General features: G+C 46.0%; 2 protein-coding genes across 2 annotated transcripts; both read right to left on the bottom strand.

Annotated features, from left to right (window-relative positions):
* Window positions 1-22658: 22658 nt before the first annotated feature.
* On the bottom strand, window positions 22659-25560 carry CH25H (cholesterol 25-hydroxylase). Its single transcript, XM_058698333.1, has one exon. It carries the CDS (start codon window positions 24075-24077, stop codon window positions 23262-23264), a length of 816 nt encoding a protein of 271 aa, XP_058554316.1. The 5' UTR covers window positions 24078-25560; the 3' UTR covers window positions 22659-23261.
* Window positions 25561-33483: 7923 nt separating this feature from the next.
* LIPA (lipase A, lysosomal acid type) lies at window positions 33484-68604 on the bottom strand. The gene is made up of 10 exons (XM_058698332.1): window positions 68449-68604; window positions 65238-65349; window positions 63149-63266; window positions 49242-49440; window positions 48035-48144; window positions 46273-46409; window positions 40864-41010; window positions 39972-40043; window positions 35718-35789; window positions 33484-34986 (listed from the first exon to the last, which is right to left on the bottom strand). The coding sequence occupies exons 2-10, from the start codon at window positions 65346-65348 to the stop codon at window positions 34753-34755; spliced, it is 1200 nt and encodes a 399-aa protein (XP_058554315.1). The 5' UTR covers window position 65349; window positions 68449-68604; the 3' UTR covers window positions 33484-34752.
* Between the last annotated feature and the right edge of the window lie 3485 nt (window positions 68605-72089).

Raw genomic sequence — 72089 nt, 5'->3', positions numbered from 1 at the left:
CCTTCTAGACTTATCTTCTAGACTTATTTATTAGCTGAGAGGCAGGCAGGAGCCTCCAGAGCACAGAAGTCTACCAAAATGACTGGTTGGTGTCTGGGCTTCCCTCCAGGAAATAAAATAAGTCCTCCCTTAACCACAACTCACCCGACAAACTTCGATGCGATCAAAATTGTGAGCAGTCTCCTTTAAAAAAAAAAAGGCAGGGGTGGGGGGGAGGGAGGGAGAGAGAAACAGAGACAGAGACAACTCACAACAAAAATTAAGATTTTATGGGGCGCCTGGGTGGCGCAGTCGGTTAAGCGTCCGACTTCAGCCAGGTCACGATCTCGCGGTCCGTGAGTTCGAGCCCCGCATCAGGCTCTGGGCTGATGGCTCGGAGCCTGTTTCCGATTCTGTGTCTCCCTCTCTCTCTGCCCCTCCCCCGTTCATGCTCTGTCTCTCTCTGTCCCAAAAATAAAAATAAAAAAAAAAAATAAAGCTAGGTACGTTTTAAAAAAAAAAAAAAATTAAGATTTTATTAAAGTAACTAATATCCTGACATCTGTGAATTCTCAGCCAATGTCCTAGGTCATCTAGGATCCTAACAAACAAGACTGAGTTTCAGAATTATGTCTCTTGTGATTTGTTCAAAATGCTAAGTCCCTCCTGGGGTTCCAGGTTAAAAACGACAGAGAGAGAGAGAGAGAGAAGGTAAAGTGGTAAAAAGTGAAGAAAAAATCTGATTGTTGAGCTGAAACTCCAGGATTTGCCGTGTTAGGATTGTTTTAGTGATTAGATACCATTGAGAGCTTTAGGGTTTGGTAGCAATGGAAAAACGAAGAAGTGTCCTGATTTTATTAATGAGTTTAGTCCTAAGATCCCAGTCTCAAAACACCTGGGTACAAATCCTGGCTTTGCATGTACTTACCACGAGCGACCTTGGATAAGTCACCGCACCTTGATAAGGCTGCTTCTACGTTGGTTAAATGTGAATAATGCAAGTTCCACTCTCAAAGGTAATTAAAACAGACAATGCACGCAAAGTTTAGAGCCCAGAACCCTGCACAGAGAAAGGTCTCCAAAATTGTTAAGAAGTATCATTATATTGTTTTTGAGTAACATTTACATTTCTCTTAACCTGGAAATAATATATGCTTATGTTTTGAAAAATTGGAAGTAAAAGAGTATTTTGGAACTCCCTCCTGACTCTTCTGGGTCTCCAGCTGGCCCACTTGTCATAGTCACATGAGGCAATTCCTTAAAATAAATCTCTCTCTCTCTCTCTCTCTCTTTCTCTCTCTGTATATATATGAAGGGCGCCGGGGGTGGCTCAGTTGGTTGAGCATCCATCCGACTCTTGATTTTGGCTCAGGTCATAATCCCAGAGTCATAGGATCAAGCCTGTTTGGCTCCAGGCTCAGCCTGGATTCTCTTTCTCCCGATAGATGATAGATAGATGATAGACATCCCTCTGCCCCTCTCCCCGACTCGCACTCTCTCTCTCTCTCTCTCTCACTCAAATTAAAAAAAAAATTTTTTTTGGTAAAGCATAGGAATAAAAAGCAATTGTAATCTTATCCTCCAGATTTCCTCTTTAAAAACTTAGGTGTATATTTTTTTGACTTGACATACTACAAACGACATTTTTTTTAAGTATCTACAAATGTCACAGACGCTTGTATATAATTTTAGTGGTAAACACATGTGTGGTGATTCTTTGGTGGGGAAAATAATTGGTTTCCCAGTGATGTCCTAGTGTAACGATTTTAAGTGTTGTTTTACCCATAGGGCATTTAAGAATCGGAAGGCAGGTATCCGTCAAGGCCAAATTTCATACAAATGCCAACACTTGTCTAGAAGGAACTTCCAGCCCTGTGACTCTTGCCGCCATTTTTCAGCCTCCACGGAGCCCTCAGTTTATACTCTCCTTGCTTGATTCTAGTTTAGCACATCAGCCAGCTGCAGGATAGCAGGCCAGCCGGCAATCTAGAGGGCAAGAGGTACTCGATGCTTGTCAGAACGCAGCGCGTGTGTTTTCTGCCCGGGGTACGGCCACAAACTGCCTCAACCTACGTGCCAAGGAGAGAAAATGCTTCCAGACCCTTCCCTTTACAGTAGATCTTCTGTCACGGATGAAGTTATTCACAGCAGTAATCTGAGCAGAGCTCAGGCTTCTGGGGAGGGGAATAGTGGTTTCCCCCTTGGACTAATGTGGCTCTATCTCTATCTAGATATAGACGCTGGCATCCACGTTTCTGGGCTAGAGCTTTTCTGCATAATAGACTAGCACTGATCTGACTCTTGATACATTTTCCCCCTCGTCCCCATACAGTGTTCTTGCTCTCCAGAGTCCCACCGGAGAAAATGATCTGACTGGGAAAGAAGCCAGCTACTTTACATTTCCCATCAGTCGTGATCACAATTTATAGCTCTGTTGTATTTCTCATGGTGAAACATAATATGTCGGAGCTGGAAGGAAATAAGAGATTGTGGTTCTTCAATGAAAAATGTCAGAACACACACCAGAGACCAAAGAGGGAGGGAGGTTGTACAAGGCTGTATTTGATGGGGTAAGGGTCATGGGGTGAATAAAACTCAACATTTTTTTTTTAAACTTCTACTCTAGAGGCCTTCATCACCCAGCTTTATTCTATTCGCCGCTTGCAGAAGATTATTTCTAAGAACCCTGTTCAAAGAAGATTTCAACCATGAAATTTAGAGATTCTCAAAGGAAGAAAGCAGGGAGGCATCAAAGATAGAATTTGAGATTTTTAGTGTTAGTTAAAAGGGAGATAAATGTTCCCAAAAGATGAAAAACAGTGTTTCAGTGAAAGAACTCTAAGTGTCAGGGCACCTGGTGGCCAGTCAGTTAAGCGTCCAACTTCGGCTCAGGTCACGATCTCACGGTTTGTGAGTTCAAGAGCCCCTCGTCAGGCTCTGTGCTGTCAGCTCAGATTCTGGAGCCTGCTTCGGATTCTGTGTCTCCCTCGCTCTCTGCCCCTCCCCCACTCACTCTCTGACTCTTTCAAAATACATAGATAAATTTTCTAAAAACTCCTTTTAAAAAAAAGACTGGTTGTTCAGTATCTTGTGGAAACAAGAGATACCACAAGTGATCCATTTTGACGAGACATGGTGTGACTGATTCACACCTCCCGTAAAGATGCCACCATTGCTCAGAACATTCTGGAGGTGGTGGGGGGAGGGGAATTCCCTTTCTAACCTGCCTTCAGAGACTTTTGCCTGCTACGTATTATTGCAACCATCCTCTAAGGTACTAAAAAGAATTTTTGACATTGGGACCAATGTCATTTAAGATGATGTTTCTTTGTTTCGAAAATTAGCTAATATTCTAGAGTTCACTCATATGTGGAATTTAAGAAACAAAATTAAAAAAAAAAACGAAGAAGGAAACAAACCAAGAAACAGACTCTTAACTATAGAGAACAAACTGATGGTTACCAGAGGGGAGGGGGTTGGGGGGATGGGTAAAACAGGTGACGGGGATTGCATACACATATCATCATGAGCACTGAGAAATGTATAGAATGTCAGATCACTCTATTGTACACCTGAAACTAATATAACGCAGCATATTAGCTACACTGGAATTAAAATAAAAGAAAATGACCTGATATTCAAAGAATCAAATCTGCTATACCTGCCTCTCAAGGTTTCTTTGTGGACTAATCGATTAGAAGAGCCCTTTGTAAATGCTTATTATACAAATCTCAGTTTTCATGACCATCTAAAGGTCATGCCTATATAGTCATAATATTTAGCTAGTAGGAAAATATCATAATCACAAAGGAATTTGCTTTTTCCATTCCGTCCCGCTGGTAGATTTCAACGGACTGCTAATAAAATGGCTTTCTTTGAAAGAGTGTTGGTTACAGAGATTTGCACTGCAGCCTCTGTCACTGTCTCTTTTGAACACATTCCAACTACTACTTTTGGGGCTACCCAGGGCCAATCAAAATGTGTCAAGAAAGCAAATCCAGGCGACGGTCGCAATTGGGGTCAACTTCCCAAGGCCTCTGCCCAGCAAGCCCCACAGCAGGGCATGAGCCGGAAGCCTGAAGGCTGGATCCCGTTCTGAGGTCCTCTGGAGGAACAGGGGTACTTTGGGGTCTGCCTTCAAAGTTGGTGCAAAGATTCTTGGTTTGCCCAGAATTCACAGAATCTAGAAGTATAGTGGTCACCCTCAAGAACACACAGTTACCGCTGATCTCCTGTACCTTTCGCCCATGGCAATCAGGCTTTGTCAGTTTATGGCCTGTGAATCATTTGAACAAGGACTCCCAGTTCCTACCTTAGACCAGCTGAACCAGAACCTTCAGGGTACAACCCAAAATGTATGCTGTTTACCACTTCCTGGAGTGATTCTTAATGCACTCTACAATTTGAAAACTGGAGTTTTACAGGTTCTTACAGCCAACCTCAAGGGTATATATGAACGAAACCTGACAATATATCAACGTAGAGCTTCATTAACTGGAAAATTCAGTAATGTTAACCTATTTCATTCCTCATATGGATCAAATTCACAGGGAAATGACCTCATTTTCTCCAGGTAGGCAATTATGAGGACATCAAGTCACATAAGGCCCACTAGTCATTCTCCTTAATATACTTACTTGCCTGTGGTCCCCTGGTTTTAAGTATTTTTGTCCCTCAGATGCAGGTTTTAAAAATACAGGCATTTATTTAACAAATTGCTGAATTAGTTAGCACCTGCCAAGAACCAGGTCTTGTGCTCGTCACCAACTACACAGAAATAAATAAGTTCGAACCCTTCCCGTCAAGAGTTCACACTCCAATCCTCTCTTCCTCTGACAATTGTTAAAGAATAAACACCTCATTCTCCAGAATGAAATTCTAGAAATTCCCTAGTCCACTGGGTTTTCACTGTGTCCCTTCCAGTTCTTCAAGTGCCTCAAGTGTTCCCCAGAGGATGTATGGGTGACAAATCAAGGCTCTGTGTCGGCACCTCCTAGTCAACCAACAACAGCTCCAGCTGTCCTATTTACTTTTTTACACCATGTCTGCAGGAAATTTCAATTAAGACAAGAAAGAAAGGCTGTAAAACATCGCCCTAGAACAGATATATTTTCAAGTATTTTTCTCCAACAAAGAGTTTCCAATGTTATCTCTCACTGTCCCCTTCATGTCTTTTGATGTTTCTGGTTAACCCGAGGGAGGGAACACATCAAATTGGCACCTACATGTTGTAAACTCTTTTCCCACTAGCTAAGATTTTATTAAAGGCGTGTATCCTCAAGGGAGCTGGAGGCAGCTAGAAACACTGATTTTCAGTGGAACTACTGCATTTGTATTTCACTTGGAAGAAGTTTTGGGAACCATGTCAAGCCATATGAGGAACTTGGAAACCTCAAACCTTAACTCTACATTTCCTGAATTCTCTCTTTTATCCCAACCTGCCCTTGTCTGATCTATGCTCAACTACTCCTTGAGCTGTGGGTCAACACCAGCCTCCCCTGAATTAAAAGACATATCTATTTTCCTGGACAGAAGGGAAACAAAATCAAAAATGAACTATTGGGACCTCACCAAGATAAAAACTTCTGCACAGCAAAGGAAACAATCAACAAAACTAAAAGGCAACCGACAGAATGGGAGAAGATATTTGCAAATGACATATCAGATAAAGGGCTAGTATCCAAAATCTATAAAGAACTTATCGAACTCAACATTCAAAAAACAAATAATCCAGTAAAGAAATGGGCAAAAGGCATGAACAGAAATTTTTCTAAAGAAGACATCCAGATGGCTAACAGACACATGAAAAGATGCTCAACATCGCTCATCACCAGGGAAATACAAATCAAAACCACAATGAGATACCACCTCACACCTGTCAGAACGGCTAAAATTAACAACTCAGAAAACAACAGATGTTGGCAAGGATGTGGAGAAAGGGGAATCCTTTTGCACTGCTGGAGCAGCAAACTCTGGAAAACAGTAGGGAGGTTCCTCAAAATATTAAAACTAGGGCTACCCTATTTGCTAATAGGTATTTATCCAAAGGATAAATTGCACTAATAGGTATTTATCCAAAGGATACAACAATACAGATTCAAGTGGGCACGTGCACCCCCAATGCAGCACTATCAACAATAACCGAACCATGGAAAGAGCCCCAATGTCCATTGATTGACCACACACACACACACACACACACACACACAATGGAATGGTACTTGGCTATCAAAAAGAACAAAATTTTGCCTTTTGCAACAATATGGATGGAACTAGAATGTATTATGCTAAGCAAAATAAGTCAGAGAGAGACAAAAATCATATGATTTCACCCCCATGTGGAATTTAAGAAACACAACAGATGAAGGCGGGGGGGGGGGGAGGGAAGAAAAACATAAGATAAAAACAGAGAGGGAGGCATACAATAAGAGACTCTTAAATACAGTGAAGAAACTGAGGGTTGCTGGAGGGGTGTTGGGTGAGGGATGGGCTAAGTGGGGCATGGGCATGAAGGAGGGCACTTGTTGGGAGGAGCACTGGGTGTCATACGTAAGTGATGAATCACTGGGTTCGACTCCTGAAACCATTATTACACTATATGTTAACTAACTTGGGTTTAAGTAAAAATTTTTAAAAACAACATACCTATTTTCGAAAATATTTGCTTTTCACATCAAGAGCCTACCCTTAAGTTTGTTCAGCTGCTCACAAGAACTCAGACGTCGAAAGAGAACAAGAAGGGTCCCTTTGTCATCAGTTAACAATGTGCGTCAGTGCATATGGTTCTCTCAACATACACATCTGGATACAAAGGACTGGTGCCCCCCTCCGGAGACCACATTTTAAGACAGAATTACGAGAGGGGACCACTCGGCGGGGGGTAAGCACAGGTTTCTGAAAGGATAAAGTTATTGCCAAGTCTCTGAGAATGAACAGAGCAGCACAATCTGGCTGAGTGACAATCGACAGGCTGGGCTGGTTTTGCTCTACCTCCCTGTGGGTCACAGGAGCCACGAACTCACATCAGGTTACAAACACCTGCCTGGTCTTGGGGTAGTTCTTGTTAAAGCAGTTCTTCAGAGACGACAGCTGGAGTTGTGCCCCTTAGTGTTGATGTTGACTCATGTAGATGAGATAGGGAATCACAGCAAGGGCTGGTTCTGGATGAGGTAGCTTACAAAGACATGGGTTTATCCTTCTGGGATACGCACTGGACTTAGCTTAACATCACTGTAATCATTTGGGGAGGTTTTGAATGTTCTGCACATTGTCGTGTGAATCTTTTCACTTAGGAATGGAAACAAAGCAAAGGATTGGGGCGCCTGGGTGTCTCAGTTGGTTGAGCTTCCGACTTCGGCTCAGTCACGATCTCGAGGTTCATGAGTTCAAGCTTCTGAGTCGGGCTCTGTGCTGACAGCTCAGAGCCTGGAGCCTGCTTCAGATTCTCTGCTTTGGATTCAATGTCTCCCTCTCTCTCTGCCCCTCCCCCACTTGTGCTCATGAACTCTCTCTCTCTCTCAAAATTTTTTTTAAAATTAAAAAAAGAAAAGAAACAAAGGATTTAAATCTCCACGACTTCCAAATAGATGCAGTGATTGCCATGGGAATCCTGGGAAAGAAAGCTGAAGCATGGTCCAAATTCTTATTTGCTTTGTGAATTTGGACATCATGCTGGACATCTCTAGCCCCATATTCCAGATTTCTCTTTTGCAAGACATAGAATTATCTATCCGTCCAACTTCACAAGGTCATAATACAGATCGAAGCTCTTGACCGTGAAAGCGTTCCATAAAACCCTATATACCTGTAAGGGAAGTGGAGTAATCTTTTTGTAACGATTACTGAGGTAATTAAATAAAATCGTGAAATATTCCCAGCCCAGACCACAGGCCTTGCTCAGATCCGCTGAAAATTAGTGTTTCTACTACCTCCTCTGCAGGCAAATGGCATTATCAAAGCTTGGTTGCCAGAGCATCTAGGAAGTTGGGTTAGAGAAAAAGGAAACACACCCAAATGAAAGCTATTCATGTCTTCTAACTTACCCCTAAATTCACATTTCCTCTCAAGTACGAATAAAGGCACTTCTCACAGCCAAAGGCTTAGCAGCACTAAGCCACATTTTCTAGAATGAGACATGAGGGAGTTTATTCCACAGAAGTCTGCCTCTAAGACTTTTAGTGGTTTGAGTAAAACAAGTGCCTGAAGGAATCTTCCCAGATGATCTCAAAGAAAAGAGGGTCACTTTTGCCCATGTTCTGGCATCATACGCCAAATCCAGGGAGGCAATTCTTTCCCAGCAACTTTTTGGATGGTGGCAGGCATGTAGGCACAGGTGGAAGGTATGTACCCAAGGAATACTACGAACGCAGGCGTGTCCATCACGATCACCTTGAGAAAGTCACACCACATGGTAAGATGTAGTGTGGTCAGGCCCCCTCAGGTCATTTACTCCGAACTTAAAAAGCATAGAAAGTTCCCTCCAAGAACAATTGCAAGGAGCACGGGGTTGAAGATGGTGTGGCAAAGTCTTCTCTGCTCTCTGAACAAGACCCATTAACTGCTCCAGACCTTCCTCGTGCGTGTCTGCGACTATGCACTGCACACCTCCAGGGGGCGCCGTTTGAGAGCTACCTCTGAAAATGACACTCCCTGGAGTTGTTCGATGTGCAACCTGCATGGCTGGGCACGGCATGCCCAGGAGAGCCTCTCCATCATGCAGGGATGGAGTACAGGGGAAGTGTGTAGAAGAAAGAGACTTGGCTCAAACTTGACTTTGTATCCTGGTTTCCATATACACTTTGGGCATGCTTATGGGCAAGTCATGTAACCTCTCAGAGTCTCAATCTCCCCCTCTGTAAAAAGGTGGCAATGAAAAAGATCCTACAAGGTTGATGGGTTAAATGAAGGCCATGTGAGAACTTGTAGATAAGAGTGCCTGATCCACGGAAGGACCTAGAAATGACAATTACCACTATTGACTCCCACTGCCAAGCAGACACTGAAGGAAGCAGTTTTCTTTTATTTATAGAGATAATTAGAATAATACCTCATACTGAAGTAGTATTTTACATATTACTGTCAAATAATCCAGTAAAGAAATGGGCAAAAGACACGAACAGACGCTTTTCCAAAGCAGACATCCAGATGGCTAACAGACACATGAAAAGATGCTCAACACCACTGATTGTCAGGGAAATGCAAATCAAAACCGCAATGAGATACCACCTCACACCTGTCAGAATGGCTAAAAATAGCAACTCAGGAAACAACAGATGTTGGCAAAAATGAGGAGAAAGGGGAACCCTTTTGCAGTGTTGGTGGGAATGTAAACTGGTGCAGCCACTCTGGAAAACAGTATGGAGGTTCCTCAAAAAATTAAAAATAGAACTACCCTACAACCCAGCAATTGCACTACTAGGTATTTATCCAAAGGATACAAGAGTGCTGATTCCAAGGGGCACATGCACCCCAAAGTTTATAGCGGCATTATCAACAATAGCCAAATTATAGAAAGAGCCCAAATGTCCATCGACTGACAAATGGATAAAGAAGATGTGATTACCTATTTAACCCACCTCCCCTGCCACCCCTCCACTGGTACCCATCAATTTGTCCTCTATAGTTAAGGATCTGGATATCTCTCACTTTGTTTTCCATTGTGGAGACCTTACATTTGTTTTTTTTGTTTTGTTTTGCTTTGTTTTTTATGTTAGATGATGTTGTCTTAGAGAGTTCTATTTTCACCTATTAAGTTATTTGTCAAATAAATGGATTCAGAGAAATGAAGATACATTTCCAAACCACTTTGATGGCCTAATATGAACTCATTAGCCTATTGCAAATTTTCATAGATTAATTTTTAATTTAATATGGTTACTTTTAAATTGCTCTTGAAATAATTCACAAAAGTAAATCTATTTTTTTTAACCAGATCAATAATTTGGCTTTAATAACATGTATTAAATAAGTTAATGTAATGTTTTTAAGGTAAATACAAGTACTTGGGACAACTAGGAAAATAGTTAATGCATAACTTTGGCTCTTTCATCTCCCTTAAATTTTAAGGAAGTTTTAATTTGTTGTTACAGTAAAAATATATATACTCCATTCCATTTCCTCATCAAAAAGCATGGCCTTTCATTTTCTGTACTGTAGTATTCAAGTTTGCATCAGTATTTGTCTCCTTTCCCACTGATTGTTTTTACACCAGTGAAGTGTGACGGTTAAATATTTTAATGAAAAATAAAAGGAATTAAATATTAAAAAAAAAAAGATGTGATAACGCACGCGCGCACACACACACACACACAATGGATTATTACTCAGCAATCAAAAAGAATGAAATATTGTCATTTGCAACAATGTGGATGGAAGTAAAGTGTATTATGCTAAGCGAAATAAGTCAGAGAAAGACAAATATCATATGATTTAATTCATATGTGGAATTTAAGAAATATAACAGGTGAACTTAAGGGAAGGGAAGAAAAAATAAGATAAAAACAGAAAGAGAGGCACACAATAAGAGACTCTTAAATACAGAGAACAAACTGAAGGTTGCTAGAAGGGTGTTGGGTAGGGGGATGGGCATTAAGAAAGGCACTTGTTGGTATGAGCACTGGGTGTTCTATGTAAGTGTGGAATCACTGAATTCTACTCCGGAAGCAATTACTACACTATATGTTAACCAACTTAGATTTAAATAAAATTTAAAAAAAAATTTTAAAGGAATAGAAAAAAAAAAAGAAAAACAACAAAATACTCAAAAAAATATAAAAGGAGATAATAAAGAATGCTAACAATAATATACTTAGAACCAATAATGAATTAGAACTCAAATATTTAAAAAGTAGCCTTTTTTGTTAGGCACTATTAGTAGACCCATTTTATAGATGATTTAAGTCACTTTCCCAATGAAACAAAGTCAGGAAGTGAAAAGCCAAAACTCAAATCCCTGCTTTTGATTAAAAGGTCGACGCCCTACCTCTGAGTGATTCCTCAAGAAACAAACAGGCTTAGGGGAAGCACTTGAAGGAAGGTGAACTGGCAAAGTACGGTTAGCCGCTGAGCTGCTTTGGCAGAGGGTTTTATGAACTCACTAACATCTATTTAAGATGCTTTCTTTTCTTCTCATCAGCCACCTTGGGATTGCTTTTGTGCAACCCAGGGGCAAGAAGAGAGAGACCAGTTGTCAGGCCACACACATCACTAGAAGGGAAAAACAGAAATGTGGAATTTAAAAATTGGCTCCAACCTTAAGTACTTCTATTTTGCCGGGAAGTGTGTGTTGTCTTTGCATCTGATAATAGGCGTGTGTGATGTGCCAAAATTGGAACCCGTTCAACCACAACAAAAGGCCGACTTTTCAAGGGACCTTCCAATTCCTTCCCCTGGCCTTGCCCAAAGCTGGACTCCCTCCTCCACACCTAAATTAACACACCAGTGGAAACTGAGGACTTTGGCCTCCAAGTGCTTGGGCTTTTTTTCTCCTGCTGGCTACAACTTTGGGTGGGTTTCCTCATCACTTTGTGCATGAGCTTTCTCTCTCTAAAACTGAGATCGCGGCTCAGTGGGTGCTCAGTAAATTAGGAGTGCGTAACAATCCTAGACGTTTCTATGCCTCATGTAACAGAGTTCAAGATACACAAGGCAAAAACTGGTAGAGCTAAAAGAAGAAACAGATGTACCTGCAATTATAAAGTAGACCTCAAAACCAATTTTTAATGATTAATAGAGCAAGTAGAAGGAAAATAAAGATATAGGGGTCTTGGATAGCACTTTAATCAACTTGCTGTCATTGATCATTACAGACACTCCACCCAATAGAATACATATACACTGAATGTTGGCGCCGCCCCCCCCAAACACAGCCCCCAATTTTTATGTTGAAGTCCTAACCCCCAAAGTGTTGGTCTTTGGAGGTAGGACCTTTGCAAGTTAATTGGGCTTAAATGAGGTCATGAGGGTGGGCTCCCGTGATGAGATTAATGTCCCTAAGAGGAAGAGAGACCAGAGCTTCTTCTCTCTCTACCATGTGAAGACATAAGAAGAAGGTAGCCATCTGCAAGCCAGAAAGGGGGCCCTCATCAGGAGCTGAATCCACCAGGCCCTTGATCTTGGACTGCTTGGCCTCCAGAAACAAACATCCGTCACTGAAGCCACAAAGTCTATGGTATTTTGTTAGAGTAGCCCAAGCTGCCTAATATGAGCACACACGAAACATTTGCCAAGATGGACCCCATCCTGGGCGAGAGAGGAATTCAAAACGTACAAAGTGGATGTCATCGATGAAAATGTATCCATCCATCCATAAGGCATGGGAAAAACCATCAGAAACTATTTTTTTGAAACTTTGGGAACTAACCAAAAGTTTGCAAGAAGCAGAAAAATGCTTAACCAAGAAAAAAAATGACTGAATCTTGATAAGAACAGAGAGTTTATATCATTTTAACTTACTTTAGTCTCAACTCCTCCTCCGGAGTTCAGCAGTGGCCTTGAAGAAACAGCCCACGTTCCCAGTACAGATCAAGGTCCAAGGCAGAAGAAGAATGGACTTGACTCACAGAGAACCACGGTTGTTTGTTTTGACCAGTCTTGTGTATCCCTTGAAGATAGGCCCCAAATACTTGCGTTTATCAAGTCAAATTTGGAGCTCCCCCAGTGCTGAGCCAACTTCCCAGTGGGTGGAATTTGTCCATAACATTTACAGGGAAACGTATCAGTCACAGCCGCTCAGGACAATGGCCGGCAGTTCAACAGGTGATCAACTAAGCAAAAGCTTGGTAGGAAAAGAAAGATGCTTTGGGGAATCAAGACTCTGAAAAGTTCCAAAATATTCCTGGGACTCTAAAGGTCATACATCAGCCCACGCCTTGTGTATGCTCAAGAATGACTTGAAAAGGCCCTACGCGTTCACCTCTGACCGACCTTCAGGCTCTGGGCAGGCAGGAAATAAAGGTGAAGACAGAGCTGTAAACTGCCAGGCTGAAAGTTGGAAGCGTTCCACACACACATAGAGAGTCCACTTGGCAATGACTGGGGTCATTGTCATTTTTTCGGTTCCAGGCATGCAGGCTCTGGAAAAGTCACTTACCACCCAAACTCAACAAGCACAATCGGCAGGAACAATGAAACCTGCGGAGAGCAAAAGCATCGTTTATAGAGTTGCCACGGCATAATATGTGAAATGTCTCCTTTTCACAAAAACTACAAGCCATGAAAGAAACAGTCAAGTATGGCTTGTTCACAGGAGGGAAAAGCAACTAAGAGACACTGTCCCAAAGGAAGCACACGTTGTGGACTTAGTGGACAAAGACTTTAAAAAAACCATTTTTTAAATGTTTATTTATTTTTGCAAGGCAGAGCATAAGCAGGAAAGGGGTAGAGAAAGAGGGAGACACAGGATCCGAAGCAGGCTCCAGGCTCCAAGCCGTCAGCACAGAGCTCGATGCGGGCCTCAAACCCACGAACTGTGGAATCATAACCCAAGCTGAAATTGGACGCTCAACCAACTGAGCCACTCAGGCTCCCAGTAGACAAAGACTTTAAATCAACTGTCTCAAATATGCTCTGAAAGCTAAAAACAAACAAACAAAAACAAAACAAAACAAAAAAAATAAAAAACATAGACCAAGAATCAAAGGAAATCATGAGAACACTATCATTATATTTCTAAGAGAAAGAAATTGTAAACAGAACCAAATAGAAATTCTGGCTTTAAAGAGCACAAATACTAAACTACTAAAATAAAAAAATTCACTAGAGCAGCTCAAACTTGAAGAGGAAAAAGAAAGACAATCTACAAAATGGAAGAAAATATTTATATATCACATACCTGATAAGGGTCTAGTATGCAGAATATATGAAGAACTCTTACAACTCAATAACAAAAGACCAAAAATAATATTTTTAAAGGAGCAAATGACTTTAGTAGGTATTTCTTCAAGGAAGGTATACAAATAACCAGTAAGCACAAGAGCAAATGCTTGACATCATCAGTCGTTAAGGAAACACAAATCAAACCACAGTGAAAGACCACCTTACACCCATGAGAATGTCTATAATTTTTTTAATGAGGGGCGCCTGGGTCACTCAGTCAGTTAAGCGTCTGACTCTTGATTTCGGCTCAGGTCCTGATCTTACAGTTCACAAGATCAAGCCCTGCATCAGGTTCTGTGCTGACAGCATGGAGGCTGCTTGGGATTCTCCCTCTCTCTCTCTCTCTCTCTCTCTCTCTCTGTCTCCCTCTCTCTCTCTCTGTCTCTCTCTCTCTCTGCCTCTCCCTCGCTCGTGCACTCTGTCTCTCAAAAACAAATAAACGTTTAAAAAATGAAAACAACACATATTGGGAGGATGTGAAGAAATTGGACACTCATGCATCATCTCTCATGGGAATGAGAAATGATGCATTTATTTTGAAAACAGTGTAATGGTTTCTCAATAGTGTTAAACATAGTTACCATATGGCCCAGCAATTCCACTCCTGGTTATACCCAAGAGCAATGAAAATATATGTCCCCACAAAAAAAATTAATGAATGTTCAGGGCAGCACTGTTCCCAATAGCAGCCAAATGGTGGAAACAGCCCAAATACCCATCAACTGATGAATGGATAGATAAAATGTAGTATATTCATACAATGAAATATTATTTGACAATAAAAAGGAAGAGGTACCGTTGTAGCATGCTACAACATGAATGAACCTTGAACACATTATTTTACTTGAAAGAAGCCAGACTAAAAAAGGCCACACATTATATGATTCCATCCATACAGCCTCTGGCCATCGCTTGGGATGTACAAAGGCAGTAACTACGGCAGACTTAATACCCGGGACCCAGCCTGTAGATCCCTCAGGAACCAGAGCATCTGCCTTCTCCCTTTACTCTCCTTGTTTTCACTCTCTTTCCAGGGATGTGTGGCTCATCCCTCCTCCCTGAAAATCTGCCCATCCTTCCTTTGATCTGCAGACGAGTTTCTGTTGTATCGACGTTCACATGGCACAAGATGGTGGCCTCCACATGGTCGTGTCCACTCCCTTGGTTACATAACCTGAATTCCTGGGAGATGGGCTATTTATTCCTCTGTGGAACAGATTTCCAACCCAGGTCCACAAAGCTGTGGCCACAACAGTGGGATCGTATAGCACAACGTGGCTGCAGGAGCCTACCCTGTCTGTGTGTATGTGGGGGTGGGGAGGAGGTCCTCAGAGAAAGGGGTCTGGATTTTGTAGGCTAGGGCTAGACATTGTTGGTTTGTGATGAGTGTGTGGATGAATGCACTCAACACTGGGCTTGGAAATGACAAGCTTAGGTTGTGTTCTCCAGTCACCTATCCCTCAGGGTGAGGGGAGGGCTCCCCAGATCTTAAGCAAAGGAGTGATGTCTAGCCCTAGACCCTAGTGGGTCTAATTCATTAGACCCACTTTCAAATGGGTCTTTTTCCTTCTGATAGGTCAGGAGTACAGATGGGCAAAGGATAGATCTTAGACTCTGTGTGTATGTGTGTGTGTGTTTACGATGTTATCATGGAGACCCCCGACATATTTTTTTCATGGCAAATTGGCTTCAAAGCTAAAATTCATAAATGATTAACCATCATTGTCATCATCCTCATCATTATTCAGTATAGTTGGTCTACAATGAACTAAACATGTTTAAATCACACAGTTTGATAAATTTTGACATATGAAAACTACAATCAAGATAGAACTACAATCAAGACAGTGAACGTGTCCATAGCTTCTGTCACAGTGGACTCATGATTCACTTGCGTTTCCTGGAGCTTTATGTCAGCAGAATCATTTAGTGGACACACTAGTTCACATAAATCGAACCATAGCGCACACACTTTTTTTGTCTGGCTTCCCTTACTTATCATAATTCTTTTCAGACCCTTCCTTGTTGTTGCATGTACGAAGCGTTCCCTTCCCCGTCAATTGCTGAGTTGATTGTATTCTGTTATATGGATGCTTTCTTAATCACTCTGTAAACAGAGATTTTCCGAGTTCATGGGAATACAATAAACGTTTCCATCAATTACCCACAATAGTATGTGGCAGGATCAATCTTAACCAAGTGTGGAATAAGCACTTCACTCAAGTTGCTAAAAATCAGCAGAGCTGTTAAGGTTGTGTTTACGCAAATGATTAACAAAGAATATGGATTGCAACAATTTCAAGGCAGTCTTATAACCACATTTCTGGGAGTGCTCAGTTGGCTGAGCGTCTGACTCTTGAGTTTTGGCTCAGGTCATGACCCCATGGTCATGGGCTCAAGCCCAGCGTTGGGCTCCATGCTGAGCATAGAGCCTGCTTAAGACTCTCTCTCTCCCTCTGCCCCTCCTCTCTCTCTCTCTCTCTCTTTATATATATATATATATATATATATATATATAATAAATATAATAAAACTTAGGGGCCCCTGGGTGGCTCAGTTGGTTAAGCCTCTGACTTCGGTTCAGGTCATGATCTCTCAGTTCGTGAGTTCGAGCCCCACATCAGGCTCTGTGCCCACAGCTCAGAGCCTAGATCCTGCTTCAGATTCCGTGTCTCCCTCTGTGCTCACAGCTCAGAGCCTGGAGTCTGCTTCTGATTCTGTCTGTCTGTCTGTCTCTTTCTCTCTTGCTCTCTCTCTCTTTCAAAAATAATAAACATGAAAAAAATTAAAATTAAATTAAAAACATTTTATTTTTTTTTTTTTTTATTTTTTTTTTTTTTTTTAAATTTTTTTTTTTTCAACATTTTTTATTTATTTTTGGGACAGAGAGAGACAGAGCATGAACGGGGGAGGGGCAGAGAGAGAGGGAGACACAGAATCGGAAACAGGCTCCAGGCTCCGAGCCATCGGCCCAGAGCCCGACGCGGGGCTCGAACTCACGGACCGCGAGATCGTGACCTGGCTGAAGTCGGACGCTTAACCGACTGCGCCACCCAGGCGCCCCAAATTAAAAACATTTTAAATGACCATGTTTCTGCAACCAGGCACGAGGCAGTCTGCAATGGCTCTGAGGCCCCAGGGGGTGGAAGGGAATCAGCAGGGAGGCAGGGGGAGCCCGGATCCTCAGTTCTAGCCCAGCCGTGTGACCCAGGAAAAATCACTTCCCATCTCTGAGCCTCAGTTTTCTTATTCCTAAAATAGGGAAACTGAATAGTGGTGTCTCAGCCTTAGCATTCGGAGAACCTAGCTCGACAGTGTCAGCTCGACAGCCGTCTTCCCTCGGCTCTTGGGTCTCGGGCAGATCAAACCCACGGCCACGATGAGCCACTCTTGTCCATTTAACTGGAACTCAAAGAGCCGAGGAGGGGGTGGCTTTTCTCCACTTAGTGTCTGACCCGCCCCAAGTTTCTTCTTTCAATAGCCCCGCCCTGCCTCATGCTACTTATGTGGCTGGCTGCAGCTCTTGGCTGGGGGTCGTCCTGGGCACGGAAAGCAGGCAGGGCCCTCTCCTGGAGCATCTGAGAGCAACACCACTTCTGGCGGCACCTGCGTTCAGCTCCTTCTGCAAACTCCGCTTCCGATCTCCTCTCTCTCTCTCTCTCTCTCTCTCTCTCTCTCTCTCTCTCTCTCTCTCTCTCCCTCTCTCTCTCCCTCTCTCTCTGGTGTCTCCAGAGCTCCCTCCCCTCTTGTGCTCTCCTGACACTAAGCAGACAGGCAGGGACCAGGGCGCGTGGAGGAGACAATTCAAGGAAGGGACGCTGGCACGGGCCCTGGAGGCAGGACTGTTGGGGGCATCTGTGAGGCAGTATCGCCATGGCGGAGAGGAGGGGGACAGGAGCCATAGCGTCTCAGTGCCTTCCTAACACACCCACGACCCCGTGTCACACTCACACAGCACTCACTCCTACCTCAGCATCGTACCCCGGGCTACCTCCCCAGTCGGAAGCCACCTCCTTCCCGTCCACCCCGACCTCCACCCATTTCACAGAGAGGGAAACTGATGTCCACGGGGACTCGAGTGATCTCCCCCAGATGGGAAAGGGGTCTGGGCATGAGAGAGAGGGGACAGGGAGACTCCCAGCCGCAGGGAGCAGGAGAAGCTCGCTCTTCCTGTGACCTGCCCTTTCTGCCGCGCCCCAGGCACGGCTTCCACGGACGGCGGGGAAGGCAGACAAGTTCAGTTTCTCTTCTTGTTGTAAGTCGTGATCAAACAGTACAGAAAAAGGAAATAAGCAAAAGATATTTAGAGGGAGGAAATGCCCTTGGGCTTTTATCTAAAAATTTTCGTTCACATTAACTTGCTTTTTTTTTTTTTCCTTTTTTTTAACTTTTGATGCATTTAATGCAATCCTAGCTGCAAAGGAGAGGGAGAGGACAGAAACGCTGAATGACTGGCTTTTTGGTCTGGTACCCAAAAAAGGGTTGACGCTGGTTGTATCTGCAGCGGGAATCAGTTCATCCAATGGGGGCGGAAGGTACTCTTTACTTCACACTGTTCCCTAGCGGTCGAAACTTTTCCATGAGCCTGTGTTGCTGTTATGACGAAAGAGAGACCCATTTCTTCCTCTCCACCTTATCCCCACTTGTTCGGGGGCAAGCGGATTCTATCTTGCCCGCAATCCTGAGGCTTTTGTAACTTGTCACAGGAGAGCGACTACTACTCACAGAGCATTTGCTGTATGGGAAGCAGAGTGCTGAATTCTCTAAACATCTTCCTTACTGCTCCCCATAATTCTTTTTTTAGTTAATTAATTTATTTTGAGAGAGACAGTGCGTGTGGGAAGGGCACCGAGAGAGGGAGGGAGAGAGAGAATCCCAAGCAGGCTCCACACCACCAGCACGGAGCCCAACGGGGGACTCGAACTCACGAACTGTGGGATCAGGACCTGAGCCAAAACCAAGAGTCGGACGCTTCACCGGCCGTGCCCCCAGGTGCCCCTGCTCACCGTAATTCTAAAGGCAGGTACTATCACCCTATTCTTACAGGCGAGGAAACTGAGTCTTCGATGGAGGAACCTGTTGAAGCTCACAGAGTTCATCCTAAGCCGGAGAGCCAGGATTGGAACCCAGCGGCCCCCTAGGTGGAACCCCCACACCCTTCTCTGCCGCCAGTTACCTTCTTCCGCCAGGTCTGATCACATCACTCCTTTGCTTAAGATCTGGGGAGCCCTCCCCTCACCCTGAGGGATAGGTGACTGGAGAACACAACCTAAGCTTCTCAGAATGTCATTTCCAAGCCCAGTGTTGAGTGCATTCATCCACGCACTCATCACAAACCAACAAATAACAGCAAGCCCTAACACGGGCTTTGAAGCAATTTGACACACGTCTCCCCAAACCCCTGCGCACGGGCAGGGGAGCTAACAGGTCCTCCAGCCTGTCAAGGGGCAGGACATTCCTTCCTCGTTCTCACGGTGCTCTGTGCCTCCCCTCCTCGTTTCAAGCACGCCAAGTTTCTCCACTCCTCTCTGCTCTGCACGGCTGTCGCTTCTGACAGGTATGCCCTTCGCCCTGCCTGGCAAACGCCTACAAATCCTTCGTGGTTTCTGTTGCTCCAATGAGCCCCCCTTCCCTTGGGTTCTCTTGACGCCCCGATCCATTTTCCCACCATTGGGGCACGGACTGCATCACACTGGATGCATTTCCTGGCCCGATTGTCTCTCTCAGCAGACTGTGACCTGTTGTAGGACAGAGACAATGAGTCGTGAGCATGACCTTAGTGAGGAAGCTGGCCTGGACTAGTGAGGGATGGAATGGAGGAAGGAAGACAGGGCTAACGGCAAAGCTGTGGCTACTGCTTCCAGGATTCATGCAACACCGAACCGGTACATATCAAGGAGGAGAATAGTACTAGGGGCAAAAATAAATGGTAAGCAAGACAGAAATGGGAACATGTGTAGTGTAGTGTGTGTGTGTGTGTGTGTGTGTGTGTGTGTGTGTGGAGGGAGAGAGAGAGGAGGGAGTACATACCTCTACTGTGTGTGTGTGTATAATGTGCATATGTAATGCATATATGTCCGTGCATACATGTATATGAGTCTGTGTGTGTATGTGTATATTCATATGGGGTGTGTTGTATGTGTGCAAATGCATGCCTGTGGACATATAATAGTGGGCGGACCTATGGTCTGTGTGTGGCCATACACATAGTGTGTATATGCACATGCAGTTATTAGATGTTGTGTGTGTGTTTCAGAATGCAATGAGAGCAGAGATTTGGAGAGTGCGGTAGAAGCTGGCACGAAGGACATTCGTCGCAGGCAGAACAGATACTTTCCAACAAAGAAGAGCATCACCTGGGGGCTTGCCTCCCAGCTGAGAAAAGTGTGGGCCCCCTGAAGGAAGCTAGAGAATTAGGAAGGAAAGCAGTTTGGAGAAACCTTACTAAAATCATTCTAAGAAGAGGCGGGTTAGCAAAAACAAATACCCTTTGAAAAGAAAAAAAATGCTGGAAAGATGAAAACCCAAGAGGAAGAAGTCACTAGATTTGATCATTGGGAAGGGAGCAGGGAGCCGGGTGTGGACGCTCTGGAAGAGGTGGGGGCTGCATGACTCAGAGGTAAGGAAATAGAACCAGACAAACACAGACTTCTGTCTCTTTCCAAGTCTTTTAGCCTTGAAAGGAGGACAAGAGAATCAGCTTCCAGGGAAAGGCGGGATCAAAACCTGGGCTTGCTTGATTTGGTCCCCTGTGTGGTGGGAGAGCTCAGGTGTGTGGACGGGAGATCCCTGTCCCCGTGCGGCCGTTTCAGTCCTCACATCGTGAAGCGTCCCCGGCAGCAAACCAACGGTCTGTGACCTCCAGCCCTCCTACCCCTGCACACGCAGGGATAACCCAGAAGCCCCGTGAGGCAGGCTCTGTGATGATCCACATTTCACGGATGAGGAAGCCAAGGCAAAGACAGGTCAAGTGATCTGTCCACCATCACTCAGCTAGTGAGTCCCGGAGTCAAGCCTCCCCTCAGGGTAGTCTTGCTGCCCTGTGTGTGCTCTTGCTGATACGGGGGGGGGGGGGGGGGGGGTACAGAAAACAGAGCCCTTGACTCAGGTCCGGTTTAGGCTGGCCTCGCCCACTCTCCCTGGCTTTGAATCCAGGGATGTCCAAGCAAAGCAGGGGGCCAGGCGGGGGAATTTTGCTCGAGAGGCGGTGGCCGAGGAGGAATAGCAGAGAGAGACCCTCTGGTGGTGTTGCAGGGTTTCTGTCTCCCCGGGAGCCGTGGAGAGCACCACAGGCATCAGAAGAGCAGAGTTCAACTGGCTCTAGCTCCTCGTGCTTTATAATCGGGCGTACGTCGCTTCCCCTGTGGGGAACCAGTTCTCCATGGAGGTACCAGTTCTCCATCCCCGATACGGGGTGGGAGTAATCACGATAATCACAGCAACCGTCCTATCTCCCTCGGAGTGTAAGGAACCAGTGGGGAGATGCGCGAAAAGGCCATGCAGATGTGAAAGACTTCACTAGGATTATTATCATTAGGCTCTCAAACTATCTGAAAACCTGCTCATCCTCTCCGCTCCCCTACTTCACCTTCCAATGCATTAAAACATCAGTTTAGGGAAAGTGTTTCTAAACCCAAATAACTTCTGTGGGTACAAGTTTCCCCAAGATGCAACATTCCCTTATACGGTGAGGCGACACGAGACGTTTAAAAAATCCTCTGAGTGAGCTGTGATACACTGTCCTGATCTAAGATGCGCAGGCAGTTCGGGGGCGACCCCACTTTCATATATCAATATAATCTTTGAGACCCGGCATGGACCTTCTGCTGCGGACAGAGGAGGTGGTAGCTTTGGTGAAGAAACCAAAAGAGCGCACGTATTGGGAGTGGGGTGGAAATCAGCAGAGCATCCGGGCATTCTGATTACATCTTGCCAAAGACTGGGAGAGCCTGAACCTACTTCTCAGGAGGTCTCATCCGGCAGGCTATGGATACCGGGTCTTGAGAAGAACGTTTCACTTTTAAAGGAGACAGCTTGGCTCATACATAATGAGCCTAGAACTACATACAAAGTTGCCACTCTTTAGACCTTTCTGTCTAAATTGCCTTGGTGTTTTATTTTACCCTATTTAACTCTGTTCCAAAGATAACATGAAACCAATTCGGGTACGGGATGGGTAACAGGTGTGTGGCCAGTAACAGGGACATTTACTGTCACTGTGATCTCACGGTAATCTGTGAGAACATCTGGAACGCCATCTCCCTTTACAGTTGAGGAACCAGGGACCTGGGGCCAAATTTCCCTTTTTCTCTCTTTGAGAAAGGGATATGCAATCTGCATGCAGGTCTTTACTTAAGGAAAGGGAGTATGCAAAAATCCCCAATTTCAGACGCTATGTGTGTGATGGCCATTTACACCAGATGGCTTCCTGAAGAGGAGGGCTTCTCAGAATCTCTTTCTGTATCTTTGCACCCTTCTAATGCACACACCTCACTCACTAGTTTTGCAAAGCAAGGCACACCCGCCCAGCACCACTCTCCTCCAAATAATCAAATGGTCGAACAGTGTTAATCTCTCTAAAACTTTAGAAGGTAATTCTTTGATTTGCTTCTTATGTGGAAATCAGCTGAAAAACTGAAAAGCATCCAGAACAATAGTGCCCCCCCCCACGCTGTGAAGTTACTAGAGCAAAACAGACTAACTGACCCCTTCTCCCCACTGTCTCTCCGACAATCCCCCCAAAATACCCTCCACCGGATTCCTCTCGTTCTATGGCTGATGCAGACTCTGAAGGACACCTCCTGCCCCAGCCCCCTCTTCCAATTTTAGTATTTATCAGTCAAAATGCCAGAAAAACAGCATCCAGTACTTGTTTGATTTAGGTGGGTTTTTTTTTCACTTTTAAAGCACAAATAACATTTCATTCAATATAAATATACAGTTATATGAAAAAATTGGGGAAAGTACAATAACTGTGATCACTGCCCAGCAGGAATATGTTTCATTCTTCACATTTTCCATAAAAATATGTTCTTTTAGCCTATTTCTGTGACACTTTGAAAAATAAGAAAGTCCTTGTCCTACAAACAAACGTTTTAGAGATGATTTAAATACACCAGTGACAGACATATATCATATATACATATCCAGGAATCAACGCTACTTTAGTGAGCTAGAATTAGACTCCGAGTACAATCCTCAACACGCAAAAACGATATAAATTACTTGGTCAGGCTGTGAAAATACATCAGATTTTACCCACAAATCTCCATCAGGTAATAAATTACTTACAAAAACAGAACAACACAAAGGCTCGGGTGTGTCTGTCCTGATTCGAAGGCGATGCGCCCAGCAGTCCCGGGTGCGAGGGGCACCCACCCCGCCGCGCCCGCCGGGGGGCGCGCGCCTCACTTGGCGTGCGGGGACCGGAAGGTCCCCAGCAGCTTGTCCCAGTGCGTGAAGTAGGGGGCGAAGTTGCAGTTGAACTGCGAGTGGTGCAGGTCGTGGTGCTCCACGCCGCCGTAGCAGCCGAAGGGCACGAGTCTGTGCGTGGACCAGGGGAAGTCGTAGCCCGAGTGGTCCTCCACCGACAGCCAGATGTTGAGCACGTGGAAAACCAGCACGGTGAGCGGGTGGCACTCGAGCAGCGTGACGTTCAGCAGGTGGAAGAAGCCCAGGGAAAACAGCTCCCAGACGCTCATGTACTGCGTGGCCAGCGCGAACGACGCCGCGTTCTGGTGGTGCACCTTGTGGAACGTGCGGTACAGCCAGGGCACCCGGTGGTGCAGCACGTGCCACGCGAAGAACTCGGCGTCGAAGAGCAGCAGGCAGCAGCCGACGTGGCGCGCCAGCTGCAGCAGCTCGGGGGCTTCGGGGGGCACGCGGGCCGGGCCGCGGGCCCAGTCCAGCAGCGTCACGGGGAACACGAACACGGCGTGCTGGTAGAGGGTCTGCGCCAGGCAGGGCAGCAGCTGCCGCGCCGACGGCGCGAAGTCCGGGTGGATCTTGTAGCGCCGCAGCGCGGGCACCCAGGGGCACAGCGCGTCCAGCAGCACGAAGGGCAGGCAGCAGCCCAGGTAGGTGCAGATGGAGAAGACGGCCGGGAAGAAGGGCGACTGCAGGAGCGCCTCCCGGGCCCGCAGGCCGTCCCAGAGCGGCTGCAGGAACAGCGGGCCGGGGCTACACAGGACGCGGAGCTCGTCGGACGCGTTGCGGCCGCTCATGGCGAGGCCGTGCCCGGCAGCTGCGACGGCTCGCGCCGCCCGCCGCCTTTTCACGGCGGCCGCGGCCCCGCCCCCGGTGACATCAGCCGCCCTCGCGCCCGCCCTCGCGCCCGCTCTCCCCGCCGCGCCGGGCCCTCCGCAGAAAGAGCTGCGCCGAGCCGCGCTTTAGCGGCCCGGACGCGCGTCTCCCGCCGCTCGGCCCCCTTACGTGCGCCGTGCGCAGTGCTCCTGAATAACTTTTCGCATGCGTGCACGTTTATGTTCCGATTTCTTTTTTCAACTGACCAACAATTTACACACCGTACCACTTAATTCCTCCGTGTCGTCGTGACCCCCGGACGAGATAAGGACTATTTCCGTCACCACGATAAAGAGCGCCTTTGCAATCAGTGCAGAATTATCTGCATTTTTTTAAACGCATACATAGAATTGCGTCTGCGTGCTTTCATCAAGAGGCGAAGTATCATTGTATCTTTAAAAAGAAAAAAAAAAAACGTTTTAAAGCGACGTAGCTTCTGTATGTCGAGTCCTTTCCGTCTGCACGCCTCCCGTCGGTCTAACGCGCCGCGAAGCAGCAGAGTAACCTGTCGCTGGGAACCGCGGAGTCCCCGGGCGCGCGCAGCGGCCACCAGCGCAAGAAGTCAGGGCGCCCTGAGGGCGGGACCAGAACCTCCCCGGTCCCAGAGTCTCCGAGAGAGGGGCTCTCCCCCACGCTGGCCGCAAGCTCCCGACCCCACTGCGCGCGGACTCCCGGCGGCGGATAGTTTCTCCGCGGCGCGCGCGGGGCTCAGACCCGCGACCCGGACGGGGAGGCGCGGCGACAGCGCAGGGGACGCGGCTGTTAGATTTCCATTTTTAAAAAGAGGGATGGTGGGGGGTTGGGGTGTTAACCTCCAGGGCGTGCCCAGATCTGGCTAAAAAGCCGCTAGGTGTCGCCGCGGGATGGAGGTGGGAAAGCAGCGAACCACCCGCGTTGCTGACCCTTGCGCGCACCTGACCCCGCGGGAGGCTGTGGGGGCAGCGGATGAGGCCGCACCTGCCCTGTCCTCTCGGCAGTCTCCGCGCCTCCAACCCGCCGCTCGACCTCAACCCGCGCTCCGCGGACCGGCCCGGGCGCCCAGAGGCCGGCCCCACCCCCGCGGCTGTCGGCGGGCCACCGGGTGGGCAGGCCGGGGACGGAGCGGGAGGGGGTCGGCACTCGGAGAGCTCTGGGGCCACCCCGGGACCTGCGTAGGAGACGCCTTGCCCGGGGTGGCCGGCGCGCGACACAAGAGACCCCTAGAGGACAGAAGTTCGGGACCAACACTTTGAAGGCGGGACCACTCCTAACTAATGCTAGCTTTGCCTCTTCTAGGGTCCATGAGGTTGGAACCGGCTCTTCCCTCCCCAAGTTTTACATTTTTTTTCTTTTTCTTTTTCTTTTTCTTTCTTTCTCTTTCTTTCCTTTCTTTCCTTTCCTTTCTTTCTTTCCTTTCCTTTCTTTCCTTTCGTTTCTTTCTTTCCTTTCTTTCTTTCCTTCCCTCTTTCCTTTCTTTCTTTCCTTTCTTTCTTTCCTTTCCTTTCTTTTCTTTCTTTCCTTTCCTTTCCTTCTTTCTTTCCTTTCTTTCTTTCTTTTCTTTCTCTTTCTCTTTCTCTCTCTCTTTCTTTCTCTCTCTCTTCCTTCCTTCCTTTCTTTCTTTCTTTTTCTTTCTTTCTTTCTTTCTTTCTTTCTTTCTTCCTTCCTTCCTTCCTTCCTTCCTTCCTTCCTTCCTTCCTTCCTTCCTTCCTTTCTCTCATTCATTTACTTACTTGGAGAGAAAGAAAAAATCACAAACAGTGTGAATCCACGGGAAAACAGGAAAAATCCACACCACCAGTGTAGAGCCCCATGCGGGACTCAAACTCACAAAGTGGGAGATCCTGACCGTAGCAGAATCAAGAGTCAGACACTTAACCCACTGAGCCACCCCAGAGCCCCCAAAGCTTTGCATTTTCTTTTTTTTTTTCCAATATATGAAATTTATTGTCAAATTGGTTTCCATACAACACCCAGTGCTCATCCCAAAAGGTGCCCTCCTCAATGCCCATCACCCACCCTCCCCATCAACCCTGTTTGTTCTCAGTTTTTAAGAGTCTCTTATGCTTTGGCTCTCTTCTACTCTAACCTCTTTTTTTTTTTCCTTCCCCTCCCCCATGGGTTTCTGTTAAGTTTCTCAGGATCCACATAAGAGTGAAACCATATGGTATCTGTCTTTCTCTGTATGGCTTATTTCACTTAGCATCATGCTCTCCAGTTCCATCCACGTTGCTACAAAGGGCCATATTTCATTCTTTCTCATTGCCATGTAGTATTCCATTGTGTATATAAACCACAATTTCTTTATCCATTCACCAGTTGATGGACATTTAGGCTCTTTCCATAATTTGGCTATTGTTGAGAGTGCTGCTATAAACATTAAAGCTTTGCATTTTCTTATCCACACCCTCCACCCATCCCTATCCACCTCACTCCCCACCCCCGCCCCGCCAAAGGAAAATAATAGTAGCCATCTCATGAGGTTATTTGAAGCATTAAAATGGGGAAACAACCATAATATAACATCTGCCAGACATTAGCTAAGTGTTTCACTTGAAGTGACTTCATCCAGTCCTTAGAAGGGCTGGGCTCCCCATGCCGCCAGGAAGAATCATGCTACAACCATCCCAGCCTTACAGAAGCAAAAGCAAGAGTGCCCGCCACACCGCGAACAAAGTAAGACACTTGATATTTTAAATTTGTACGCCACACTTCACCTGAAGAGGAACTGAGGAAGTTTACAATTAAATTCACAAAAAACCACATAAAGAGAAATGAGAGACAGAAAGCCACATATTAGGAGGAACCAGCACAACAGAAACACAGATAAATATATCGACCTAGAAATACAGCAATATGTAGGATGTGTACATACATACATGATACAGAATAAGCCAATTCGTAATATATATGTTAATATCTAATCACGTATAGGATATTATGCACACACTCTATAATGAGCTAATTCATAATCCACAACCTCCGAAGTGGTGTATGTCCCTGCACTGTCACAGACGGAACACATATTCCCTAGACGGCCCATTCTCTGCGGCATCCAGCCATACTGCGTGCAGCTTTTATTTTTTTTAACGTTTACTTATTTTTGAGAGAGAGCGCAAGTGGGGAAGGGCCAGAAAGGAGAGAAAATGCAGCTTTTATTTTCTTTTAACGTTTACTTATTTTTGAGAGACAGCGCTAGTGGGGAAGGGCCAGAAAGAAGGAGAGAAGAGATCCGAAGCAGGCTCCACACAGTGAGCAGAGCCGGACATGGGACTCGAACTCAGGAACCATGAGATCATGACCTGAGCCGCAATCAGGGGTGTGCCACTCAACCCACTGAGCCACTCAGGGGCCCTGCAGCCTTTTTTCTTTAAAACTTCTATGTGCCACAAGAATATCATGATATTCTGCTTGTGTGTTGATGAGACAAAGGTTCAGAAACAGCTCTGAGCTTCATGATCGCCAGTGCACAACGAAAGAGGCAGATTTTCTAATTGCTTGGAGAGGTAGATGGTATCAGAGATGGGTACCTTGCAGGCCCCCGGCCCCCTGCTGGGGAGTTCCTTGCACATTAACAACCTGTGGGTTCTATCCAGGCTTCTCTTCAAACTTCCCCTCCTCCAATGCTATTTCTAATTCACCTTGAGGGCAACTCAGGGACTTCCTTCTTTCCCATTCCTGGTGGACGTGGCCTGCCCTTGAACTTTGTATGGCTCAAGCAGCACCTGGGGGGGTGGGGGGGGGGAGAGGAAGGGCTTGATCTCCTTCTCTCTTGGACCCCTCAGTGCTCCAAAGGTACCATCAGGGCTCACTCTCTCAGACTTATGAACGAATTGTGTTCAGAGGTAAAGTATCACTCAGATTTGCCTTCGAAAGAAATTAAGTCAACCTTCAAATTTCCATCCAGAACATGCTGTCCTCTGCTTGTGATTTTGGCTATCATGCTTGGATGCTTTGGGTGCTCTCGTGGATTTTTTTGAAGTGGGTGGCATTGACAGATTTGGACTTAGCTATTTTAAATTGGATTTAGCTATTAGATTGCCGTCAGGACTGCCTCCTTTGAGCCCCAGGACCAACCAGCCCATTCTTTGCCTTCTTTGGTTTTTCTGTCCTCTATTACTAAACCTGTTAGAATAGTCTCCAAGGGCTGGTTGCGTAAAGCCCTGTGCAGCAAGACCCAGAGGCCGCGGCTTCCCCCTGCTTGGCCCAGACTCTCCCCTTCTTGCTCACAGCACTTTGAAAAATAGCCACTATCTTGTCTGCCTTTCCGGCCCATCAGCTGCCCAGGACAGAAGTTTTTGTCCCATATACAAATGCAACCATCTCAGGAAAAGGAGTCAGTTAAAATCTCATCACTGTTCAATGTCATATGGAGGGTGCTGGAAAAAAGTTAGCACATTATGGGCGACCAAAACCAGCATCACTTACTGGACCCAAATAGAATCAAACACTAATTAGTTTGGACTAAAGCAGCATCATTTCTCACACTGGCAAATGTGTGCCTTTGAACACTTCATTTGCACAAAATACACTGAACGGCTTGCTAGGTGAATAGATCTTTTTAGGGCACAGATTCTATCTTTTAGGATTTTTTCCCACAATGCCAAGCATTGTACCTTACACATAGTGTTCAAGATGTATTTGTGGATTCAGTGCTCGTTTTTAAAGCTCTAAATAAAGGCTTAAAAAACAGAATTTTTTTTTTTTCTAGAGCGCTGGTTGGTGTGGTTTAGGGTAACCTATGTACTGAGAGAGGTTTAACTGATTTCTGGCAGTATTAGGACTTTGGCCATACTATTTCTTGCGCTTCTCCAGTTGATTTTGAGTTCCTGTATATCATTTTTATGTTGGCAACATCTTTCTGACAGCGTTAGAGGATAGGATTCCTTTCTTCTCCAGCTACCCCAGAGATCAGATCACTTTCACCAGACTGCAACAATCAAGTCTGTGCATATTTAATCACAGTCTCGAAGTTATTCAGCACCAAGAGACTTTGGATACTGCCCCCACTCTCCACAAATACAACATGTAGTTGGCAAAATTTATTACCAATGACATCATCTTTTTCTATGTGACCTTTATGATTTTTTTCTTTCCCAAATTAGGGTAAGATGTTCTTTGCTCTAGCTAACCAAACCAAATATTGCCGAATATCAGAGATAAGAACTGTGTTACAACAGCCGTAACATGTAAGACTCATAGAGAGTAGAGTAATCCCAAAGATTAAAATGTAATTTACTCGTTGTAAAAATGAAGGCTTGGGGCACCTGGGTGGCTCATTCCGTTAAGCATCTGACTTCAGCTCAGGTCATGATCTCATGGTTCATGGTTCGAGCCCCCACATCGGGCTCTGTGCGGATGGCTCGGAACCTAGAGCCTGCTTTGGATTCTGTGTCTCCCTCTCTCTCTGCCCTTCCCCAATGCATGCTGTTTATCTCTCAAAAAATGAGTAAACATTTAAAAAAATTCTTAAATGAAGGCTTCTTCTCAGAAAAGTCAGGACTACTTAGAGTTGAATAGAAAGTCACAGCCAGGGGCACCTGGGTGGCTCAGTTGGTTAAGCGTCCGATTTCATTTTATGTCATGATCTCACGGTTTGTGGGTTCGAGCCCCGTGTCGGGCTCTGTGATGACAGCTCAGAGCCTGGAGCCTGCTTCGAATTCTGTGTCTCCCTCTCTCTCTGCCCCTCCCCGACTCATGCTGTCTCTGTCTTTCAAAAATGCATGAACATTAGAAAAAAAAATTTTAATAAAAAAATTTTAAAAAAGAAAGTCCTAGGCAAAGTGAGAGCAGAACCGTGAGTCAGTTTCAAGGTCGTCCTACAGAAGGACTTTGGTGTTGGGGCCGCATTTATAGCGAAGTTTACAAAAACTGCAGAGAACATTACTTACCCACCCCAAAACAGTAGACGATGCTGCTGAAGAATATGGGAGATGTTAGATCCCCCAAGAGACTCCCTGACACCCTATTTCACACCGAGGCTGCTGCATATTTAGTTTTAAACACTTTATGTTTTGTTTTTATCCATCCACATAAGTGTGTGCTTCTACTGAGATTTTCAGAATGCTCATCAACCCCTTTAAATACATAAAGCATAGGGGTGCCTGGGTGGCTCAGTCAGTTAAGCGTCCGACTTCAGTTCAGGTCATGATCTCACAGCTCATGAGTTCGAGCCCCACATCAGGCTCTATGCTGACAACTCAGAGTGTGGAGCCTGTTTCAAATTCTATTTCTCCCTCTGCCTGCCCCTCCTCTGCTCACGCTCTCTCATAAATGAATAAATATTAAAAAATAAAATATGTTAAGCATATAAAATCATCTCCATGAAAAGTCGTAAGAATTAAGCCCTGTGAGGGGCGCCTGGGTGACTCAGTCGGTTAAGCGGCCGACTTCGGCTCAGGTCATGATCTCGCGGTCCGTGAGTTCGAGCCCCACGTCGGGCTCTGTGCTGACAGCTCAGAGCCTGGAGCCTGTTTCAGATTCTGTGTTTCCCTCTCTCTGACCCTCCCCCGTTCATGCTCTGTCTCTCTCTGTCTCAAAAATAAATAAATGTTAAAAAAAAATTTTTTAAATAAATAAGTAAATAAACATTAAAAAAAAGAATTAAGCCCTGTGAGAAGGTTTTAAAAATTGGAAGGCATGATGTCAAATGCAAAGTATTTTTCAGTGCTACTAAAACAAATTGGCAGAAAGAGTGCTAGTTGCTTAGTTTGGAACTGAACTCGAAATCTGTACCTAGCACGATATGATACTCAATAAATACCCTTGAATGAATTAGTGACATGCTTTTTCAAAATCAGAATAATTATTGGGGCCCCTGGGTGGCTCAATCGGTTAAGCGTCCGACTCTTGGTTTCAGTTCAGGTCATGATCTCGTGGTTTCATGAGTCTAAGGCCCACATCGGGCTCTGCGCTGACAGTGTGGGGCCTGCTTGGGATTCTTTCTCCCTCTCTCTCTGCCCCTGCCCCATTCATGCTGTCTTTGTCACTCTCAAAATTATAAATCAATAAATCAGAATAATTATAATAATTATTGTCACCTAATGTTGCCTTTCAGGGAGGTCACAGTTTGAAAATATCTCCCTCTCTTAAAAACAAAATGAAAAAGGTTACAAATACAGTATATTTTAAATGTTCACATTTAACACATGAACATCTGTAATACAAACACAAAATAACCGTCATTATTTGGAGATAATGTCAATAGTCTAAATTGTGGTCCTTCATAAACGTGAGGTCTAGGTTAAAGCCTTCCCCACCTCCTCTTCCACATCTGAAGTCTGACCACTCTTTTACCCATTGGGCAAAATTTTATCTTCGGGTCGCATTGGGGCACAGCTATTCTTTGACAACATTTTTCAGTTATTATGAATTAGGCAAGAATTGATCATAATCCTGGATGGAAATGACCCGAGATATGGTTGATCTCACCAGTCCTCAAATTACCAACTGGCCCATGAATCAAAATTCTCTGCCTTTCCCAGGGGAAGAGACAGGAGAGAACGCTTGCTTATGGAACGAAAAGGTTTGGAAGCAAAGCCAAGAGTGCCCTCTTGTGGCGAATGAAAAAAATGACTTTGTTCTCCATTGTAGCTTCATTTGGTGGTGGCTTTCCCCGGGGTGACCACAGCATCGTCGAGTTCCAAGCTGGCAGAATATTAACTAGTCTTCTTGCCCTAGAGATCTGTGGACATCCTTGTGTCCTTCTCAAAAGAATATATTTGTCAAACCGACTTGAAAAGGAGAGTCAGAACTCCTACCATCTTGTTACAGGACGTCTTGAGACACAAGCTCGTACCTTGCACTGCACTCAGCCAAAGATAAAGCAAGACTGTTTTGTGCAACAGTAGAATAAAACAATGATGAAACATTAATCCAGCCAGGGCTATAAGGACACAAAGGGCCTAGGCACCAGTGTCAGGAACAAGAGGCCAGTAACAAAGGCAAATGTGCAAGGTGACAGGACTGTGTCAGGAACAGCTAGGCATCTCCACCTCTGGACTGTCCCACACACCCAAGAAAAGTCCCACAGAGAAAAGTCTGGAAAGAGGGGAAGAGAAACACATGCCAGTAAGAGGTGGACTCTGTGGAATGCACCAACCCCCCTTTCCCCACCTCGTCCCCCTAACCCCCCCCACCCCCCCACCCCTCCCCACCCCCGCTCATCTGTATCACCTGGTGTGTGAAAGCCTTGCTCATCTCAAGGGACTCTACTGGAACCCCCAGGGCAGAGCCAGGTCACCTATGGCACTGAAGCCATTCCTGCTCCAGTAAGCTCTCTCCCACTGGAAAACAACAAACAAAACACTTATTCACTGTCCCTTTCTTTCCAGCCCTACCCAAGAATCTTGGTTGGCCACACCAGTTTGCCTTGGTCAAAGGACAGAGAAGGGGTTTACAACGGACATAAAGCCAGCCAGCCAGCAGAGTGGTATCCTCCTGTGCATGTATAGCCTTTGCACCCAGTACAATCTCTTTTCTTTTCTGTTTTAAAGTGCACTTATTTTGAGAGAGAGAGAGAGAGAGAGAGAGAGAGAGAGAGAGAGAGAGAGCGCTAGCATGGGGGAGTGGCAGAAAGAGAGAATCCCAAGCAGGCACGGGGCTTGAACGCACGAACCATGAGATCACAGCCTGAGCCGAAGCTGGACGTCTGGTACCCCAAATCTGACTCTTTTCTGTGGGTGCCATGGGAAAACACAGATTCCACTCCAGTCCTCCGACCCTCTCAGACGTTACTTGTGCATCTAAATTCATTTGACTGACTGGCAAAGTATCGTTTTTCACACAATAAATCCACGTGGATTTATTGACTCACCATATTCCAGGGTTTGTGTTTGATTCTGGATACATAGAAACAAGTAAGACAGATCTGCCCTCAAGCTCACAGAGTAGTGGGAGAACTCGCCTTAGGACCCCCCCCCCCTGACAAATCTATGTTTTAGGGACCCTATAGCATGACTCGTCTCTGCTGGCTTCAGCTGCTTCATTTGCTCGAGGAGGGCGCTGGATGGACAGTCCTTGAACCCCTTGAACCCCTGGTCCCACTGCAGCCGGCGCCCAGGTCTCTCCTTAGTTTCCATTCAGTTTCACTCAGTGAACCCTGTGAGATCAGGTTGACAGCCAGCGTTTCCAAACTATGCCCCACCCTCCCTTAGGTTTGAGACCGCTCCCTCCTCACCACGGTGAGGGATCAAAGGTTGAAGGGCAGGGTCAGTGAAGCTTACTCAGAGGAAGGAGGAGGGGAGAAGATGAGGAAGAAAAGCGTCAGTCCCTCCAGAAGAGAAAGGGAAGTACAGGACGGCCATTAAGTAAAGGAGAAAACACACATATACACACACAATCCCTCAGGCCTACGAGGCTACTCAGTTTTATTGAAAAGTTCAAGGCTTTTTAAGTGTTACAAAGTACTAGGATGCTGTCTGCATCTATCAGTGAACACCAAATATCCTTTATTACTGCAGCTGAAGAAGCTGTGTCAGAAGAACACGTCAACTGTCATTCCATCCATCTGTCAGTATTGCAAGGGAACGGCGCAATGCGGAAAGCGGGTGAATACGGGTGTCCTGAACCAGGCACGCAAATTAGAATTAAAACTATGGACGCACAGAAAACTAGAAAACAGAGACTCCCTGAGCTCTGATCTCAAAACATTCACACTCATGTTTCTCTTGTGGGAAAATGAGTTAGGATGCTCCCCCCACCCCGGGCAGCCTCTGGGCTCCTGCGTCTGGTCATCGGCGCTGATGCGACAGCTGGCCAAGAGAATACAGTAATTTCCCGGAAGAGAGCGGTATTGCCTCTACACAGCACTCTTGTTCTCAAACGAGTGGAGGGATCGCCTGCCACACAATTACGAACTCGGGAAGACATTTGGTTACAGGTATGAGTCTTCAAGCTATTTAAAATACAGGAGTCAGTCTTTTTTTAATGAGTGCCATCTATTGTCTGTAGACTCCGGCAAACAATGCTGCTTGGTCTGAGCAATTTAAACATTTTTAGATTTGATAACATTCACCATAGAATCTTCACACCTGGCACCACAGGGTCATCACGGGATGTGACTTTGCACCTGCTGCATGAGGACCTAAGAATATGGCATTCGGCTCCCTAATGACCACAAAGCCACCGGACTGAAGAGCCCTTTAAGGCAAAGAGACGAGAACCAGATACTTCACACACTGAGCTTTTTCAAATCAGCGTCAGGTTATCTGCCAACAAACCACCCGGCTTCAAAACTCCCACACACCCACGGTGTGTCCTGTGTGAAGGCAAAAAAAGCAGTATTTGTATGTTTCAAATTGTAAGGCTCTACACAACGGTTAGGATCTTTCATGAATCAGTGGGATTTTGAAAAAAACTTAAGAAGGCTAAGGTAGGTTAGAGGCACTAGCCTCAAATACACCATGACTGGACAAAAAAAGCAAAACAAAAAAACAAAAAAACAAAAAAAAAAGGGGAAAATAAGACACGATTGGACCCGAACACCTTCAATGGCATAATCTGATTGCACACAAAAATATAAAAATCCTGGGAAAGACAGACAACTATTTTAGAGAAATTAAGCAAACGCGTTTTAACCTGCCCGATCCCCGGCGTGATGGTGAACTTGGCCGGCGCGGCTCACAGGTGTTTCAACATCAGCTTCACCATGTCGTCATACAGCTGCCAGGGGGCGTCCAAGCCCCAGATGAAGTCCAGATGCTCCCATTCGGGGATGAGCTTGTTGTACACCAAGTTGGTGATCTGGGGCAACAATATGCTGATGTCGTTGACGTCCGCCAGCGAGTCGTGACCCCCGCTCCAGACGGCGGTGGGCACAAGCACGTCTCTCACGTTGTAAAGGGGAGGGTAAGTCTAGGATAAAAGCAACCGGAGGCGTCATTTCAATTTACAAAACACACACAGTCGACGTGATCCTCCTTAAATCCTGGTGAGATTTGCCAGCGAGGATCACGTGGTGAAAAGCGGTCTCCGTTTGCTCAAGTTACCGTGACCACAATGAGAAGAAACCTGAGCCGCAGTGACAGAATCCTAACTATGGTACCTGCCGGCGGTCGGGCTGTTACCGCGCGCCGGGTACCCTAACAAGTGTTAAGTTCCCTCGCGAAGGCGCTGAGCTCCCGGGGAGTGGATGTGAAAGCGCGGGAGCCAGGTGGTGGGGCACTGGCTTTGGGGTCGTACCCCCACGCATGTAACACGTGCCACGGGGCCTCCGTAGGCCCGTTTCCTCGCCTTCCATAATAACAACCAGCACACCCGTCACACGGATGTCGTAGGAAACAACGAAACAAGACAAGCATGGGCAAAGTGCCTCAGGCTGCAGAGCATGTAGCACTCAAACCACAGTCCGTTTCTTTGTGTATCTTGGCCATGTAATGTGGCTGAGGCCCGCCAGCGACCAGGTGACAGGCCGAGGCTAGTCTGACTCTGAAGTCTGTGCTCCTGGCCACTGTGACTGATGTGTGACGGTGATGGGGACACAGCCAGGGAGCACCGAGCCCACCAGAGCCCTGTGACTCAGGTGGCTTCCCCGGTGAGCTTTCAGAGCCCAGTTCATTAATTCTAAAGACTTCTGAAGCCTTTACCTGATTGTAATGGAAATAATTCTTGGCGTGGCTTCCCCAGTCAAAGGCTTGAAACTTATGGTATTTAACAACCTAAAAAAGAAGATAAAAGGGGGAAAAAAGTTGAGTGACACAGAAGTTCAAGAAAGGCTCCCAGGCTGCAGGAGTTAACTACATCCTCGGAAGTCCATTTTACGTCGTCTGCAGTTTTATTCTTGATCTCCAAACTGTGATTTCAAACAAAATGGCATCAGGGGCGCCTGGGTGGCTTCAGTCAGTTGAGCGTCCGACTTCAACTCAGGTCACGATCTCGCAGTTCATGAGTTCGAGCCCCGCGTCGGGCTCTGGGCTGACAGCTCGGAGCCTGGAGCCCGCTTCGGATTCTGTGTCTCCGTCTCTCTCTCTGCCCCTCCCCCGTTTGCACTCTGTCTCTCTCTCAAAAATAAACACACAAAAAAATTTGAAAAAACAAAATGGCATTCGCAGTGTAACGGAGTTGAGTGGTGACTGATGGCGGCCACGTGGGCAGAAAGCACAGCACAACGTGACTTGTCAAATCACTGTGTCGTGCACCTGAAACCAGTGCAACACTGTGTGTCATCTGTACTCCGATAATCTAAGTGACAAAGTTACGTTATTCTGATCGGAATAGAGCTACCGTCCGACCCAATAAAGCAGCTTCGCACACATGCCACGAAGGACACTGAGCTGACAACTGTACTTGTTAGATAAGCTTCGTGATGGCTTTTTACTGAGATTTGAAGCCTAAACTTTTTCAAAGAGTTAACACTCTTATTTGGGAAAGAAATATATATTGCATACAATGTATGGATTAATGCTAATAGGTGGATTCATATGGATGTGGAATAATATATTCAGATTAGTATGTAAAAATATTGATTATGTATGAACATACCTCTGTGGGATAATATAAACGCTATATTATACTTATATTTTTAAAAAATTTAATGTTTATTTTAGAGAGAGACAGAGAGACAGAGCATGAGCAGAGGAGGGGCAGGGAGAGAGGGAGACACAGAATCTGAAGCAGGCTCCAGGCTCTGAGCTATGAGAATAGAGCCCCACACGGGGCTCAAACTCAAGAGCCGTGAGATCGTGACCTGAGCTGAAGTCAGTTGCCCAATCAACTGAGCCACCCAGGTGCCCCTGTATTATCCTTATATTAATCTATGAGTTAATACATTTAGTTATAATCCCCATGTTTTCTAGCTATCCACTCCACTCAACTATTCAATATTTTATTTTATTTTTTATTTTAGAGAGAGAGAGCACGTGAGCAGGGGGGAAGGACAGGGGGAGGGAGACAGAATCCAAGGCAGGGTCCATGCTCAGTGCGGAGCCTGATGCGGGGCTCAATCTCACGACCCTGAGATCATGACCTGAGCTGAAATCAAGAATAGGATGCTTAACCGACTGAGCCACCCGGGCGCCCCTTGTTTTTATTGTTTTCTCAATACTTTAATGATTTTATTTAACACTTATTCTTGAGTATAGCCAGTATAATCACCAAATCGTACCACACGCCAGCACAATTCTACCTACAGCCATGGAATAATACCGTATGTGAAACTGTAATGGATGCATATTTAGAATAGTGACATTAAAACATTTAAAAAGTCACTTTTTCAAAAATTTTGAAATGACACCAATCCGTACCTCCTCTATATCCCCCAGATTAAACACTGCCAAGAATCAAATCCAAAATTGACCAGCTGAATGAATCGGAAACTGTTCAGCTCGGGCCAGTCGGTGGTGCCCAGTAAAGAACAAAAACCTAGACTTGCTTCATCTCGACTGCTTTCAATTTGTGTGAAGCTTCAGTTCTTAGCAATGCCATAAAATGCTGCTTCTACAGGAGAAATGTTCAGCGTCTGCCTTTGCCCTTGCAAAGGACAGACACCGGTACCTGAAGCAAATTTAACAAGCGGAATAAAATTTGGACTCACCGCACCCATCAGGACACCTGTTCTCAGCTCAAATTATCAGTGAAAATCCACCACTGCAGACAGACATCAGTTTCTCACTCTCTCACATGTGTCTTTTAACATTTGTATAAAGCAACGGGAGACGGTATGGGGTACAAAGGAAAAATCTGCCTGGAACTCAGACTGAACTCCAAAGTTGACTTTTGTGCTCAAGAGGCATAGGACTTCACGCCACGCACTGGAAAGGGCATTTCAGCAGGAGGACGATGTGAAGGACACCGCACTAACGACCCGGAAATCAGCTGAAGCCCAGTGATAGGGATCTGGTTAAATACATTATGCTACATCCATATGTACAACAGCGTGGCCCCGTCACAAATAAACATAATACAACAGAAAGAGAAAACTGTTCATAACTACTATTAAGTGGGAAGCAGGCAGAAAATGAAATGGAACACGCACTGTGGTTACACTCCTGTGATAATGGTATATGGATAATGAGGCGGAGGAGAAGGTTAAAGTATTAGGATGGATGGTTTTTTAAGCGACAGAAGGTTACTCTTAGGTCTTGAATGGTAATGAAAACGTACAGTTTCAATCTCGCTAAAGTACAATATGTATTGCAAGTCTTCAAGTTATGCCAATCTCTCTGACCATGAAGTCTACTCCCACGACTGTATCCTAAGAAAGTAATGTGCCTCGGGTATAAGGATACACTTCTAATTCAAGAACATCTGTCCCAGGATGTTTTACTATGGAAAAGAAAAGGCAAAAAATAGTAATTTAAAAGTTTAGGTAATGGAGGAGTGCCTGGGTGGCTCAGTCGGTTAAGCGTCCGACTTCAGCTCAGGTCATGATCTCGTAGTTTGTGAGTTTGAGCCCCGCGTCGGGCTCTGTGCTGACAGCTCAGAGCCTGGAGCCTGCTTCGGATTATGTGTCTCCCTCTCTCTCTGCCCCTCCCCCACTTGCACTCTTGTGTCTCTGTCTCTCTCTCTCTCTCAAAAATAAATACATAAAACATTTAAAAAAAAATATTTTAGAAGCCAGATTGTAGCCAATCCAACAGCTCTACTATGAATCCAACTCCCCTCATTTTTTAAAACAATATTTTATTAAAAGGTGGAATGTTAAAGGCAGCTCATGTGATTCTGCTGCAGGCAGTGACTGCCCAGTGCCTGGCAACTGCTATCCAAGACCACAGCATCTTGGTTTGGAGCTTAAATGGTGAGTTATTTCATGTTCAAAAAGAAGTTAGGAAGGAAATTTCTACAGAAATATGTCCTGAGGTAGATATAAGCCCCTGATATATTGTTAGGCTGGGGGGGGGGGGGGGACAAGTTATTAAAAGAGTAAGTAGACAAAAATAAAGTCACCTGATTAATCTATTTTTGCAACTATATTTCTATCTGCATCCTTAACCACTTCCTTCTGGAATGATCTGCAGTAAGAGGTATACAGTAGGCTGCAAAGACATTTCCTATCTCCTGGTACACATCTTCTATCTCTGCGGACAATTGCAGAGTTTTGTTTTTTATCCCTAAGACAATTTTTATTATCCTTTTCCTATAGTACATAATCTCTAAATTTTCTAGAATGGGCATGCATTACTTTTGTGGTATGTGCTAAAACAATGAAAGCTGCATTTTAAAAGTGAGTGGCTCCCATTTACACCCCTGACTGGTTTGCTCTGGTTTATGCACTGGTGTCTTCAGTCCTACTGTGCTCACGGGTTAATGCTGACATTAGCTTCCATCTCAAAGCTGCTCAAAAATCTGGCTTGATGGGGGCGCCTGGGTGGCGCAGTCGGTTAAGCGTCCGACTTCAGCTCAGGTCACGATCTCGCGGTCCGTGAGTTCGAGCCCCGCGTCAGGCTCTGGGCTGATGGCTCGGAGCCTGGAGCCTGTTTCCGATTCTGTGTCTCCCTCTCTCTCTGCCCCTCCCCCGTTCATGCTCTGTCTCTCTCTGTCCCAAAATAAATAAAAAACGTTGAAAAAAAAAATTTAAAAAAAATAAATAAATAAAAATCTGGCTTGATGAAGCATCACAGAAATAAAATAAATCTAGGACTTGGTGAGAAACTGATGGGGTGGGGCAGGAGGGGAGAGAAAAAAGTCAAGCCCCATAGCCTGTTTGGTGAACGCACACAGGGTACAATGACACAATGACAGGAACCCAGGACTCAGGGGAAGGAAACCAGCTCTGATTTGTAAGCGACCGGCCTGGTCTGTGACAAGAAGGGAAGGGCTCGCAGACAAGTCCTTCATGGAAGGCACAGGTCCCTCTGACGTTGATTTTATACAAACCCCAGCAGCCCCTCCAGAATGCCTACCTGCCTCCAGTGTAACATGTTTTGCACAGAAGTTCCAGCAGGAGAGTGTGTTATATACACTGACACTCTAGACTGCAAAAGAGATAAATTGACATAAATGATGGGTACAGCGTTAAGGAAGCATTGATAATAAATCAATTCTGCACTTCAAAGCCATAATCTCATATATAGGAGATTGAGAACAAGAAAAAAAATTCTCTAACTACAGATATGTTCTAGAAAAACTGCACAGCCACACACACACAGAATACATATGGAGGAAACAGAGCAACATGGCAGCCGTGGGGCTGCATGGGTTGAGGTTACTAGGCATTTTTATTTTCTGCTACAAGCTTTTCTGAATTTCCCAAATTTCATATAATAATCAGACCTTGTTTCTATCATCAGAAACAAGAAAGTAGAGCCTTCATTCGAGAATCTCAAAATCCGTTTTCACATGATGCAACATTACAAACTACAAATATACATAGAAACACCAGCATTTTACCGGCCAAGGGTTTACATTTTACGAAATAAAAATAAGTAAATAAATGTGTACGTACACACAAACACACACACACGGAAATTGCTGTTCCAAATTTAAATATACACGCAATAGTTTTTTAAAAGAAATAGATCACTAGAATAAATATAAATATTGGGACATAAATTATGACAGATGTCCTCACTCAGTAGTTCCTCACGGGCACCCTGTGGGAAGCTGCTAGCCTGAGGAAAGCAGCAGAGAACATTCCAGGCACTTGCCCACATTGAACCTCTTCAGTGTCAGACCCGTTAGCACTCGGATGAGGTCATTCCTGCTTTTCTCACATCCTTCAGCACAAATAAGCATATTCACAGATAAAATAAACTAGCTAAAAGTTAAAGCAAGTTTTATTATGAACATACATACCATATTTAAGTTTCTCTCATTAAATCCACATAGAACAAAAAGGGCATTTCCACAGAGTTCCTTCAGAATGACACGACTGCAAACATCTGTGCTCAGCCACTTCAAAACCTCATTTTGGGGAAGAAATTGTCTGACTCCAAATAAGTGCTATAAAAAAAAAAGAAGAAGAAGAAGAAAGCCAAGAATATCTCAGCATTTATTCTGGAATATGAGATTCCATGACCCACGTCAGAAGAAGAGACACATGCCCAGTGTCTCCACATACGACTCAAAAGAAATGGGAACCAGTGGACGTTCATGCGAGGATATTTATACGATGTGTTTACTAAGGCAAAAGCGGATGTTACAGATGTGTACTTAGTCTCCAGGGAAGGGCAATTGAGGCAATAAGAGAAGATATTTGCAAAAGACATATTGGATAAAGGGTTACTATCCAAAATCTATAAAGAACTTATCAAACTCAACACCCAAAAAAACAAAAAATCCAGTAAAGAAATGGGCAAAAGACATAAATAGACACTTCTCCAAAGAAGACATCCAGATGGCCAACCGACACATGAAAAATGCTCAACATCACTTATCATCAGGGAAATGCAAATCAAAACCATAATGAGAAACCACCGGACACCTGTCAGAATGTCAAACATTAACAACTGAGGCAACAACAGATGTCGGCGAGGATGTGGAGAGAGAGGATCTCTTTTGCATTGTTGGTGGGAATGCAAGCTGGTGCAGCCACTCTGGAAAACAGTATGGAGGGTCCTCAAAAAATTAAAAATAGAACTACCCTACGACCCAGCAATTGCACTACTAGGAATTTATCCAAAGGATACAAGAGTGCTGATTCGAAGGGACACATGCACCCCCATGTTTATAGCAGCACTATCAACAATAGCCAAAGTATGGAAAGAGCCCAGATGTCCACCAATTGATGAATGGATAAAGATATGGAATATATATGCAATGGAATACGACTCAGCAATCAAAAAGAATGAAATCTTGCCATTTGCAACAACACTGATGGAACTAAAATGTATTAGGCTAAGCAAAACTGTCAGGCAGAGAAAGATATCATGTGACTTCACTCATATGTGGAATTTAAGAAACACAACAGATGAACATAGGGGAAGGGAAGGAAGAATAAGATAAAAACAGAGAGAGAGGCAAACCATAAGAGACTCTTAAACACAGAACAAACTGAGAGCTGCTGGAGGGGTGTTGGCTGGGGGATGGGCTAAATGGGTGATGGTCATTGAGGACGGCACTTGTTGGGATGAGCATTGGGCATCCTGTGTAAGAGATGAATCACTGGGTTCTACTCCCGAAACCAATACTACACTGTACATTAACTAAATTGAATTTAAATTTAAAAAAATCTGTTAAGTCTCCAGTGAAGAAAAGGGCAGAAAACCAAGTAAGTTCACAGCAGACTTTTCACAGCAAGAAGGGGCAATTAATGATCACTCGCCCCAGGACCATCCCCAAAGAGTTTCACTGGCTGGAAGATTGGTAGTGACTTCCAAGAAAGAGTCTAAACCAAGACTGGTCAACAATGCGTCTATGTAGGGCACATACGTCCAATCCAACTCTACTGTCAGTGAGCCGGTTCCAGCCCGTTGTCTTTTTCTTCTAATACTTTTTTACTGTGATAGATCACACATAACACAAAACTTACCATTTTAACCATTTTTAAGTATTCAGCTCAGTGGCATTAGTACACTCACATTATTGTACAACCAGCACCATTATCCATCTGCAGAGCTGTTACAACATCTCAAGCTGAAACTCTCCCCCTTAAATGGTAACTCCTCATTCCTTCCACCAGCACTACCTATGCTTATAAATAAAGTTTTATTGGAACACGGGCATGCTCATTTTTCTATGCTGTCTCTCAGGCTGTTTTCACACTACAATGGCAGGGTTCAGCAGTTGCAACAGAGACCATATGATCCGCAAAGACAATGAGATTTACCATACGGACCTTTGGAGAAAACTTGCTGACTCCTGATCTACACAAGCCCTGACCAATGGCCACTGAAGCCGTGCGCACGTGTTTCCGGGGCTGTCACTACACCCTCAAGGATATTTGCACACCTGTGCAATGGGAAACAGAAAAACAACCTTCCTTATATTGAACCCAAATTTGTCCGCCGATAATTTACGCTTTTGCTGATGCCTACCCTCTGGTGGGACAAGCAGGAGTGAAAAAATTCAAATGCCTACCAAGACCTCGGGGGTGGGTCTTAATTCCCAGTTATCTCAGCAGGTGACCTCATTTGGGGACAGGGTCTTCTCAGAGGCAATCAAGTGAGGATGTGGTGGGCAGGGTGGGCGCTCTGCAGGACCGGGGTCCTTCTAGAAATAGGGAAACATGAGCAGAGACAGACACACAGGGAGAACGCACACGTGTGGAGGTGAAGGCCGGAGGTGAAGGGATGCTCCTCTCAACCCAGGAATGGCAGGCAAGCCCCCAGAAGCCAGGGCGAGGCAGGGGGCAGCCTCCTCCTCACGGGAGGAGCAAACTAACATAGGAGCAAACTAACATAGGCAGCACGAAAATGCAAATGTGTAAAAGTGGCAAACGCTTTCGGGGTTTTTTAGAGGGAGGGAGGGAAATAAAATAAAATTAAATAAATTTTTAAAAAATTAAAAAATAAAGTAAAATAAAATAAAGTAAAATAAAAAAATAAAATAAAATAAAATAAAATAAAATAAAATAAAGGGAGGGAGGGGCAGAGAAAGGGGGTGGGGAGAGAGGATCCCAGGCAGGCTCCACACTGTCAGCGCAGAGCCCGACTCGGGGCTCGAACTCACCAACCGTGAGATCATGACCTGAGCCGAAACCAAGAGTCGACCATTCAACCGACTGAGCCCCCCAGGCACGCCCTAAAGTGGCAAGTGTTAAATGCCACCCTGCCCACAGGGATGTTTAGGGAGCGTTAAGAACCATGATGAACTGGAAAGCTTACGCTCAGCCTACGGGTGCGACTGCTTTGTGGTGCACGGCGCCCTTCTCACTCCCTTCCCACCCCTTCCCACCCCCTCCCCACCCCCTCCAAACAACCAGTGATCAAGATTCCAACATTACATATGCTGCTTAAAGGCTGCAACTAATTTGAAGTCATAAAACTGTATGGGCCATACTCGGCACTTCTTCAGGCAAATGCTGTCCACATACACACAGCCTGTGACCTCTATCAAATCTGCCTACCACAAGATAGCCAACCAATATCTACGGACAGATACCGGGTCGCCTCAAATGCTTCTCTTCTGCAGACGAAGCACATTAAGATTAGCTGGGGAGAATCAAGAAGTATCACGTGCAGACAAGGTCGCAGGGAAGGAAAAGGCTCCTGGCTTTGAGTCTACATAATGGTCACATGTGATAGATAGATAAATGCATATACTTCTGAGGTTCTCTACTAAAAACAAGAGGACAATGTATCACCGACTTGTAGCATGAGAAGCCAAGCTTTCCGTTTGGCCGACAAAGAATGTGAAGTTGACCTTGTCCTTCAGAGCTGAGTGCTCACCGAGAGCATGTAAAAGCAGGAGGGCGCGTAGGGAGAAAGAAAACTTCACCTTACACATTTACAGGCCTGCCCAGATCCATCTTGATGACTTTAGAATTTATATTTTTGCAGGCTGAGAGGGTACTAAACTTTCGTGGCAGCAGCACTGATTTCCCAGGGCAGCTAATCCAAAGGCTTTATGGACATTTATTTTTTCACTTTGTCATTCTCCCAGGATATTAGGAAACACCGCTGTCTGGGACAGTGGTTCTCAACTACCGGTCTGTTTAGTTACTTTAGAATCCCACAGGGTGCTCTGTGAAACGCAGCTCCTGGCCCCACCCCAGATTTAAAGGACACCATCTCCAAGGTGGGGAGTGGGAGTTGGTATCCTTAAAAAGCTACCAGATCACAATCTCCAAGGGTTAAATTAAATCCAAAACATCCCTATGATGGCCATTTCAGTTCTTTATGAAAAAGGACACAAGGAGGGGTGCCTGAGTGACTCGGTCGGTTAAGCATCTGACTTTGGCTCAGGTCCAAACAGACTCGTGGTTTGTGGGTTCGAGCCCTTCATCGGCCTCTGTGCTCGCAGCCTGGAGCCTGGAGCCCAGAGCCTGCTTCGGATTCTGGGTCTCCCTCTCTCTGCCCCTCCCCTGTTCATGCTCTGTCTCAAAAATAAATAAACATTAAAAAAAAATTTTTTTAAGGACACAGGGAGGCAGCAATGGCAAATTAGCAACAACCTTAAACGTCTACCAGACAGTAGCTCCTGATAACAGAATACTTACAACACAGCAGTTTAGAACAAGAGGGAGTTGTATGTATTAACGGGACAGCTCACCAAGAGTGAAACGTGTCATCTGGAGAACAAGATACATAGCGGGCTACCATCTATGTTAACACGAAACACTAAATTTCTCTCAGGACGTTTGTACGTATTTAAATTCACACACAAGGTGTATAGGAAAACCTCACACTGAACACTGTTTTAATTCTGAGCAAGGAGTAAGAGAGGCCTTGGTAACTGAAGGATACTTTATTTGGAATCTCTGAACTGTTTATAGTGAGAATGGAGGCTTCTATGACCCAAGGCATTAGAGCTAAAATTGCTTAGAGGGGGCCACGTCTTGTCTGCATGTCTGGTCACTGGTTCCGAGAATCCATCTGAGGTGTGGGTCGGGATTCTGAGGTATACAGTCTGTACCTCCTGTGAACGTCTCTGAGATGGCTGATATGTTACACCTCATTTTAAGTATACGTCCTGTGTGGAACTGCATGTGTGCGTATACACGTATCACACATGGAACGCATACAGAGCGCACATAATGGGCCATCCGGCCTCAGCTGGCTCTCAACTCCTCCTCATGAAAACTGCTTCCTCTGTGAACAGAGCCAGGGCCGCGGGGGTCACACAGTTCTAGGGTTGAGCCTCAGGGAGGTTACTGGCTTGTAACCATATTACTGGCCACATTATGAAATGTCACAGGAACGGTGTCTTTCGGTGGCCCTCGGTGTGGCCACGGTCAGGCGTGTGGGAGCGACGCACTTCCCGCGTCCCGTCTCCTGCCTACGCCCAAGCACAGGCTACCGCGTGGGGTACAGGGCAACTCTGGACCGCCTGTGCTCCCTCTGTGTGGTGTGGGGACAGCTGCACTGACATGCCGACCATGAGAAGTTGGTGTTCTCGGGTAGAATTAGTGATTCACCTTCCCTGACTCCCCAGGATCTGGAAGGAGGGGTGAAGGGGGAAGGAAACACTGCGGGGAGAGGAGCCACTGTTCCACTGACAGTGAAACACAGAGGAGGAAGGCACAGATGCTCCTCTAAAGGCCAGTTCTTCAGGTCTGAAATGTTGTTGGTGGGGCTCGAGGGGGGTTGGGGAGAGTTCAAGTACCTTGAAGAGAAAATCTGGAAAGTTTCCTAATTTACTTAGAGGGCTAGTAGAAAACTTGATTGAAGTCACAGGAGCCAGGGCAAGAAACATTTTAATCTTTCTGGCCAGCTCGGGAATCCGTGAAAATGCTATAAAACCTGGAGAAACAAAGAAGTTTAACAGGAGTTTCCATCTTCTAGGACTTTCTCTGAAAAACCAAAGGCGGTCGCACATCACACCCTCTAGTGGCGATCTGAGAGCCATGCAGGCAACGCCACCACCAGGAGGCAACCACATGGGGGGGCCTCTGAGCTTCTCCAAGCTTCTCCGCGCAAACGGAGTCTGATTAAACTAGTCAGTCAAGTGCTTGTTAAGTGCTTGATTCAGTTTTTAACCTACAGAAATCAGAAGATGCCCCTGTTCCTCTCATCCTGGAAGCCGAGCAAAGGAAGGACTCTCCCTAACAGCCCCACATCAGCACCCAGCCCCAGCGCCCGTCCACCGGCCCCTGGGAGCAGTTTACAGGGGCATTGAGATCAGTCGCCAAGGGCTCCAGAGGAACCTGCACATGCAGAATGTTCTAGCTTTAAAATACCTTTTAGCTTTCTCTCAGGTCACTTCTTGCTTTGAACTTGGCCCCCCAAGTGTCACATTAGAAGGCACTGGGGCAAAGGACACAAGCAGGCAAGTCATGGGAGAAGGACCAAAAATGAGCGAAAACACTTCTCTTGACGCGTGAGAATGGCACATGCATCTGTGTTACATGTTACTTTCTGTGTGTCGTCTCTCAAACTGGTTAAGAGTGTTGGGCAGTAAGCAGAGCGCAGACATTTAACTATAGTACATCCAGACACTTAATCGCTCAGGAGTGATTCTCCTCCTTAGGAATGTATTCTAAGGAGACCGTGTGACTTAAACACAGCTACTGATGAGAGCACACACAAAAAGGAGGAACTGCATAAATTATGGGACAGGTCCCTAGTTCCTCATCAGAGGAACTCTTATTCGCTACAATTACAGGCAATTTTTATTTTCCTTCAACTCTGCCAAATTTTCTACTTTTGTATACAGTGAACACACGTTCTTTTTATAATCGGCATAAATAAAAAATGCATAGAGCTTTTAGAAACTATTCAGAAATGAAGCATAACATGCCATCTTTGTAGTTAGTTTTATTCCACTTAACTTTTAAGACTCACTGTATTTTGGGGGTTCCTGGATGGCTCAGTCGATTGAGCATCTGACTCTTGATTTCAGCTCAGGTCATGATCTCACAGTCGTTGAGTTTGAGCCCTGCATCGAGCGTCCCTGCTTGGGATTTTCTCTCTCTCTCTCTCTCTCTTTCCCTCTCTCCCTCTCTCCCTCCCTCCCTCTCTCAAAAATAAATTTTTTTAAAAAAGAAAAAAAACTTTAAAAAAAAGTGTATTTTCTTGTTTTCTGTTTAAAAGCCTCTGCCCTTATAATACCTCTTGTTTTCTACCTTCTCACATCCCCATACTGCTGTAACCGGGAAAATATGCACCAGGCTGAGGCTTACTTCTGGGTCAAGGGAACCATACACCATGTGTATCCATTTACATGAAAGTCTGAATTTTCAGAGAACGTGAAATATTACCCCGAATTTCCTGCCCTTCCCCTATTCATCACTTCTGCTTGGCAATAAAGCAAAAAACAAACACCTCTGTTTGCACTAACATGATTTGTTACTATTTCCCTTTTAAGAACAGGCACAAACTCTGTAAGAAGACACTGTATCCACCACCAGGCTTTATGACATACGTACCTATTGTGGTGCCTTGAGAATGACCCACGTAATACACTTGTTCTTGGCCAGTTTTATTCAGAATGAAGTTAATGGAAGCTGATAGGTCATAATTTGCCATCTCATCGTAACTGTAATCCAGAAAAGGAACCCTTTCATTAAGACGCTGCACACAAACATAACCGCACGCTAACAAGAAGGGTGCGGGGGGATGAATAACCATAAGCTGAGCGCAGCTGCGTACAGCAGCACAGAACTGAGCGCAGAAAACATCAACAGGATTGCACGGGCCCCTTTCTAATTCTGCCTCCCTCCCAAAGGTCCTGTCCTCATTTTTTATGCCATAAGTTATGTTATACCCATTTTTGAACCTTTCTATAAATGAGATCAAATAGTAATGCTGTCACAGAGCCGTGGGATGTTCACTGTATAGATACACGGCACTTCATCTGTCCATTCGCGGCTGATGGGCATTTGGTAGTTTCTGGCTTTTCACTATTACCAGTGGCGGCCCAACAAGTATATTCCTTTGGTAAAATTTGTCATTCTTGCATTTCACGCGTGTAGGTAAGCTGTGGTTTCACAAACGGGACACAAGCCTGAAGGAGTCCAGAGCTCTGACCTTCCCTCATGCCAGGTAGCAGGACACAGCCCGGGACACGTTACACGTGCGTGTGCCATTCGTCATCAGGAGATGGGTAAGCGGACTGTCACCACTGCCTGCCGCGTGCCAGGCTCTCTCCTCGTATCCTCTCCTTTGATCCCCCAATGGCCTCGGGAGATTGGCGGTTATTACCCCATTTTACAACAAGGAAACTGAGACACAGAAGGCTTATACAGCATGCCCAGTGTCACGTGGGGATTAATAGGTACAGCCAGGATTGATAGAAAAAGGACAATTTCTGGAAATGGAAAAGCAGACATTCGGTGTGCATGTTTATGGGGGAAAGAAGAAGTTTCCAGGACGCAATTTGCCCACCAACTCCCACAGGACCCGGAATGCCAAAGTAACTAAAAGTCCATAGTTGAATCTAATTCTTAAATGTAATCATTACTTATAATGTACTTCACTGTGATTTACCCAATTCCTCATAAGGTTTAAAACCTTTCCCCAGGCATCCGTCTCCCCTCTCTGATAACCTTGAGCTACCCATCCACCTGCCTCCCCGTGTGTCTGTGGTAAGGGTACTAAGGAAGTAGGCCCCCGTCACCATCAATTCCAATCTACCTGAAAGCCCAGAATTCGTCCTGAGAAGGGGATAAAGTCTTGTGTCTCCGAGACCAGGTGTTTCCCCTGCTGTTCCCCATCCACACGTCAAAACCCGTGTCCGCCAGGAAGAAGCCCAGGCTGTTGTTGGGAAGGTTTGTGACCCAGTTACTGGAATCGGCCAGCAGGCCATGCTGCAGGAACACAACTGGCTTAGGACCTGAAAAACATCCATGTTTAGGACTCAGCAGCACCCAGCCATAAAGCAGATGCAAGAACAGCGAGGCAGCAATGCACTCCAACAGAACATCAGTGAAAAGTATCTTTTTAAACAGTGCTGGCAAAGTAGCAGCAAAAATAGGCTATCTCGTGTATCTAATAACAAGACGTGTAGATGTGACCATAAAAAACTTTTTACCGTATTCTTAAGACTGTATTGGGGCGCCTGGGTGGCGCAGTCGGTTAAGCGTCCGACTTCAGCCAGGTCACGATCTCGCGGTCCGTGAGTTCGAGCCCCGCGTCAGGCTCTGGGCTGATGGCTCGGAGCCTGGAGCCTGTTTCCGATTCTGTGTCTCCCTCTCTCTCAGACCCTCCCCCGTTCATGCTCTGTCTCTCTCTGTCTCAAAAATAAATAAACGTTAAAAAAAAATTAAAAAAAAAAAAAAAAAAAAGACTGTATGAAATGTTTCTATACTGTATTTGCTCCCAAATCGAATTTCTTACAATGTATCCTAACAAAATAAACCAAAAGACAGGAAAAGATTACATGTACGCAAATTTATAAATATATATACACATATTCCTTTATTTACGTATATATTTCTACTTTTATGTATACACATGCAAATAAATTTTCTTTTTTTTTTTAATTTTTTTTTTTCCAACGTTTTTTTTATTTATTTTTGGGACAGAGAGAGACAGAGCATGAACGGGGGAGGGGCAGAGAGAGAGGGAGACACAGAATCGGAAACAGGCTCCAGGCTCCGAGCCATCAGCCCAGAGCCTGACGCGGGGCTCGAACTCACAGACCGCGAGATTGTGACCTGGCTGAAGTCGGACGCTTAACCGACTGCGCCACCCAGGCACCCCGCAAATAAATCTTCTACTCACCTATACCTGGGACGGTGATGCTGTGGAAAAACAAAGACTCGGGAGACAAAGAAACATAACCTCTGGCTGCTTGCATCATGTTAAGACCATTTAGTCATTCATTAAACAAGCATTTATTGAACACTGACTGTGTGCTGGCATTCTCGGCACTGGTGACACAGCAGAGAACAGAACCAGGAGGAAGACGGTTCACCCTCACGGAGCTGATGTCAGACTGACCACGAGTGTCAGAGACAGACACACTTGGGCTCGAGTCTGTCCTCTCCAACCTCGAATGTGCCACTGGGTGCAAAAATATTTCAACATCCCTCCAACATCTCTTCAACCTGAATCATCACCTGCAGCAGGGAAATGTAACAGGAACTTTATAAAGAGCAACGACTGGGAGACACTGTGTGAAAAGTTCTTCGCAAAGTGCTTCCCAGCACAGCGAGAGTTCAATAAACATTAACCCAGTCTGGGCCTCTGCTCCGTCAATAACTGTTAATAGAAATAAATGAGGCAATTAAGTGTCTGGCATAGTGACAGACACATAGATCACAACAAACAAGTAAGAGCTCCTTTGGCCTTCTGCTCGTTCGTTATGAGAGTGAAACGTGGGAGTGCCTGGGTGGCTCAGTGGGTTAAGCATCTGACGTTGGCTCAGGTTATGATCTCACAGTACGTGAGTTCAAGCCCTGCTTCAGGCTCCACACTCTCTCTCCCTCTCTCTCTGCCCTTCACTCACTCGCACTCTCCCTCAAAAAAGAAATTTTTTTAATTGAGTAAAAAAAAAAGAAAGAAAGTCAAGTGCTAAGGGAAAGAGCTAACTGTTGAGACGTCAAATAATTGATTGCAATAATTAAATCATCACCAATGACAAGGACTGTGGCATCCCAGAAAAATTTATAACCCAGCCTTGAAGGGTGGAAAGAAAGCAAAGTACAAGACAATAACCTACGCTAGACCCATAGCTAGGCAGCAATGATGCAGGCAAATGAGGAGTGTAAAACATAAGGAAAAATGGGAAGTAAGATTCGTCCAAACAGATGGGAAGTGAACTGACAAATTTTTCTTCTGTTTATGTCCTAATGCGGATTTGGTAACTAATTGCTTTTTAGATGGCTGTCCCAGAGCTCCTGGGTGGCTCAGACAGTAAAGCATCCCACTTCAGCACAGGTCATGATCTCACAACTCATGGGTTGGAGCCCCACGTCAGGCTCTGCGATGACAGCTCGGAGCCTGCTGCGGATTCTGTGTCTCCCTCTCCCTCTGCCCCCTCCCCCACTCACGCTCAGTCTCTGTCTCTGTCTCAAAGATAAACATTAAAAATTTTTTTTAATTGAAGTGGCTGTCCGTCTGATGATGCAAGGTGGGCTGTACAGACAACTCCAGGAGGCACCGTCCAAATTCTCTACAGCATGAACAGTACCCCTGGAGCCATGCCAGGTGGGTGCTGCTCCCCTTATTTGTAAAGACAGTGGGACAGCCATCAAGTGAAGGTCCGAAATGACTCCTGTGACTTTCTAATCACACACAGTAGCCCTCTGAACTGCCAGGGCCACATCGGTGACCTTCTACCAGCGGGGAGACAAAAGAGCGAAACAGATCAGGATTGGGGCAGCCTTATGAGTACTTCCTTGCCTGTGAATGTTCATTTTAGTGCTACGTGACCAACGCTAACTGACTGTGAAAGTGCTTCGGACAAGGTAGTGTGGTACGTACAGAATCTGCGGAACTGGCTCCCTGCCTTTGGTGAAGAAGATCAGAATCCAGTTGTGGAAATAAGAGTCGTCGTAAAAATAAAAAGTTCACATAAACCTCAGGGATGTGATAAGGATTACTGAGATCAACTCATCATTAAGTTGTAGCTGATGAAATGTGTTTTATTTTATTTTTTTTTTTTTTATTTTTCAACGTTTTTTATTTATTTTTGGGACAGAGAGAGAGACAGAGCATGAACGGGGGAGGGGCAGAGAGAGAGGGAGACACAGAATCGGAAACAGGCTCCAGGCTCCGAGCCATCAGCCCAGAGCCTGACGCGGGGCTCGAACTCACGGACCGCGAGATCGTGACCTGGCTGAAGTCGGACGCTCAACCGACTGCGCCACCCAGGCGCCCCTGAAATGTGTTTTAAATGACACCCGCTCCTAAGCAGGCTGCCTTGCGGAGACAGTGACAAGAGGCGTCATCGCTCCGCGGTGACTGTGAGTCTCTGTGTGAGGGACCCCCAGGAGCCACACCAGGGTGCTGACGAGTCCCTTCCGCACGTTAGGTCACTTCTCTCCCATCGAAGGTGCTTTGGGGCTGGGCTGTGAGGAGTAAGACTTTTTGGCCTTAGGCGAAGTCAGCAAGTCAGGCTGACGGAGGCAAGAGTCTGACAGCACACGGGCATGAGCCGGGCAGGACCACTGTGCTCCGAGAGGCAATTACACATAACCATGGTCTGCCACTGGAGCGGTCTCCCCTGGGGACAGAGGGTCTGGTGGGGCCAGAAGCAAGGCAGGTGGCCAAACTCCTGCTGTTTCCCCCAACCTGTGCTTCTTCAGACACCTGGTGGAAAACCTGTGTCTGCTTAGCTGACTCCTCAGGGCCCAGCATTGAAAAAGGTGAGAAAGGCAGGAATGATCTAGATGGGAAGGCAGAGCTGGGGGGCGGGGGGGGGGGGGGAGCAGGGCAGCCAGGACTGAGGCTGGAAGGGGTGGCAGGGGTCAGCCTGTGGGGACCAGGCAGGTTTTCTACACTGGGGAACATTTTTTTAATATTTTTATTTATTTTTGAGAGAGACATAGCTAACGGGAGGGGCAGAGAGAGGGGGAGAGAGAATCCCATGCAGGCTCTGAGCTGTCAGCCCAGAGCCGGATGCAGGGCTCAGACCCACAAACCATGAGCTTATATGACCTGAGCTTATATCAAGAGCCGTACGTTTAACTGACTGAGCCAGCCAGGCACCCCTGGGGAACGTTTAAGTGGGGAGCATTTAAAATCCCCCTGAAGTCTCTGTGCATTGTATTTCCCTCCCTAACCTATAGGAGCTTTGGAGGAGAAATGTGGGAATGGCAGACTGAAGGCATACCAGAAAACTCTTTAAACACTACCGGTAAATAACTCCTGGATTCTCAGAGGCAACAAGAAGCCGCTAGCACTCTCTCAGGAGGTGAGCTCGAAGCCAGAAAGGCCGACGGCCCGCTGAAGCGTGTGCTCAGGCCCCACATCTTGTATAAACCCTTCCTGGCACCTATGATATTTCAGCCACTGCGCCAGCTGTGGGGGACACAAAGGAGGGTAAGCCCCGCTCCCTGCCCCCAAGAGGCTCCAGTCCAGCCCAGGAGACAGTCCCACAGTTACCTTCTAGGCCAGTGTGAAAAAGCCCGATCAGCACCCAGGGAACCCCACAGGAAAGAGAGTGACGTGGCCAGGGGCAGGAACGTGTTTGCCAGCTCCTGAGTGAGACACAGACCACCCCACAGACGGTTCTGGAGAAGAAAAGGGACCCTGGATTTGTAGAAGTGACACTGTCCCAGGCCGCAGCCAGACAGGACCATGGGGCACACACAGGTGGCTCCCTCAGGAGGCAGACACAAAGCAGGTGAAGGTCAATGCCCTGTCTGACCCAGACGTGAAGGGCTTTATAGGGGGCACATCCCTCCAGGTTGGGCGGCCTTCCTGGTCTCATTCCAAAGCCCCTGCTTTTAACCACTACTCCAAAAAAATCCTTCATTAATAACTAAAGAGGTAGGGGAGAAGAGATGTGCTTGAAAGTATTCCCTTTCAGGGCGCCTGGGTGGCCCAGTCAGTTAAGCACCCGACTTCGGCTCAGGTCGTGATCTTATGGTTCGTGAGTTCAAGCCCCACATCAGGCTCTGTGCTGACAGCTCAGAGCCTGGAACCTGCTTCAGATTCTGTGTCTCCCTGTCTCTCTGCCCCTGCCCTGCTCACATTCTGTGTCTGTCTCTCAAAAATAAATAAAATTTTTTTTAATTTTTTTCCAGTATTCCCTTTGTACCCAGCCCCTTCCAAGCAAGCCACACACTATTTCCCCAAACTGAATGCATGCACATCAAAACTACCTGGAACATTTAAAAAACACACATATTTGTGGCCCAACTTCTGAGGTAGGGGATCCAGAACTCCAGGGGCACAGCCTGGAAATACTTATTTTCCACAAGCTCCCTCAGCTCTTCTTGGTCAGTCTGACATCAGCTCTTCTCAGGAGCCCAACCACAGCTGGGTTCAAGGAGGAGTCATGCGAAGGGGAATGTGCCGCCCATCGCTCTACCAGGCCGGCCCAGCCTGGAGACAGGCCAGGTGTGCAGAGCCCTGCTTGACATCTGACAGGCTCCTGGAGGGAGTTCTAGGGCCTCCTTCCCAAGAATCATTAAGAGCAGACCTCCACTGATCCAAAGCAAGGGCTCCTGAGTGAATTTCTGTAGTCTAATTCTGGTTGGAAGAGTTGGCCTCAAAACACAGCCAAAAGCAAGATGAGCAAATAACATCCGTGGGAAGCCGGAGTCACGACACTTATGGCCCCTGGAGAGAATAAGAAGGAGGCACCTATCTCCAGGCATTTATTGCACAGCTTACCTAAACAGAGAGCTGGTGCACAGCTTACCTAAACAGAGCACTCTCCCCACTGTGGCTTTATCGGGGACATCGCCGCAGTGGGTAGAAACTCGGCCCTAAGCCCCATCAATCCTGTCTTTGCCACAGGCAAATTCATCGAACCCTATAACCCCTGGTTTCCTCATGTGTAACAGAGGTACGCACTGCAGGAGATCTCTTCGCTTGAGAACCCACAGGAGAACCTGGCCCATCCCCAAGACGCACTTGGAAGGGTGCACACCCCTTGCCACGGTCCAGGTCGCCGTGCTCACATTTCAGCCTCCCTGCTGAAGAGGAGTGGCCTCTGCAGGAGGGAACACAACAGCCCTCAGATCACAGACAGGAAAGAGAACCAACCCCCCCCCCAACACACACACACACACACACACACACACACACACACGCACACACACCGGCCACAGCCACTCTGGTCCCCGAGCAACATGAAGCCAGAGACCTGGTGGTCCTGCCCACCACCCCGTCCCCAGCACCCAATGTGGGGTCTGGCTTGTGGTCCTCACTCGTGACAAATCTGATGAATAAATGCAATAATGAAGGAATAAACGAGGCAAAGAAAGAAAACCTACTACATGCCCGCATGCCATGTGCACCTCCCAGGCACCACCTTGATTAGTTTTCTACGTGCCCAGGGTGGCACTGGGCCATACACGTCACTCTTCTCACCTTACGGATGGGGGCTCTGGGGCCTAGAGAGAAGGAATGAGTGCCCCAGGACAGGACACACGATTAGTACGCGGTGGAACCAGGAACCAACCTCAGGTCATGTGAGGGCAAAGTGTGCCTCACCTCCACGCAAACTGCCTTCTGCCCTCCCTGCCTCTGCTACCCTGGCTGCCCTTCGAAAGGCTTCGCATGGTGGGATCTCCACGCTCCAGTTCATGGAGCCTTACAGTTGGCCCAACCCTGGGCAAGTACATAGCTGTAGTCCAAAATTCTCAACTAACAGAAGGAACAGAGGGGCCCAGAGAGACAAGTGCACAACAGAGGGCACCTGGCCAGAGACGCTGACTCTGACCCCCAGATACGCTTCTCTCTATCGTGCTCTCCCTTAAGGACCTCCTGCACACAGCAAACACATCCTGAAATACACATCCTTCTCCTGTCCTTGTTCTCCGGAATGCATTGTGCATGCGTCCATTCAGGCTACTGTATCAATACCACAGACTGGATGGCTTTGTGAACACAGGAAACTCTAGCTCACGCTTCTGCAGGCTGCGAGGTCCAAGATCAAGGTGTTGGCAGACCTGGTGCCTTGTGAGGCACCTCCTGGTTCACAGACGGCTGTCTGTTCACTGTGTCCTGGCAGAAGGCAGACAAGGGAGCTCTGGGGTCTCCTTCTGATAAGGGCACTAATTCCATTCTGGAAGGCTCTGCCCTCAGGCCCGAGTCACCTCCCGAAGGCCCCACCTGCAGACGCCACTACACGGGGGTTAGGACTCAACACCTGCATTCCGGGGGGATATAAACATTCAGCCTACAGCACCTTCCCCATCAGGGAGGACTGGGTACGGAGGAAGCAGACATCAGAGACTACCATCGAATCCAGAAGGATTTTTTTTTTTTCATTGAAAACAGAAGCCACAGCTCCACTGGTTCTGCCCAAGATGCCCCTAATTCTACCCACCACCAGAAGGCCTACACTCGTGTCTGCGGCTGTCTGAGCTCAGGAGTACGGAATCCCTCACCAGTGTGGCCCCGACTGTCGATGCTCTGCTCAACCCCGTCCCAGGAGGGCCCAGGCCCAAAGGAGCTCCTGGAGAGACTTGGCTGGAGTGATGATCGAATAACCAAGAGGAGCTTCAGCCTTAGCATCCTAAGTGCTAGGAAGGAAACACCCAGAGAGCAAAGAGAACATGCAGCAGGAGCTGGCCCAGGGTGAGCGGCCGGGGATGCTCCCTGAAGAACTGACACTGAGGATGACAACGGCCAGCGGGTAAGATGGGCTAGCCGGGAGGACAACGGGGAGCACCGCAGGAGACAGAGGTTCTGGCAGCACACCCTAGTCCTTTCCACCCTGACTCTTGGCTCCAGCCCCACCCTGCACACAGGAGTCAGCGTGCAGCTGACACTGGCTTGTGCTTCTCCATTAGGTCAAGGGTCCGAACACAGTCCTGCACCTGATGCACCATCAGAGCCACATGAACCTGGCCATGAGTTCAGCCAGCCGGTGCCATCAAGTCTGGCACCCAGGAATGACCCTGCGCCTCCTCCATGCCACCAGGAGGCAAGGAGCTGCATCTCGGCCCGACGGGACCTCTGGGGACATGTCAGAGCACAGCATTTATTCAAAAAGACAGCTCCTGTAGGAACTGCAGAGAAGGAAAGAATGGAAAATCCAGAAATGATCAGAATCCTAAAATAAGCAAAGGAAAACACAGGCCAGCGGCCTTTCTGTCCAAAGACCTACTTCCCAAGCCAGGTTGTGAATTTTCAATTATGACTTAAAAAGCTTAAGGGGCAAGCCCTGGAGTCTTTGCCAAGGTGAAGTTCAAAATGCCTGAAGACCATTACTCAGATCCCAGAACACCACTGCCCTCATTAGGCCAACAGATACCTATATATCATATACATGTATGTGTATGTGTGTATTTACGGATATACATGCATGTATATCGGACACAAATAACCCACTATTGTTGCTTTATTTGACAACTGATTTACTGAACAATTTATTTCCCAATTTGGCAAGAAGTCTGCCTTGTAGCCGTTGCTGTTTGATGTATTTTAGGCAAGACAATATGTATTTCCTTGTTTTAGTCAAATAAAATCAACATCATGGGAACAACTTGGTCAATGCTTATTACATAAGACTGCATCTTCTAGTTCAAATCGCACAGACTCTGGAGTCAGACTGGCTAGGCCACTAGTTTTTGCCTTAAAGCCAACCTCTTTCCCTTTCTCTCTCAAGCTGGCTGTCTCACCCAGTAAAATGAGGGTGCTCATCTAGACACAGGTTCCAGAACTCAAGGACTTTACTTTGGAATCCACCAGGGAGTATGTTACACATGCACACTCTCCAAATCTCCGGCTCAGAAAGGACTCTGAGATCCTTCTAGTGCTAACATCCCATGACTGTCGGAGATATGGCTGAGCACACGAAACCAGAATCACTTCCCTATTCAGGATGACTTTCAATTCCTTTTTGGAGTTAGCACAAAGCAGGGGAAGTACAACACTTGATGGAGAAGTTTGCTTAACACTGGGAAGCATCACACACATGCTCACCAGGCCACTAAGAGCTTTCTTTCTTTTTTGTTTTTGTTTTGGATTGTATGAGAGTTTTATTTTTTTATATACATAATTTATTATCAACTTAGCTCACATACAGTGTGTATAGTGTGCTCTTGGCTTTGGGAGTAGATTCCTGTGATTCATCACCACCTAGAACACCCAGTGTTCACCCCAACAGGCACCCTCCTCAGTGCCCATCACCCATTTTCCCCACCCCGCCCCCCGACCTCCCACACCCGTCAACCCTCAGTTTGTTCAAAACCCTCAGTCTGTTTCTAAATGTGTGTTCCAACCTGACTAGTTAGTAGGAGTTTGACGACACAGGTAAATGTGTAAACAGGGTCATCTTAGTGGGTCCATCAACTCTCTACAAATGTATGCAGTATCTGTGTGTACACAGGGCTCTATTTTATGTCACTACACAGAAGGTGCATTGTCTTAGTCCAGTTAAGAACCCCAATCCTGAAGACTGCCCTCATATAACCCTCACTCAGGCTGACCATGCAGGGAACACAGTGCCACCCACCGTGCTGAGAGATACAAAGAAGACAGAGACACAGCCCCTGCCTTCAAGGAGCGGCTGCAGGGAGCAAAGGGGCATGGGGCGGGGGGGGCGCAGGAAGAAGTACACAAATAAGTCAGTGCAGAGCCTGCTTGGGATTCTCTCCTTCCCTCTCTCTCTCTGCCCCTCCTCTGCACATGTGCATACACTCTCTCTCTCTCTTAAAATAAATAAATCAACTTAAAAAAAATGATGGATGTTTTTCTTAGATAACGAATAAACCCGGATGGTGCTTAAGCACTCCTCATAAACGTCATGAAAGAGGTATGCCACCCCATTCTAAGTAGACACTGACACCACAGACACCACAGTTCAGAACTGTAATCACTGATGTGCCAAATCACGAAGGTCTCTGCACATACCCGTGGGAAGCTTCCAATTTCCTCCGCTGTATGAGCGGTACAGACAACAGAGAGACAGAATATCAAGGAAAGGTACATAGCTTCATTTATTAGGTCCCTGAAGATTGCTGAATGGCCGGTACCATACAACAACCCCTGGGTTCTTACCCTGCAAAACCACACAAGATGGACAAGCACAGCTAGCAGGAAGACGAGCAGTGTGGCCAGGCCACGTGATCACACAGCCCCCCCCCCCCAACAAATCTGCAAGTGGGCCACTCCAACAGGACTCGAACACGCTACCCATACAGCTCTCACTCAACTTGTGCAGCACCTCCGGACAGCACAAGAATGGAGAAAAACCACACTGAAAAGGGCAAGAGGGACGGTCTCACTTCATCCCCAATAAATGAAGAGATGTTGTTTTAATGTATCTTGCAACGCCCTGTAATTGGTACAGATGCCAGGCGTTATTTTTGTACGTATTAAAAGTATTAATTTCTTAAAAGATCAGCAGTTTCCATAGACCGGTTTTGAAATTCTTCCTCCCTCTAATACACGGGAAGCCTCAAAAATGAAAGCAAAGCCTCCCTCGGGTTCTGAGCTTCTCTCAGGCACCCAGCTGAATGGTCACGAGAGCACACAGAGGGTGGTGGCCTGGCCAAGAGAAGACAGGGATGGACTGAAGCCAGGTAACGTGGGGTCGGCCACCGGAGCATCGGACTCGAGAAGGATTCTGCATTTCCAGGGCAGGAGGACGATGATCTTATGAATAGGGGAAGAGGTCAGGAGGGGGGTGGCCTGAATAAGAGGATAAGTTCCATGCTGGGTGGGAAGGGCTCTTAGGAATTCTTTTTTTGTCTATTTGGCTTAAATGAGCCGAAGTAACACCACTGACAAGACTGCTCCTGAGGATGCTGAGGGGACAATGAGGAGTCCCTGCTCTGGACCACGGGTGTGCACACCATCAGAGAAGGGTCTACGCAGCGCTCACTGATGCCTACAGAGGAAGAGGGTGTGGACCTAGCAGTGTGGCCACACTGAGAATGCTTTCCCTCTGTGTTCCCCATTCCAAAGTCCACGAGTACCCACCCATTGCTGCACACCATGCACCCCTGCCAAAAAAAAAAAAAAAAGAGTGTGGACTATAACCCACAGAACCAGAGTGACAAAGAGGAACACTGGGACCATCACAGTCAATCAACTGTTCCTGCGGACGGAGATTCCAAGGCGCACGGAGACAGACGCCCACACGGACCTCGCCGTTGACAGAGATCTCACGCTTAGCTGCCCTGACTCCTTCCTGCCACCGGGGAGCACATCTAGGCTCCTGTTCGCTTCCTCACCTGTCAGGGCACAGCCCCGCACCATAGTGCTGGTGCTCGCACACGTGGGTGGGGCACCATCTGTTCTAACTGTGGCGTGAATTCCAGGGGTGGGCGATGGAGAAAAGAGGAGAAGCATTCCCCAAGCATGTTTTCACTGAGGTTCCCTGCATCTTTTAACGATGATTAACATTTTTTTTTAATGCTTATTTATTTTTGAGATACAGACAGAGTGAGAGTTGGGGAGGGGCAGAGAAAGAGGGAGACACAGTATCCAAAACAGGATCCAGTCTCTGAGCTGTCAGCACAGAGCCCCATGCAGGGCTCGAACCCGTGAACCACAAGATCACGGCCTGAGCTGAAGTCAAGACACTCAACCAACTGAGCCACCCAGGTGCTCTAACAATGATTCGCATTATTAATTATACTAGTTACCCAATCACTTTTAAGAAAGTAATGATCAGTACATATTCTTCTTTATATGGGATCTGAAATCAAAGGGTTTACCAAAAAAGAAAAAAAAAAAAAAAAAAACAAGGAAACTAAGATCATATGTTTGTTCTGGAATAAAATATGCATTTTGCGTGTTTTGAGCAGAAAAAGAAATGTAAGCCCTCACTTCAGCTCACTACACATTTTTGTAACGTACTTATAAGAAGGAAGCTTAATAGTATGAACATAAATCTATAAATCATAAAAACCTCAAGAATGAGAAAGGAGGGGCACCTAGGTGGCTTGATTTCTTGACTCTTGATTTCGGCTCAGGTCATGATCTCACAGTTCATGGAACTGAGCCCTGTGTCAGGATCTGCCCTGGCAACACAGAGTCTGCTTGAGATTCTCCCTCTTTCTCTCTCTGCCCCTCCCCGACTCTGTCTCAAAATAAATAAACATTTAAAAAAAATGAGAAATGAAATTTCAAAAACAGCACTGGCTGTCTCAGCCACTTAAGTGTTATAAAATCCCTTATTATAGTTACAATCTGGGGGGCAGGGGGAAATAGACCAGATTATATTAAGAAAAAAAAACAAACAATGATACAAAGGTCATGTAACACAGGTTTTTAAGTTTGCTTTGAATAATTTGGGAAGGAATTGAGGCAAAAAGGCCCTTCTGCTCATATAAAATTGTAATTGAAGAACACTGAGTCATCAAATTACCTTAATCTCAACCTTAGTTGTCCAAGGAAAATCTTTTTTTTTTTTAACGTTTATTTATTTTTGAGACAGAGAGAGACAGAGCATGAACAGGGGAGAAGCAGAGAGAGAGGGAGACACAGAATCTGAAACAGGCTCCAGGCTCTGAGCTGTCAGCACAGAGCCCGACGTGGGGCTTGAACTCACGGACCGTGAGATCATGACCTGAGCCAAAGTCGGACGCTTAACCAACCAAGCCACCCAGGCGCCCCCAAGGAAAATCTTTAGAAACAAAATGTTAAAGAATCATCTGGAGGGATGATTGCATTGGGATCGATCTTCATTCTGACATATGTTTCACAATTTCAAATAGCCTGCCTAGAAAGAAATTCATTCATCTCCTGGAAACGGCACTTTCACTATGGGAAGATATAGACATACGTATCTCCAAAACTATAAGAACTTTCATATCTTGCTAGTGAGAATAATTACCGGAACAAGATTGCCTGAAAAGAGATTTAACAGTATCTATCAAAATCATAAATGTACATATCCTCTGACTCAAAAATTCTATCTCTGGAAATGTATCTTACAAACAAACTTGCACACGTACAAGGTTGTGTTAAGCAGCAGTATCTTCCTTCTACCAAAAGGACTAGAAACACCCCAAATGCCCATTACTAGGACACCTGTAAAATAAATCATGGAAAAACTATGCGGAATACCAAGTGTCTGTGAAGTATTCTCTTTTTTTAAGTTTATTTATTTATTTGAGGGGGGGGGGGAGGGAGGGAGGGAGAGCATGAGCAAGGGAGGGCAGAGAGAGAGGGAAAGATAGAATCCCAAGCAGACTCCACACTGTCAGTGCAGAGCCAGACGCAGGGCTCAAGCTCACGAACCATGGGAGCATGACCTGAGCCGAGACCAAGAGTTGGACATTTAACCGACTGAGCCCCCCAGGTGCCCTGAGTGGTGAAGTATTCTATGTATTGTATGGAACTATCTGCATAATATTAAGTAAAAAATTCAAGTAACAGAAGAATTGACACTATATACCACCTTTTGTATTAAATCGGAAGCAGGGAAAAATAATCACCTATGTCTGTATCCATTTCTAAAGAAATTTTGTTTTAGAGCTAAAGAAATTAAAGAGATTTTGGAAGAATACACACAAAACTAGGGAGGTGAAGGATGAGGAGGGAGGGAGGTTTTCACTATATGTCTTTTTACTCTAAGTTTTGAACTATGTGAATATATTGCCCATTCAAAAAAATCAATATTCAAACAGCAAAAGCGATTTACTTAATGCTCAAGACATTTCACTAATAAGATGCTTCCTTAAAACAAGGAAAGCAAAGATTTCACATATCATCAAACAAAACTGACCTTCAAATTGTTAAGCAAAATGTGAAATTACATAACCTGCTTTACTTCTTCAAAGACAGTATTTTCATATGCCTTGCATAAATGTAACATGTTCAGTACTTTAGCCTAAAAATAACCCCATTTCAATGTTTTCAGGCTAAATCTCAACTTGATTCCTGACACAAAAACCAGCCAAATTCCAGCAGTGTAGGTACTTTCCAGAGCTTTCCTGCCTCACCACAGGAGATACCCATACCTTTGTCAGCACGATTCTTCCTCCCATGAGGGATTCGGTGAAGGCAGAGAATATAGCCGTCTTTTGTCTCAACGTAGTGTTCCTCACTAGGGAATCCCCAGTAAGAGATCATTTCGGTCTACAGAGAAAAAGAATAATGGAATTTCTGTACACAGAATCTGACAAGATCTCCCACATTAACAGGCAAAGAAGAGGGCGCCTGGGTGGCGCAGTCGGTTAAGCGTCCGACTTCAGCCAGGTCACGATCTCGCGGTCCGTGAGTTCGAGCCCCGCGTCGGGCTCTGGGCTGATGGCTCGGAGCCTGGAGCCTGTTTCCGATTCTGTGTCTCCCTCTCTCTCTCTGCCCCTCCCCCGTTCATGCTCTGTCTCTCTCTGTCCCAAAAAAAAAAAAAAAACGTTGAAAAAAAAAACAGGCAAAGAAGACAAAATGTCAGCAGGCATTCTCCAGGCCTCCAGTTACTTATTAGTGACATTTTAGTGTGCTCAACCTAGTAGCACCCCCCACGCAAGAGTAAATCCTCCACTGGTTTTATGCATACCTTCTACTCACAGGTGTTTGATTAACCTTGGTTTCAACATTCTAACATGTTCTACACCACACATGTCTAATTTCACCGCCACGTTGGGCCTCTTTGTTTCCATCCTGGCTCCCAGGTACAAGTAAACATTCTTCATTTGTTTTCTAAATATGCCAGCTAATATTGTGATCTGCACGCATAAAATATCCTTATTTTCAGAGGTCCCTTCCTGGGAAACAAAGCGTAGCATTAATCTGTTTTTATCAATGAACTAATGAAATTACACTAGTAAAATACAGAATGGCAAGGTGGAGTTGGAGGTCAAGAAAAGATGAAAAGCAGGAGATTGTGATCAAATTTACTTCTCCATAAGGAGCAGTCCATGGAGAAACTCTTAACCAGGAGCTCAGTAGAATATGGATAATTCAATTATCTAGATTTAACGTAAGTAAATGCTCACTATCCTTTCCTCTGCAAGTATCTGAAAGAATTTAATTCTTTCATTTTTACAGAAAAAAAAAATTAAAGGAGGGGAGGAATAAGAAAAAATTGGGGACAAGAACTAAAGCTTGACCCTAAGACCCTGATCAAGTTACATTCTCTTGACTCACTTTGGATTTATTAGCTTCTAACCGTGGTGTCTTGATTCTTCAGCTGGGTCTCTGCTTCATCTATTTTAAAGTAGCCACTGTCTCTAGTCATTTGTATTTTCCCAATGTTTTAGGCCTAAATGAGATAGTTCCAGGTTTTATTGTTTCCTTAAGATTAATAACCTTGAAACGTTAATTTCAAATTTGAAGTATTAACTACTCCACAAATTGTTTTTGCTTATTTGTTCTAACAAAACTTTTTTTTCAGACATTTTGATTTTTATATTGAACTGTGCTCCCTGGACACTGCTAATCACACTTCTTGTTCACTGTATTGCAACAGCAGCATTCGAGAGTAGCATTCTTGCAAAGTTTTGATACGTTTTCATCCTTCAAAGAGGTGAGTTGGTGGCTTCATGTGGCCCACTTAACCGAATCTCAGAAAATAACTGACCTTTGTCACATGCATTTTATTTTATTTATTTTTATTTTTTTTTAACATTTTATTTTTATTTTTGAGACAGAGAGAGACAGAGCATGAACGGGGGAGGGGCAGAGAGAGAAGGAGACACAGAATCGGAAACAGGCTCCAGGCTCCGAGCCATCAGCCCAGAGCCCGACGCGGGGCTCAAACTCACAGACCATGAGATCGTGACCTGAGCTGAAGTCGGACGCTTAACCGACTGAGCCACCCAGGCGCCCCCCGTCACATGCGTTTTAAAAGCATCTTTCAGGGGCGCCTGGGTGGCTCAGTCAGTTAAGTGTCGGACTCTTGGTTTTGGCACAGGTCACGATCTCACAGTTTCGTGAGTTTGAGCCCTGCGTCGGGCTCTGCGCTGACAGTGTGGAGCCTGCTCGCGATTCTCTCTCTCCGTCTCTCTCTGCCCCTCTCCTACTCATGCTGTCTCTGTCTCTCTCAAAATAAATAAATAAAACTTTTTTAAAAATATTGAAGCATATTTGAGATTTTGAGAAACTTACCACATTCATATTTGTTTCGGGATCCACAGCTGCCAGCTTCCCTTTGAACGCCTCGCACTGCAAGGTCCCAAGGACCAAATAGAACACCAACCCCAGGAGCTGCATTTTCATTCTGTATAAAGTAGTCTATTGTTATTTGTCTGAATTTCACTGCACAGATTATGCTGGTAGATTAATGCTCCCATAAAAAGTTCTGAACCAGGCTTAGGGGTAAGTCAAAGTCAGGTTCAGGGGCAAACACGAGACAAAGGACTCCGGCCCTATCTGGAAACAGAAAAAAGTGAGGAATTATTATTTTTTTTACTAAGAAACCTCTCTACCTGCCATCCTCCACAAGGTTACCATGTGACCTTTGGAGCCCAGCACACCCACTCACCCTCTCACCACAAGGTTCAACAAATTGTTCCAGAGAAATAACAGAGAAGAGGACTTAGAGGATAATAGGCTGAAAAAAAAGGGAAGATCCACAAAATTTCAGAACCGGTTAACCTCTCATCTTTTCCCTTCTAATAATGATTTAACATTTTTAAGTTCTCATTTTTAAGTGCAGTATTAGTGCATGCCTCCCACTGTCTACTTATTTCCGTTCTTGCCCAAAATTACACATCGGGATTTGAATTTGTCACCCAAATGTTCTGCTAAGTGAAATAAGCCAGATTGAGAAAGACAAAAACCACATGATTCCACGTATAAGTGCAATCTAAAAAACAAATGAATAAACAAACAAAAAGCAGAAACAAACCCATAAATACAGAGAACTAGTGGCTGTCAGGTGGGAGGTCAGGCAAAATGGGTGAAGCAGAGAGGGAGATACCGGCTTCCGGTTGTGGAATGAATACATTACAGGGATGAAACGTACAGGGTAGGGAATGTCCTCAAGGGTACTGGAATAGAGTTACATGGTGACAGACGGTAGCTACATTTATGGTGAGCATAGCATAACACACAAAGATGTTGAAACACTATGTTGTACACCTGAAATGAATGGCCCATTGTGTCAACCATACTTCAGTTAAAAAATAATAATAAATTTTTTAAAAATAAATAAAACAAATAGGTCATCCAAGGAAAAAGCTGAAATGAAAAGGAAGCCTGCAAGAGAAACAGGATAGAAGAACATCCCTTTCTCCTTCTGAGACCCTCCAGAACACCAACAAAGATGATCTAGCTTCTGCCAGGGATGGTACAAAATCACAGCATAGCAAAGACTTCGGGGATGGATGTTAAAGGCAAAGTAAAATGAGTCTCCCCAAGGAACCTGGATGATAAGAAGCAAAGCAGGAACTACAGCCTAGGCATCCTACATTTTTAAAAACATAATCACTTAAAAAAAAAAAAAAGATGCATGCATGTATACCTATTCAAAGACTTGTATAAAAATGTTTAAAACAGCTTTGTGTGTAATAAACAAAAACTCGAAAAGCGCAAATGTCCAAAATGGGTGAATGGTTATGGATAGGACATGAACATGATATATACATACTACTCAGCAATAAAAAGGAATGAACACACAGTAACACGGATGAATCTCAAACTAATTATGGTGAATGAAAGCAAGACCAAAACACAAGAAGAATAAATACATCTGAGTCTATTTATAGAAAACTCTACAAGCAGATCTAGGGCTGGCTGCCTGAGAAGAAAAGGGAAAGGAGGAAAAGATTGCAAAGGGGTATGCATGAGAAGGGTGATGGACAGGTTCACTATACTGAATTTACCGATGGTTTTGCAGGTGTATGCATATGTCAAAGTTTCTAAATTGTTCACTTAAAAAATTCTTGTTATTGTATGTCAATAATACGGCTGTTTTGAGACTTGTGCTTAACTGAGTAATCCACAAATCTTAGGGCATTGGTTCTCAGGAGATTACAAATAGTGAATTCTGCCAAAGCAAGCACTGCACTTAGTATCCAACCAGCAGTGACCCCTGAACATCTACAAAGTCATGTTACCTTGAATCTGCACCGCCAAAGCAAACTCACTGGCCTTTACTCACAAGTGTAGACTTCTTTGTGGTGGTTGGGAAGGGCTGCCTCGTCCCGAGCCATAAATTCAACCTCCCCAAAATCCATTTTTACTAGGGAATGGGGTGTAGATTGAAAAGGAAACGGAAAAGTTGTGCCCACAATTTAAAACAAAGAATCATCTGGCAGCAGACTGTTTGCACTCAGTCCTGCCCTACAGAACCTGGGCCAGCTGTCCACAGAGAGGCTCCAGGAGGGCGACAGGATCTATCACTCAGGTAATTTTTCCTTTCGACACAACATTAAGCAAGCTTCTCAACCTAGGAGTCAAGGGATTCCCGGAAGGCTGATGATTAAGAAGCTTAAATGGAGAAAAAAGCCCCCATCCAGGCTGGATTCTGTGTGCTTTCCTGGGTTTTCTTAGCAACTTTTATCTCGGGTCTTTCTACATTGTAACAATCCAACTATGTGCTCGGCTGGCCCTCATTTCACCCCAGCCCATGTGCAAAGCGGGCGTCTGACTCAACTTTGAACCCCTAGGGCCTGAAGAGATGCCAGGCAAATATTGGATGCACAGTTCAGATTGGAATACGGGATAGGGAGTGGTCCAAAAGTTCAGTGGCTGGAGAAAAGAAAAACCGCAAAGCGGCCTTCCATTTTGCCTTCTAATAATGACACCACCACCACCAATAATTTCGGTTCCCATTTAAACTTGCGCTACGCGCCAGACAACCGCCGGCAGCGCTGCTGACCTGTGTGAACTACTCTGCGCAAATCTGGGGGGTACCGTTAAATCTTCTTTCGAGAGAGGCTGAGATTGCAACTAGGTTACGTACCGGAAGCAAAGTGGCAACGGGTTTAGAGGGAAGCTTGACCAGGGAAAAGGGGGTAGCTGGGAATCAGGAGTCCCGATTGTCACCGCAGTCCGCGGGTTCCGGACGGCTTTGCTGATCGGCGGCCGCTCGCGTCCAGGAAATCGAAGGGCTCCCGGAGAAGGGCGGGCAACTTCAGGGGGACCCCCCACCCCGAAACCTGGACCGCGCCGCCCGTAGAAGGGGCACCCGCAGATGCTCCAGACAAGGTGCTCCAGGTGGGATGCTCCAGGCGCCAAGCGCAGGGGGTCCCGCCAGCCTGCAGAGGCTCACGGCGAGAAGGGGGGGGGGGGGGGGGGGGGAGGGCGGCGGCGGCGCACATGGAGGCAGGGGCTGCCGCACCTCACCTGGCGGCGCAGCCAGAGCCCCACTCACCTGCACTGATCCTCCCCTGCAGCTGTCCAGAGCCGCAGTGCCCGAACGCGGAGCCGGGCACCTGGAGGGCCAGACGCGAGGGCAGATGCTCCCCCCTTCCCCAGCTTAAGCTTTGTGCACAGCCAATCGGAGCCGCGGGCCTTCGGGAAGTGCGGCAGAGACCCCGCCCTGCCCTGTGCTTCCGAGCACCCCGACCCCGCAGAGCATGCGCTGTGGGCGGGCCCCAGCGGGGCGGAGGCTCCGCCTCCCAGACCCAGCAGTAGCCCAGGGACATCATCAGGCAGCGGAGGCTGCCTGCGCCCTGCCAAAGGAGCTCCTGCAGGGTTGGCACCCTCTGCACCTGCCATAAGGCTATGGGCTCTCTAAGTGAAAAGAAATAATATGTTCAGTATAAAGCGCTAAGCAATGTGTCTGATGCAAAGCAATCTTGCTGTACATTTTATTTTTATTTCTAAACTGCCAACCATTAAGACACTGCAGTGTAGCCGCCAAACAAATAAGGTCCCTGTTCTCCTGCTTACATTCCAACGGAAAGAGACACACCATAAATAAATATATAATATAAAGTACTAGAAAGTTCTACAAAGAACAATAAAACAGTAAAGAGACAATAAAGGAAGATGCTATGTTATATGTAAGGTAATCAGAAAAGGACTCTGATGAAGTGACCACTGAACACAAACAGGAAGGTGACTAAGAACCATGTGGATATTGGAGAAAGACCATTCTGGGGTGAGAGAATAGCACGTGCAAAGGCCATGAGGCAGAATATCCTGATGGATTCTAGGAAGAACAAATGTGGTAGTAGAGAGTGGTAGAACACAAAGTCTTAGAAGTAGCTGGGTGCCCTGCAGGACAATTTTAGAGAAGAAGCCAGTGGAAGGTTTTCCAAAGAAAAGCAACATACTCTGGTTTATAGTTTAGAAAGACCACTCTGTCGGCTAGGGTCAACTATGGAAACAGGGAGACAAATTGGAAGGCTACTGCAATAGTCCAAGCGAGAGTTAATGATGGCTTGGACTGGGGCAGTGGGAGCAGTGGAGGTGGAGAAAAATACTCAGATTCAAATGGAGAAAGTACCATGAATTCAAATGGAGGAAGCACCGAGAAGAGCAGCTTGGGAGGAAAATCAAGTGTTTGTTCTAGATGTGTTGATTTTGAGACACTCGTTAGAGAATTCTCTCCGCCAAGGCTCTGCCGGCAACCGGAACTCACTCTAGGGATCCCAAACAGAAGAAATGGTTACACAGGTGGCGGAATTTCCAGGAAGCCAAACAGGGTTTGCACAAGCCCCGCAGAGACCAGCGACAGCAGGCAAGGCTGAGGCATTATGGGGGGGGGGGGGGGGAAAGACAGTGTCACCAGAGACCGGAGGTTCCTGCGTCGAGCAGTAGTCTCTGCCAGAGACACTTCCAAGGCCGAGAGAGGAGAACCACACATCCTGTGGCTTTCCCTGGCTCCCGCCCTCCGGTCTCCCACTAGTCCCTCCTTAGGGTCAAATGCAACCTGACACTGGCTGACCGAGGACCCTAAGAAATGCAGGCTGCAGGGATCAGACCCCTCACCCTCCAAGACACAGAGCAGAGGACAGACAGAGGATGGATCCAGAGACAAACTGGCAAAGATCAGCACTGGCATGTACACATCCAGTGTTCAAAGTCAAGTTCCAGGCTGGAGATTTAACGTCGGAATAATTTGCTTATAATGGTGTTTAAAGCCCTGAGGCTGTATGAGGTCTCCCAGAGAGGAAGCATAAATAACAAAAAATAACATAGAGACTCAGAAGATACGAAAGCTGAGAAGAGGGCACCTGGGTGGCTCAGTCGGGTAAGTGTCTCATTTCACCTCAGGTCATGGTCTCACGGTTCACGAGTTCAAGACCCATATCGTGCTCTATGCTGTCAACATAGAGCCTGCTCCAGATCCTCTCTCCCTCCTCTGCTCCCCCTCCTCCGCTTGCACTCTGTCTCTCTCAAAATAAATAAATAAACTTTTTTAGAAAAAACTGAGACGACAGTGAGGTTGGAGAATCGTGTTGGATGTGAAACCGAGTCAAGAGAGAGATGACTGGCCCACACTTGAGCACTGAAGAATGAGCATCACATTTAGCAATATTTCTGTGTCAGACGTTGTGCTAAGCCCTTTACACAGAGTATCTCCTTCAACTGTCAAAACTACCTCCAAAACTCCATTTTACAAATGGGTAAATGGAGGGTTAGAAAGGTTCAATATATTGCCTCAAGTCACAAAGTAGAGGGTAAAGCGGTCCGAGACGCAGCCCAGGCAAATTAAGTCCAGGTTTTTCATCCATAAACAAACAAACAAACAAACAAACAAATATCCAACCACGAAGCCCCTTCATCCAAGTAAGGGAGGATTTTCCGCACTTTCTGCTTTGGGCCATTGTAAGCCACAGTGACTGGCAGATGACCCATACATTTAGTATAAAGAGAAAGCTTTACAGAAGACAGCAGGTGCAAGGTGGTGTGTGGGTGTGTGTGTGTGTGTGTGTGTGTGTGTGTGTGTGTGTGAAACAGAGAGAGAGAAAGAGAGCATGAGCACTCCAGTAATCTACCAAGGGTTCCTCTCAAGTCCTGGGCTGAGTATTACCCAGAGTCTGTATGTGAAGAAACTACACTAGACCAGGGAAAAAGACACCTGAGAGGAACAAATGGGAAAATCCCCCAAGTTTACAAAGGATTGAGACTAGTTCAGGCGATACCAGACCAGAAGGAAAAAACCTTATAATATAAAAGACACTTAGTGGTAGACTCAGAAGGATATTATTGCCTCAGCATGGGGCAAAATTATCCCTCAGTAAGCCTGCTTAAAAGTAAGAGTCCTGAAAGAGACCCTCGGTTGATTTTCACAAGACAGTACGGTGGGGAAGGAATCATCTTTTTGACAAATGGTGTGGGAACAACTGGATGGCTCCACGCACAGCAGTTAACTTCCACCCTTACCTCACAGCGTATACAAAAATTAACTTGGGGCACCTGGGTGGCTCAATTGGTTAAACGTCTGACTTTTGGTTTTGGCTCAGGTCACGATATGACAGTTCGTGAGTTTGAGCCCCACTTGGGCTATGCTGGCAGTGCAGAGCCTGCTTGGGATTCTCTCTCTCTCCCTCTCTCTGACCCTCCTCCTCATGCTCTCTCTCTCTTTCTCAACATAAATAAAATTAAAAAATTAACTCAAAATGAACCATCACCATAAATTTGAAATTTATGGGGAGATCAGAGAAAATATTGGGTTTGCCAAAAGGATTTCTTAAACAGAACATAAAAAGCACAACCCATGAAGGAAAAAAAAATTAACAAACTGGACTTCTTCAAGATAAAAAACTTTTTCTATTTCAAAAAATACTTCATAACCGCAGTGAGATTCTGCTTCATATCCATTAGGATGACTATAATAAAAAAGACAGAGGGGTACCTAAGTGGCTCAGTTGGTTAAGTGACCAACTCTGGATTTCAACTCAGGTCATGATCTCGCGATTCGTGGGATCGAGCCCCACATCAGACTTCTTGCTGACAGTGCGGAGCTGCTTGGGATTCTCTCTCCCCCTCTCTCTCAGGCCCTCTCCCTCTCATGCTCACTCTCTCTCTCAAGATAAATACAAATAACCTTAAAAGAGACTT

Source organism: Neofelis nebulosa, chromosome 13, assembly GCF_028018385.1.
Source record: "Neofelis nebulosa isolate mNeoNeb1 chromosome 13, mNeoNeb1.pri, whole genome shotgun sequence".
Lineage (NCBI taxonomy): Eukaryota > Metazoa > Chordata > Mammalia > Carnivora > Felidae > Neofelis > Neofelis nebulosa.
This window is presented reverse-complemented; position numbering and strand designations above follow the sequence as displayed.

Excerpts from the sequence above, each read along its gene's own strand:
- CH25H (XM_058698333.1), bottom strand. The coding sequence starts at position 24,077 with ATGAGCGGCCGCAACGCGTCCGACGAGCTCCGCGTCCTGTGTAGCCCC.
- LIPA (XM_058698332.1), bottom strand. The coding sequence starts at position 65,348 with ATGAAAATGCAGCTCCTGGGGTTGGTGTTCTATTTGGTCCTTGGGACC. Across the intron at positions 48,145-49,241 it reads GACGAATTCTGGGCTTTCAG|TTACGATGAGATGGCAAATT; the intron begins GTAGATTGGAAT and ends TCTGGATTACAG. Across the intron at positions 40,044-40,863 it reads ATGAGAGAAACTTAAATATG|TCTAGAGTGTCAGTGTATAT; the intron begins GTATGTATGTTC and ends TCTCTTTTGCAG.